The following is a 69789-nucleotide window of genomic DNA, read 5'->3' as shown; positions in this document are numbered from 1 at the left end:
CAAAAGAAGAAGGGTGAACGGGTGTGCCGTATTGGCTATGATTCTCTTGCCTTTAAGCCTGCTCATGAATTGCTGTGAACCACGTCTCTTAAAAGTGATATTAAACACGGACACCTCTCATTGTAGTGGTAGTGATGACATAAGTAGACCAGACAGTCTAAGAATATTAATTATAATGTGCAGCAGTATGTTTTATTGAGCGAATCATTGATTCAGCAGATAACGTCACTTGAACCATCTTTTTGAGCAACCCTGCTGTAGCACTAAAACTAATTTTCAATGTGTAGGAGTTTTTAAACTATTCTGATGTACTTTTTAAAAACCACAAGCTTCAAAGCGTGTTCATGTTTATTCTATCTCCTTCTCATGTATGCCAGCAGAATGCTTTTTTACCTTTTGGGAACAATATGGTATTACATTTGTCATAGCTCGTATTCTCGGGCTTTGAAGTAGAAGGCACTACGTGTGTGCACAGTCTTCAGTCATGTGCATTGTTCTAGTTCAAACAAAAGTATGATCAAGAGGGCTGCAGTCTGGCAAGACATGTAAGCACACGCTTTACATTTCAATGGTCACTCACAGCTTAATATTAAGCATGTGTTTAAGTTTTTTGTTAGACTGAAAACCATGTACATAGCTAAGTACTGAAGTGCACATTCAGGCAGCAGGGGCTTGGTACTCTTCCTGCCCTTTACACAAATTCACATGTACAGTGACTGGCCCTTATTAAATACACATACAGGAGCATTGCACTGCTGAGCCCCAGCCTGGAAGCAAGGTAGCACACAGAGAAACAATAATTAATACAAGTAATTGATAACAGTTTTAAATATACACTCTATCTATAAAATGATATTTTTTTATGAGTAGCATAGTCACTGAAAGAAGGGCAACAAAAGGTAAATAATGAGTACATCACATAAGACCATTAAAAATGAAAGAGAAGCTACAAGGGTGCTAACGTTTACAAAAGGAAACCTTCCCTAATTTTGGCTGTTTATAGTTACCCAGATACTTGAAGTCCTGTTTTTAAACTCTGGTCCTTTTCATCCCTCTTTGTAAGACTTCCTCCTTCCTCATCTCCTCAGCCTCTTTTCCTTCACTCCCTAGCTCTGATATTCGCTGTCTTCACTGCTTCTGAAATCAGAGATCGTGGTTCTTTCCTCTTTTGGTCCCTGCATTTCTACCTCACTCGTGTTTATAAGGCTGTTGATAAGGAACCTATCAGCACTTCAGACTACGAAACTGCCACGCTGCCAGCTGCCAATACAAACTTTCACAGGGGAAAGGTTTTCCCCCTGGGTTGTGATGAATTTGGGGCTGTGACTGAAGATACCAGTTTCTGGACAGAGATTACTGTGTTTGCTCCACTGACTTCCCGGAGTGCTTTTCTTTGTTACAGCAGCATTAGATTAATATCTGAGGCAAAGCCAGCAAACATTACTCATTTCTACTGATCACCTCATTACCAAATACTATAACAGGGATATTAGCTAAATGCAAAGTAGCCTATTTGCATTCAGGAGAAAGTCAGGAGCCCATTTTCTCTGTAGTGACAAACTGCGGAAGTGATGAGCAGAAAAGTGAGCCTCAGGGAGACAGAGACGGAGAGGTGATTACCGACCAAGCAGCAACGTCAACAGCATATCCTCTAATGACTGTGCCCAGACTGAGCAGCGCAGAGGACCCGGCTGCCCACACAGCAGATGCCTCACAGAGCAGAATTCTGCAAGAAATTCCAGTCCTCCAGAAAATCTGCAAAGCAAACAGCACGCCCAGAGTGATCAGCAACCCCAGTGACTAAAGGGCCGGATTCACCTCTGGTGTAACTGCAGTGAAGCAAGCAGAATTACACCAGAGGGATGTGAGGGCCCCAGCATCTTGGCAGGTCTGAAAAAGCGTTGCTAAACTCTGGTATTAGAGGAAAAGCAATAAACACTCAAAGCTCAAGCTATCTTCTACCGAACTGACCGAATAGGCATTTTTGGACAGAGATTATTGTTTACCTGGGCATTGAGGGGTGTCATCTCAGGTCCCCCCTTTTTGCTTTCCCCCAGAACCACCCAGACGGACTGTATGCCCCCAGCAATTCTCCCTCTGGCCGAGGTGGGCTTGCTGAGGCTCAGTTTGCTCTGCTGCTCGATGGCACCATGCTGCGAGTCCACCTGCCTGGGGCTGCTTCGGGCGAGGGACCCCAGCCTAGGCGAGAACCATGGGGCTGTTACTTATTAGGCACCCTAAATGGGAAAGTGCTGGGGTTAACCCCACCCCTCCATCCTTGGCATTTTCTCTGTGTCCTACCCCCCCTGCCTGCTCGCAGTGGCGGTGGGGCGGTGGCAGAGCCCCTGTGCAGGAATGCAGCGCAGCAGCAGCACGGCCCACACCTCCGCCCCCCAGCCGGGGCCTGGCAGGCATTGCTGCAATGTCCAGCCTCGCTTATCAACAGCAGCAAAACAACCACGCGTTGACTGTGCTTGTGAACACAGGCTTAGGTTGAACTTAGCTCTGGTGCAAGCACGGACACAGGCGCAGCTTGTTTGGCTATGTTTTACGAAGCTGTGCCGAGCTCGGCGTGCTTGCCTACAAGTGCAGTTAAGCTAGAGCCATGCGTATGTTGCGGCCGTGTGATCATCTTCCCAAATCAACAGCGCTGTGTTGGCAGAGATCCCTAATGCACTGTCAGAACTGTGCAATGCCCGGTGCAGCTTGTTGGACTCGTTACGTGCGGTTGTACTTCGGGACGTGTCGATAGAGCTCTGCACACAGCTCTTGTCTGGCATAATGAAAATACTGCCTGCAGAGATGGGACGCTCCTAAACGGTGTGAATGATCGCTGTGTGATCAGCTTAACACCGATTCAGGTTTTCAGTGAGGAGGCAGTTCTGAAAGAAGCCGGGGTTTGGTCTGATTGTTTACATCCGTACGTGTTCCATGCGTACCGCTTGCATATTGAACAGCTCTATCTGTTAATATGGTATTAATAAAGGATTTATAGCTAGACAACATTCCAGCTGGAGACTCTGCTTATTTACAAGATGATATAATCAGGCACCAGTCTGAGCACTGCACTAAGAGACTATAGGAGGTTTCGGAGCCGGGGTGAAAACTCGTAGGTGGATCTTTCATGGGCTTTAGCAGAGTTTCATTAATCATGCAGAGGTATATGAAAATTGGAGCTGATAGCATATAGTTAGTAAAAAAAGCTATACTACAGTTAAAGAGACACCTTTCCTCCAATACACCCTGTTTGCTGTTACTTGTCTATCTGAAGAAGAGCAAGTATATATTTTAGATGTTATAGCAATATAACTAATTTGTAAGAACTTAACAAAATATTTTGTGTCACCTTACTTACCAACCTGCTGTCCATTAATGCTGACAAAAATTGCCATTGTACTTGCCTTTGAGTAAAAATGCATTGCTAATTTTGCAGCCAGTTGCTCTGCAGTTTTACTTTCTTTCAACTAATGATATAATACGAATTTTCAGAAAAGATGCACTTATGGCAAGTGAACCTGTCTTCACTCTCATCTACTCCTCCAGGCATTTTTTTAGCGTACAGGTGTCCCTTTTCATCTGTGTGAAGCCTATACTGTCAAAAATAGAAATACCGCAGAACACCTGTCCCAACAGCAGCTTGGAGTGCAAATCTTGTCAGTTAAAGAGATTTGTTGCTCTTTTTTTCCTGCAGATTGTAGGCAAAGTTGTGCAATGGGCTGGAGATTTTCTGTTAAGGAGCAGAACAGGTGATAGTGGTATCCTGTCACGGTCTTTATCTCTGAGCAAAGGGACTTACAGCACTGAGAGGCAAAGCCTCAACAAGGTTGCGGTGTCTGTTCCGGGGTGAAGATGAAAGCTCATTCTGTAAGACGCAGGCTACGAAGCCCAGCTTGAGTTTCCTCTTTGCAGTGCAGAGAGGAAGAAGCATTAAGAGAGGAAGAAACATGATCACATGCACACACACACTTATACACAAGCGCACACTTACACGTGCTAAGTTTGATGCATATATGAAATATTATGTTGTCAGAACAAATCCTAATAGCATTACTATTTCTTAGTAGTTTTGAGAAGATGGCTTTTGATTCTAATGCAAAGGAAATCTACTGTCTACAGCATTTTTGCAGACTACGGGTTTTACTGCAGAAGGTGTTTTCTGTTCGTATGATACCACATCACGATACAGGAAATAACTTGTGGTACTTTATTTTCCTGTTCCAAGAAATCTCTTCAAAGAATTTGTTTTCATGCTGAGGAGACACCTGGTGATGTTGGCAGTCTTTGATGGGACCCAATGCAATGCTATTTTTGAACGTGTTGAATCTCCAGCAGACAGCAGAGTGAATAGCATTCTGGGTTTGAAGGAGTGGGACTAAGAAATCCCAAAAAACAAACAAACAAACAAACAAACAAATAAATAAATAAATACGGCGCTTTCTTGTATGGCACTTTTGTATGAAGCTCCCCAGTTCAGAATATATACTGAATGTATCCCCAATTTGGGATATACTGAAATCTCACAAAACTAATGTTAAGGGCATGTGTATTGGCCTAGATTTAAGACCATAGAAACGTGGAAATGTTTGTTGGAGGGGAATTTGGTTGGTTATTTAGTTCAAACTCTGACTCAGATAAGTACTACCACCACCATTAGGTGGGGTTTTGTGTAGCTGAATTGTGAAAAACACAAAGGATGAAGACTTTCCAGCCCGCCTTGGTAACCTGTTCCCGTACCACACTGCCTTCCGACTGAGTTTTGGCTTCCTAATGTTCAACCTGTGTCTCCCAAGCCACAACCTGTGGCCATTGCGCCTTGCTTTTGCCTTCTGGCACCGCTGGCAGGAGTTTGCTTCTGGCATCTCTGCAAATGCCCTTCAGATAGCTGTGGGCAGCTCTTAGGGCCACCCCCGGCCTCCTCTCAGCAGCCTCTGGCTGCAGCTCAGGTGCCCTGGGCCTCCATCGTTTGGCTCTGGGCCCTCTCTGGTGTCTCTGCGTCCTTGAGCAGCCGTAAAGCTAAATGCAGCCTCCAGGCCTCACTCAGTAGAAGGGAATAATAGTTTCCCTCATCCTAACGTAGCCCAGCATGTGGCTTGCCTTGTTCAAGACATGAGCACGCTGTTGGCTCACGCTCAGCCTGGCATCTGCTGTAATCCCCAGGTGCTTTCCAGCAGGGCTTTCCTTTCGTGCTGGGGCAGGGGCAGAGTGATACTGGTAGGAGGCAGTGCTCAGCCAGAGCCCAGGGGGTCAGCTCCAGTGATGTGGAGGATGTCTTGTTCCTGCTGCCCTGTTTCTGACCCTCGGCTGTTCTCCTGTCATGCAACTGAGCGTATAGGACGGAGGGTTTCCAGGAATGTGAATGTTCTGCCCTGGCAAACCCATCTCTGTTCTTCTGCAGTTTTGAATTCCTTAGAATTTCGGTAGCCTTTCTGGTGTGAATTGTGTCGGCGCTTCATTTCCTGGAGACGGCAATGCAGTCGCCCTGCAGGAAGAGCCATGCAGAGGCAGCAGTGTGTTTACTTCCACTTCTTTAAGGATTGCCTCACAGAAAAATACAGTTCTCGACAGTTATGTTGCAATGCTGCATCCTTTGGTAACGCTCACACACACACGGAACCAAATTATGTCCCAGCTTCATGCAACGATAATCTTGAAATTCATATGCTGGAAATTCACATGGGATCATTTGCCCTAAGGGCTAACGACTCTTCACAGTCTCTTGGGGTTTTGATATTTCCCAAAGCCTACATTAGGGCTGCTTCTGCTGCTCACAGCCTGCTGCTCTTGCTGCCCGGTGAAGTAGCGTCCACACGCCCGCCATGCTCAGCAGGAAAATTAGTTCAGTCTCAGCACTCCGCGGGTTTCCCAGGGGGTTGTCTGGAGAACGATGACCTTATTTCTAGGTTATTTTCTCCTCCTTCTTCCCAAGTGAATATTTCCATTAGTGAAGGACATGATCTCCCCTGCTGTGTCCTGCTTACTGTCTGTCATTTGCCGGAGGCCTGGAGATGGAGCTATCTTGAATCCAAATTTAACCCTGTGTCAAGCGTGCATCGCCACTCTCCTGAAATTTAGCTACTTTCATTAGGTAGAGTTGGATGGTGTTCTGTGATACAAAACGATGTCACGGAAATTAATGAGAATGTTAGAATTCTTCCACTTACATCCTGTATAACCTACTGAGAATAATAAGTAGACAGAATATAACAAATAGAAGTGTCTTTGGAATTGCTTTGTGAGAACATTGCTTCAATTATTTGGATGAGCTTCTTTTTCACCTTAATTAGCAGAACTGTGTCTGGTTCATTTCAAGACCTATTAGAAATAATATTAACTGGGGGCAGTTTCTGTTCAATTACTGTACCAGAAGGATAAGGTGCATGCAGCTTCAGTCCTGTTTTCCATCATGCGGACATTAGAAATGGTCATTCCACTGACGATAGAGCACAGATTGTTGTTTTCATAACGACATTGCTCACTGTGCTTTCATCAGTCTGATCAGCAAGAAAGGAGGTGCTGGAACAGCGCTGTGCGGGGCAAAGAGCTGGAGAGGAAAGAACAAGTGGCATGGGTAGGAAAGTGGTGGAGAGCAGCACTGGAGGAAAGGGGAAGGAAGGGCTTGCTAAAATGTAAAATCCGGTGCTCTTTAAAAATATTTTACACTTCACATACCCATTCTGATCCTCTGTGCAAAGCATTGCAGCCATCAGGCAGCATTGCACTGAGGGTGGATTTGGAGCCCTACTTATGCTGAGGAAGTACGGCCTCGGTGCTTGAGCACATCGCTGTCTCCTTGAGTCTATGTCTTACTGAGAGAGCACTGTCATTTGCAATCAGAAAACAGATAAAGAAATTATTTACAACACCTGACTCTGAAGGTTTGGTACCGGTATGAGAGGATCTGCTGCAAACTCAGCAGCAATAAACGTGCGTGTGTGTGTTTGCTCCTGGGAGCCACGTGTTACAAACGTGTCACAGACCCATGGCTGCTGCCCCGATGCTTCTCTCTCCTGCCATGCTGCTTTCTGCCTGGCCATCCCTCCCCTGGGCCGTGCAGCCCCGTGGCCAAGCGCTCCCCAGCTGTGCTCAGCCCCCCCAGCCCACCCTCCCCTGCCTCGTCCCCAGGAGAAGCCGTGGCCCAGCAAGGTGCTGCTGTCCTCCACCGCACGTGTTCCTGCAGACGGATTCTGCCTGTGGTGTCTCCTGCCTACCTAGCTGTATTTTCTGAACAGGAAACCACAAAGTAGACAGTCGTAGATTACAAAAGATGCTATAAATCAGCATGCTAAGACCCCGTATGTAACAGAAGCACAGTGTGTATTTAACTCTTCAACAGACATATTTCAGGGATCATGTGCTCTCAGCTCTGCATTTGTTGTACATATATATATATAATTTATAATACATTTATAATTAATAATACATTATATATAATATGTATTGTAAAATGCAGCTGGTACAAGAAGCCATGTGAAAGGGCGTTGGCTTCTATCTAAAAAGACCAAGGGCTCTCCAAGGGTGGAGCTCCCAGGGAGGGTTGCCCAACACCTGGACGTGCCGCAGGCAGGAGAGGCGGCTGCTGCCAGCATCCCCGCTCCCATCCCCGCCTCTTGCAGCACAACCACGCTGCTGGGCTTGTGCTGTCAGCCTGCGATGGGCATGTTGGTGTGGAGCATGGAACTTGCTGGCTGCTCGGCAGGACGAGCAGCAGCCGTCCAACCGTTGTGCTAAGCTCTGTCTGAAAGGATGGCAGCAGGCTGAGTTACAGAGCAGGGGAAAGTTTGGAAGAGTGAAACGCGGCGCTGGGGTGGCTGTGGCCGTGGTCATCCATGGCACCTCCTTCTCTCTGCTCAGACCATAGCAAGTGGCTGGGGTTCAGGCCTTCACTGCTCCTCTGTGGTCTAGAGATGTGATGCTAAGAGTGGAACAGCGGGAGACTGTTGGTCCGTGAGCCGGACCGTTCCTTTGGGATCCATGCAGAGGATCACCCACACCCTCCACCCAAGTCCTCTGCTGCCTGGGCCCGGTGGATAAGCTCTCTGAGGCTGTGGGCAGCCGTGCCCTGATCCTGCTCACCCTATGGAGGAGGACAAGAGAGGTTGCCCTGCTGTGTTGCGGGGAGCCAGATGGGCCAGGGCTTATTGGAGACCAGAGAGAGGAGGTTCATTCATCAGCTTGTTATCTGCTCACAGCATTGGCCGATCCGCCTTCCCCTGGCTGAATTCAGCCATTTCCATGTCACTGCTGAGTCCGAAGGGGGGACGCCAAGGGCCCAGAAAGCCTTATCAGCCCCTGCCTTCTGGCAAACACTGAATCAAATTCGAACCTTTGGTCTTTCTCCTCCAAACCTTCTCCTTCTGGCGCAGGTCCCAGCAGGGGTGGGGTGCGCTGGAGCCGTGCAGCTGCTGCTCTCGGGACTGCCGCCCAAACACAGGAGACGGTTCTTTCCTGGGAAGCCAAGAGGCAGCTGTAAAACCCACTCCCACCGGCTTCAGAGACTTTTCTAGAGACCTAGTGCCGTCAGAGAAAAATCCAGACCTCGTTTCTTTTCCCAGTTTTTCCACAATAGCTTTAAGAAAGAAAGAAAAAAAAAAAAAGCACAGTGCAAAACAAAAAGTTCAATCCCTCCAGGCTGAAAGGAAGTGAAATCAAAAGAGAAATACAATTTCTACAGACAAGCTTTGTATTTTAGGGAAGCAACTGTTGGCAAAGGTCAGGGAGGAACGTGACACAGACAGATGGACAAACAGCGAGCGGGAGCGCTGCGTGCTGCCGGCACGGCTGCGCCCTTGCAGTTCTGCTCATAGCGAATGCTAGCACACAGAAAAATCCTCTCAGCTCTACTTCTCTATTGCCCTTCAGAAATCACCGTAAGGTATCTAACTAGGGGATTTTTCAGATGTAAAATTGAACCAGAAGATAAATATGAGAGAAGAAAAGACATCCAAATCTCTTTCTTATCCCTCATTCATGCCCCAGCGTTTCCTCATCGTGCTCCTTCTTTTGCCCACTGTCCCTGCAGCAGCATCCCGAATATTGCGTGGTGTCTGTTTGATTTCTTCTTGAGGAAGAAAAGCTGCATTGTTCAGCATCTTCCCCTAACTGAGCTATGCCAGAGTGGCACCTATTTCGGCAGTGCCTTCGTCGTTTCCTCATATCTGACTAATAGGAGATGATGAAAAATATGATTCATAAAAAAAAAACAAAACACCACAGATAATCATCTAAGAAAATTAAACACATGCATCTCTAAATGTGGCTTAATTTTCTTAAGTAACAATCAACCCTCAAACATCGAGTTTAATCTCAAGGCTCCATCTTGTGGCAAAGTAAAGCAAATTCAGTTATTGTGAAATAAAAATCGAAGGCGATGAAAGGGGTTGCTCACTGATGTGCAGGGTAAGTTCAGTGTAACGCCAGCGCGAGCCCCAGAGCGGCAGGCGGGGCCGTAGCGTTCCCGAAATGCCCAAATGGCCGATGTTCTGGAAGGCAGAAATGAAACGCTGGAAGATCCCGCTCATGCCTGTCGTCCTCTTTGCCCAGCACCGTGCTGGTGGCTGTGGGGCCATCCCCTCCCTGCTGGTGGCCGCAGGACTGAGGCGCCGGCCCCGTGCGGCCTGGGCCTTTGGGCACCAGGCCTGCAGCTGATGCCATGGGGAAGCCGCTCCCGTTCACTCTGTTTTCTTGCATATTTTCAGACCACATCTCCTTCCCTCCACTTTGCAGGGGGTTGTTTCTTCCTTCTTACTATATTTATTCACAACATGGCAGGAAGGGACGGTGACTAAAGGGAAGAGAGCTTGGGAGTTGTTTCCGAAACCCACGAGGGCAGCCAGGTCCCCGTGGGGAGCAGCACGGCACGAGCCATGGCCATCGGGGCCATTGGCCACTCTCAGCTACCAAAGTGTTGCAGTGTGTCTTACAAGCCCTTCCCCGACACCGTGCCCCATGCTCGGGAGCAGGCGCTGGGCCGCCCTGCCTCCACCAGATAACACACGGGCTTTCCCTTGGGCAGCCGGGGAGGAAGGAGAACCGCTGCCTTATCTTCCTTCCGCCAGAACCTCGCCGGAGTGCGTCAGCTTTTTTTTCTTGCTAAATATAAACTAATGTAAAGTAAGGCTGGTTTGCAAGCTGGAGAGCTCCCAGGAGCATGGCCAGGGCTGGATGGGGCTCTCGGCCCACGAGCACGCCGGCCGGCTGTCCTGGGACCTCCAGGCCGGGCCACCGGGGGGCCATGGTTGGGCTGTCCCGGCTGGGGGCCGTGTCCTGGTGAAATGATTATTGCTCTGTGGCGATGCAGGGAGCATGGTGTCATCTCCCGGATCACGCCTCGGGGATGCTGGATGTCCCTCTGGCGACAGGCTGTGGCGTGGCCCTGAGCAGAGCCGGAGCTCCCACACCTCCTTCCTCCCGTGCCCACTGGGAAAAGGCAGCGCACAGGCAGCAGTGGCTGCTGCATTTGTTCAACATGTGGGGAATTACCGCAATTTTGGGGGTAATTGTACTGATTCAGAAGCGTTTAATGAACTGAAGTATCTTTCTGCTCCGTGCCTTTTTATTTTTTCCTGTTCCAGCTACAATGTCAAGTAACTAATGAATGCAACATGATGTGGTATTAGGTTTAAAGCAGTATTTTCCTGTTGCTGTTCCTTACATGTTGGTCGCACCCTTAATGATCTTCATAGGAAATATTTACTTTGAGGAGTTTGGTTCGGAGTATGCCAAGTGATCAAAACCAGGCAATGCATGGTCTGCTCTCTTATGACTTCAGTTTTTCCTGGAAAGAGATGGGAACAAAAAATCTTACTTTCAAAATTAATACAAATCAGCTTGAAAATCATCTTGTCCCGATAAATGAACACGCTGTTCTTTCTCAGGCCATCTAGTACTAACTTTTATTGGAAGAGAAACTCGAGGAGGAATGAACACCGGGAAAAGTGAGGTCTGTAAAGGTGGTGCTGGTAGTGTCTGAACGCAGGTGTTGCTGTGCAGTGTACATGCAGCATACAGCAAGGAAGTTTTTCAGCAGTATGAGGAAAATCCCTTGTTTTTGTCTGTAAATGTGGGGCTGAGCCATGTGACGGGAAAGGACAAGAGGGACAAAGCCATCGGCGTGGCCCTGTGCTTCCGCTGTGAGCACGAGCTGCCTGGGAAGCCAGCCTGCCCTGCCTTGGGCTTTCTTGTGGGAAATGCAGATAAAACAATTTTTAGCTAAATCGATGGCATCACAGCATCTCTCCTTCCCTTAGCACTGCCTCCTGCACTCGCGGATTTGTTCCCTAAGGACATGCCTTACACAACTCAAAGTATTTTCCGTGCAACTGCCCTAAAGACAGATGAGCACACCACACTCGTGCACCTACACTTCCGAAATTACTGCTTGCATCATTTTTTTGCAGCTTTTAGGTAGTCACAGCAGCTGCTTACCTCCCCGGGGGGCTGCTCCGAAGGATGCACCCTTCTGGTGCACCCTAATCTCTAAGGAAATCTCTCTACTTTAAGAATCTAAAATCTCTAAGGGAGATTTTAGGAAGGCCACAGGGTCACAATCAGCTGGCTGGGGAAGGGTGGGGACCTCTCACCTTTCCCAGACCATAAAATAAATAGTTTAAAAACTTTCAAAGATCCTAAATTGCCACCTGCCTCCATCACCTGGATTCCTGGCAGTGCTTCTCGGGTACTGCTGCTATTTCCCTCTGCGCTGTGGAAAGCTCTTCTGGCAGGCAGTCCCAGCACTGACTCTTTACTAGCCAGCTTTAAGTGACGCTTCACAGCTACACCAGCACACTTATTTATAAGCAATCAATAAAAATGCTGTTAAATATCCAAGGAGGAGTTGTGCAGTGACAGCAAGTGCTGGATTTTGGTGTGCAGCCAGCGTGCTCGAGCTCTCCCAGCGAGTCGCAGGGGCTCGCGGAGAACTTTGCTCCTTTTGTCTCCGTAACACGTCTGCTCGTCTGAGACAAGTTGACCTCCAGCTTCTCAGCTGAATAATGAGACAAGGAATGTGTTCAAGCTGTTGACTAAACTGCCATCATCTGTAAGAGATTTCCCATCCCTGTGCCTTAACGGTCAGGGCGACTTTTCGCAGGGTTTTCTCGAGCTTGGCCGCAGCGCGCTGCTTTTTCTGCTCATCCCCTGAGACAGGCTTTTCAGAAATGAGATTGTCTCCTTCACGTGTTTTTTTCTCCTTTATTTGTTGCCGATTAATTATTCCTCAGTCCCGTGTAAACTGGAGCTGCATGCGCACGCTGCCCGTTTCCAGATCCCTGCATTCCTGCGGTGCAGCGTACCGTGCTCTGCTTGTTGCTGAGCTGTGCTGGAGCTGTGCAGGCTCCAGGGACTCCCCACAGCATCGCTCTGGCAAATGCCAATATTTTGCAAGCCCACTTCATTATTTCAGCCCTGAGACCAATCCAGAAAGCGCTCTGGTTTTGTGCTGGGGATGGGCAGAGTATTTCCAGAAGAACGTTTTCCCTTGCCCCCACCGCAGCACCCAGCCTCCCTGGAGCTGTCCTCCAAAGCTGTCCACACCTCCGGTTTGGTCTCACAGCATCACCAAATTGCTGGCGAGCCTGTAGCTAGAGCCTGGGAGCTGCAGATGCCCTGAATAATTCTATTTATTTTGCTTTTATTTTGAAGTGCCACACTCGCGACACTTCCCAGAAGAAAACTCACCCTGCTGTGAGTGACACCTGCAAGGAGTTACAGCCCCGGGTGCAGGGACTGCTTTGGAGGCTGGACCATGGCAAACAGTTTGAAGAAGTCCTCGACCTCCTCGTGGCTCAGTGACAAAGTCACCGACAGCTTCGCTTTGCGTGCAGCCCCGCTCCGAAGCACCGTGTTCCCATTTCATGCAGGCCAGGGAGCTCTGCGTGCAGTTTCCACCTCCTGCAGGTTCCTTGCCCGGCTGCCCCTTGCTGTCGCATCCCAGATGGGACCAAAAGCTGGGGCCTGCTTCTCTCCCCCTTGGTGGTGCTAAAGTCACTGTCCTGGTCCTGGGCAAGTGTTCTGCCCTACTATTTCCCTGCCTTCCTTACCTGCTGCTCCCCCAGGGAAGACATCTGCTATTCCTCTGTGCTGCGTGGAGCGTTTCAAGAGATCCTCCTCATGCTATTTGAAAAATAGTTTGCAGTTTAATTTTACTAGGTTGTCAATAAACCAGCAGGGTGTAATTATACACTCAAACCATCCCGACTTGAAAGCGCTGTGATCACTCCCTTGTTCTCTGTGAGCTGTAACTTAATGCAAAACCCTCTGTCGTCTTCCATTTTCTAGTTCTTTCATTCATTCCCACTGAGTAATTAAAAATGGCTTATAAATAAACACTGGGGATGATTTCCGAAATGTTCTGTATTTTCTTGCAAGGCTGGTACTTCTGTCATTGGCCCACTTAAGTGATTTTGAAAGATTGTATACAGGTTCCTTTTACAATGTATTTGAAGTTTGTAATCCTGCTTAAATACACAAAAATAGGAAGGATTAACAAACTGCCACGCTGAGGCCAAAAGAAGACAGAGCTAAAAGCAATCAAGGAGCAGCCTATCGGATACATGAAATAAATTGGGGGAAAAGTGGAAAACTGTCAACAAAAATAATATGTTATGGATCCTCAAGCCTTTGTGTTTATGCTAGAGGAAGCCTAAAATAATCTGTGGTTTCTGATGCTTGATTTAGTTTTCCACAAGCCTAATTAACACCAGATTAAGTTTGCTGCCACTATAGTTTATTGCTGAGATTGACAAATACTTGCTGTTTATTTGTTTTCTAAAAAAAAGACTGGAGGCAATAACAGTATGACACAGCTAATAAGCTTGAAAGCAACGCTGCAATATTCATTTTTATAAACTTAGTCTTCAGGAAAAAAACAAACCGTGACTTCCCATGGTAAAGTTCTGGTCCTGCAGTCCTTGTGAAGGACAAGGTCCCACTGATCAGATGTCCACTGATTTAAGGTACAGCTCTGCGGATGTAAGCTAGAAATTAAGTAAGGACTTACGTGTTTTGCTGTGCACAGACAGACTTTGCCATGAGTTACAAATAAATGCCATGCCCAGGGGCACGTGCGCCTGCGGCTCTGCAGAAGGGGGCTGCACAAAGCAGTGCCTTACCCGCAAAAAGAGCTGGGCTTTGTTCAAGCCACCCTGCTTGGTGGCCCCGGGAGGTGGTGTCCTGTGCCCTCTCCAAACCAGCTTTGAACAGGGTGGGTGGCGGGGTGGCTGCACCTCCCAGTCCCTGGGCAAGGTGCTGAGCGCCCCGCTGGCGTGGGATGTGGGTTCCTCCTGCCGAGGGAACCGTGGGATCACCAAACCGGCGCAGCAGCCGAAGGGCAAATTGTGAAAAAAAACTGCGTGGCTTGGTGTGAAGTAGTGCTCCCGGATTTTCCATGATTTCGTCCGAGTTTCTATGAAATGGCTTGAGAGGTTTCTCATGGAGCTCCGGGACATGGGGCCAAGCAACCAAGTGCTGCTGCTGCTCCTTAAAGTGCGCACCCAGAAACCAGCGCCCGGCCTGGGAGCAAGGAGGCAAGCGGGGAGCAGAAAGCCCTAAGGATGGAGTAAATAGATGTGTGGGGAAATGAATGCATGCGTGGAAAAAGGAGCACACGTATGAATTAAACGTGGCCATGGCACAGGAGGGGTGAGGTCGGACAAATAGCATCGCACTGCTGACAGCAAATCAGGGCCAGCGCAGCCTCTGAGATTTCCTCCTTCAGCCTTCACCTCTGCCCAAAGCCGAGGCCAAAACACGATTGTCCTCCTGCTGAGCAGAACCCGGACTATTTTTGGAAAGCCTGAATGGATAATGTTACTGTTTGGTAACGCAGCCAGCAGCTCTGCTGGGAGATAAACACAAAGTCCTAAGCCAGCGCAAATGTCTGATGATAAGGGGCAAATGTCAGGATTTAGTGGCTTTCTGCTCCTTTCCGCTACATTTTGTAAATCCCTGATGGAAGCAGATCACTCGGGTATGACGCAGGCAGCGTGGAGCCCACACATCAGGGCTCACATCGTGTTTCTGGCCGTGGAAAATGGAGGAGGCATCTCGGTGCGTCCTGCATCCAGGCCTCCAGAATGTCCCAAACCTCCTGCACGAAGCTCTGAGCTGCCCGGGGTGAAGCTGGCCCTGGGGAGCAGCTGCTCCTCGCCTTGTTGCGGTCGGAAAGGCACTGAAAAAGCTCTCGGGTCTCAAGGGAGTATTTTGATTCAAGTCTGCACAAAATTTTAAAAGCCAGACAAATGAGAGCAGCTGGAGGCCACGAGAAACTTGGTGCTGAAGCCTGTCCCAGCCAAGCCGGAGAGGTCTGGTTTGGGGTGCCTGGGAGCGAGGGGGCTCCCACCGGGGAGGAGAGCAGAAAGCAGGGTGTGAGCTCTGTGCTGTTGGCCAAAATTCACCTTGAAAGGATTTTTTGGCAGTAGAGATTGCTGCCTCCTGCTCCGCCTTGCTCTGCAAAGCTCTGGCTCACAGCAGTGTCAGGAGCAGCCGAGGCTTGCTCTAAGCCAAGGTCTTGCCACCAGGAACAAGAAAGGACAGGAGGTTACGGAATTGCACCGAAATAGAAGAAAAATGCTGAAGATTTATATTTTTAAAGCCGTCTCTAAAATTCAGTTAGCATCAGCCTAAAAGCCTCACTGAAAAAGCTATCACTTTAATTCAGGTGTACTCGGGGAGCAGCTATTTCAGCGCTGCAGTTTATCATGCCCCGTGATACTGTTAATTTCACTGCGAAGCGAGCAGGACAAGCACGGGCTGTAGAGCCATTTGGATTTAATAATACACTTCCATACCTTCTTAGCCCAGATTTCTCAACCAACTGTGCAAGGATTTATCGTTTGCTAACTGTAAGTGAATTACTGCAGGGTAACCCAACCCTGCGGAGCAGGGATGATATCTTTCATATGGCCGGGGAGAGCCCGCAGCAGGGCTGGGGCTGGGGCTGCAGCACGGGGAAGGGCCCCATGTCCCTGCAGGGAACTGGCTTCCTTCAAGGCAAGGGGAAGGAGAGCAAGGGGTGGAGGCATGGGGCAATGCCTGAGGGCAACAGGAGGAAGTTCTCCAGGGTGGCACTGCCCCTTCTGGCTCTTGCTGGTCCTTGCTGAGCCCAGGAAAAGACGTCAGCTGAGAGCAGCACGTGTTTTGCAAACACCAGCTCCTCCAGCTGCTGCTGCTAAGCTCTCAGTAGTGTTTATTCTTCAGCTTCAGAAATGAGGAACTGAGCCATATAACAGAATTAGAGTGTGTTTCCCCAGGCTTTGGATGTTTTACAGCCCGTCCCTGCCTGCCGTGGGCAGGGTTGGGCTGGGGGCCGGCGTTCGGGGCTGCTTTCCTGGGGCATGAGTTGCCACTGTAAGCACCAAGCAACCCCATCTGCTCGGCCCACCCCGTACTTTTGTCACAGGGATAGATTGCTCTGCATGCCATAGCCATCAGCTGCACTGTGACGTTGCTTCTGCCTCCTCAGAGCGACCAAACCTTTTAAAAATGGGGTGCGTAGTCAGTAACGCTTTGAGGATCCCATTTCCAGATGGCTCACCAGCTTCCTGGGATTCCTAAGCTGTTTCACGACCCCTAGGGACTGGCTGTGTTTTTGCAAACAGTAATGGGACCCAGGAACTGCACACCACCGAATGGGGAAATCCTTCCTTCAGACCGGTGGGCAGTGATGCAGGATCAGCTGCTTCAAACACGAGCACCCACGCACCCATTGCCAAGCACCTGCTCGGTTCAGGCCTGGCCAGCATCGAAGCTCGAGCAGTGCAGCAGCTGCAGCAGGGGTGGCAAGCAGAGGACGCAGCACAGCCACCAAAACGCTCCCCGCAGGTCGCTGCTCTGCCCTCCTTCCAGCCTCCTTCCACTTGTTCCCTTCGTGCATTGTGCGGAGTGAGCCGCGTGCTCCAGCTTTCTCCTTTAATTGCCATGGAAATTTGATAATTTCATCCTAAAGGAGAGCTGAGGAAAACTCAGGAAGAGCTCCGATTACTGAAAACTGGAAAAAATTAATCTTGATTAAAGCACTTCCCCCATGAAAGTAAGGACCTCCTGAACTTTGCAAAGAGCTGATTACTCAGAAGCTGCTCTTCGGGCAGCGTCCAACTGTACTGGTGCTACGGCTCGTCCAGCGACGCGTACGGGAAGAGTCCAACCTCCACAAGGCAAAAAGCACTAAGTCTGTAAAGGTGCAATTTAGGGCGATATTGGCAAGAACTTGCTTCAGTTCCCCTCTTACTCGAGGTGCCAAAATACGCATGTTACCCTCCCAAGCCACAGCAGCTGCGAAATGCCTACCGGCTGCCAGCACCCATACAATTTCTCAAATGAAAAAATGAGACTTGAGCATCAAAGATTTTTGGCCCGCACAAAAAGAAGGAGCAGAAGAGGGAGCAGACCCTGCTCCTTTGGCTTTTCTAAGGCAAGGGTGCAGAAGTCACTTTCAAAAGCTCGGTGTAGCAGGGACTTCGGCAGGGTCTGGCAGGTTGATTCCCTCTGAGACAAGAGAGGACTCGGATGGGAAATGCTATGAGGCTTGTTCATAGGCATTTAAGCACACCTGGACTTTACATTTAAGACCGAACTGGGTATTTTATTTTATTTTATTTTATTTTATTTTATTTTATTTTATTTTATTTTATTTTATTTTATTCATTTCATTTCATTTCATTTCATTTCATTTCATTTCATTTCATCTCATCTCATCTCATCTCATTTCATTTTATTAAATGTGAGGATTTTATTTTATTTTATTGAACGCGGGGATGTGCCTTCCCCATCCCCGCTCGCTCAGCCCTACACATGCTTACAATTACCCGCAGACGCAGATGTAAATGCAGATTTTGCGGTTACAATTTGTACCCCCCCAGAAATTGTCCTTTTGAAGAGTTGTCTCCGAATTTCTCCGGGCTTTCAGCACTGTATTTATTTAGCAATCGACTCCCCGCCGAAGAGGGCGAACACTACCCTTGCTCTGCGTCCCCTTCAGCGGGGAAGAGCTGCAGGGTGATTATGCAGAAACGTGCCGGATTTGCTCGGAGGGAGCCGGGCTGGAGCAGGCACCAGGAGACCACTTCCATCACCGGGACCGCGCCGTGGGTGATGCTGGTCTGCCTGGGATGGGGCTTTGGCCACGAGGGCAGGGTGCGGATGTGCCACCGGCTCTCGGTCTCCCCAAGGCCACCAGTCCCGCACCAACCCCAAAGGCAGGGACATCTGCTTTTGTGGGGGTTAGAGGTGTTTCTCTGAGTGCTTCCAAATGGAGACAGTGAGACAAGAGACACTGCAGGAGGCCTGCAAGGATCACATTTATTTAGCAGCAAATCCTCGTCATTTCTGTTCAAAGCAGGGTATTTTATTATTTTTTTTTTGCATTCTTTCCTAAGAGCCTCAGTGATGGTTTTAAGATGTAACAAGCGGGATTTTGTTGCTTCACTCATCACGGAAAGGGTTCTGATTTTCACTTCAAATCTGCAATATCCGTTTTTTATTACAGGTTGCTTGGTACCGCTTTCAAAACCCCGTGTGATGCGGACAAAACCCCAGCAGCAAACCCCGCAAAGCTCCCACCAAAACGGCCCCGTCAGCCAGGGCTGCTCAAATTCTGCCAAATCCCTGCTACAGAAAAAGGAAATAACTGAAAAAGTGAGAGATTAGCCCAAGGAGGCGTGGGTCCAGGGTGGGAAACGCTGCACATGCTCTTGGCAGCTCTCCGTACCAGCTCACGCTCCTGGCAGCCCCTCCTCAGGCGACTCAGTGCTATTTTATCCAAAATTTGACTTTTTGACTTGGCTCCTATTAAGCAGGCGTCAAAAAGACAAGATAAAACCCAACGGCTGCCTACCCGATGCGATTCCTGTTGTACCTCATCGTTCAGCTCCGCATCTCGCAGCGCCACGGGCCGGGCTGTTCGCCCATGGGAGCTTTTTCGGTGAGCATGGAGGAATGGAGAGACCCAAAAGAGCACCCTTGGGTGCTGCTGCCGGGGCTGGGCGATGGGCAAAGCCGCTGCCCCCAGGTTGGGCTGGGAGGTCTGAGTGAGGACACAGCTCGTGGTGTTCGTGCTCACCAAAACTGAGCAGAAAATGGGAAATGCTACTCAGGAAAGTGCTGGAAAACAATGTTGAAGTGTTGATGGAAAGCCTTGCTGGAATCTCAGCATCTGAAAGTGTTGAGCTGGTCGAAAGCGTGGGCTGAGCCCCCGCTGGCAGAGGTTTAGTGGGAAAAGCTGCTGGCTGGAGACAGGCAGCCCTGCCAGACGTCAGTCTGACGCTGTTAGATAGCGGGGGAAATAAAAAAAAAAAACACAGAACAACACTCTTTAGCAGTTACACTGCCCCCAAAGAGTCACACTTTCCTTGTCAATCACAAAATATTTGCGTTCGAAAGGGTTTGCACAGGGACTGATCCTGTGCCCTGGCAGCCAGGGCAGGTTCAGCTCCCCGCTTGAATCCTTCCTTTGCCAGCACCAGCCTGATACAGGCCTTGAGGTACTTTTAGCTTCTTGTTAAATGAAGCAATGAAAACAGAAGGAAGCAAAAATCCCTGGGCCACATCCCCAGGCTGAAATCATACCCGCCATGTGTGGCCATCAGATTTTGCAGATTTCCTTGCTCCAGAGACTCAATAGCAGGAGTCTGCACGGTCCCGTGTGCAGCATTTTGCTGTGCACCACCCGAGGGGGTGCCAGCAGGCTGTGCCCTGCTGAATGCGGGTGCACGTCTGTGTCTGTGCCCACACTCAAAGCCCCTGTTGGATAAAGACCCCACGCACCAAAACGCGATAGCTGACAAGTCATCTCCTGCGGCATCAGGTCTCCTTGCATGCAGTTTGATAGGTATAAGGGTGGGTTTTAGCACCTTGTGGGACAAGGGGGGGCTGAAACAGCTTGGGGGGAGGAGATGTGTCTGCATGGGAAGGCTGGGACCTCCTACAACCCCTGCGTAGGGCCTCTGTACCTTCCAACCATCCCTTCCAACATATTTTCCCCCTACTTACCATGCATCTCAAACTCATGGCCAAGTCCATCCCCTTTCGCTCCCATGACGTTGCTTGTGGTCCACACCGAGGTCCTCAGAGGAGGCTCGAGGTGTCCCCTCCCACGGGGCAGCCCCTCCTGTCCGACCACGTCCCCGTGTGCCGGGGGCTCCGTCGGTCCCACGGCACCGCAGGAGGACATCTCCGAGGGGCCGGTGCTCGCAGCCGCGGCCGCATCCCCTGGACCTCATTATTTCATTGACAGCAGTCAATATCTCCCCGCATAGGAATGTATTTACTTATAGGCACATAAGTAATTCATTTATAAAATTGAATTATCTGACTAGGGAGATTGTGTGTTTTGATTGTGTAGCAGTACTTCTGAAACCGACTTAAAATTGATAAAAGCCAGATGGAAAGCGGAAACAGTCCATTTCATGACTCTTTAAACGTTTAAGTTGGTTAACCCTTGTACTGCACAATTTCTGAAGCTGTGGTGTAGTGTGGAAGCAATTTGTTGGTGAGTTCTCAGGATGCAAAGTGGGCTGTAAGTGCTCGCCGGCTTGGGTGCCGAGGGGAAAAACGAGTCCGTGGCCTCCGGCCGCAAGGGCTCTTGTGGGAAAAACTGCTCAGGAGCAGGACGTGGCACCCTGGATAGCGCTGCAGCCGAGGAATTTCTGAGAGAAGGGGCAAAATGCCGCCGGGGGAAGGCTCCCGAGCGGTGACGGCGGGGGTGAGCAGGGACACGGCAGAGCCAGCGCGCTCCCTGCACCGCGCTTCCCCTCGCCCCTGGCCTTTCTTTTTTTGAGTCTGCTCTTCCCCAGGGCCATGCGGTGCTAAATTTCCATTACTTCTCAAATTGCCCAAACCTGTCCAAAATACATGCTGGTGGTATTAAAAAAACGGCGTCGGATTCCCTTAATAATTGAGGGAGAATCTGACCCGAGCGGCCCATGTCTGGTGTCTGCAGCTAGCGGGAGGGACGCCGGTGCTGGGAACATCTGCATCGCATCCCGCCCTGCCCCAGCCCCGTCTCTGTTAGCAATATCCCCACAGGTGCTGGGCTTGGTGGTGTCCTCGCTGCTTGCCGCCCCGCCACAGACACGCCAGAGCTCTTCCCTCCGTGAGAAGCCTCTTTAATGAGATTGCCTTTAATTGGTTTACAGTTCTGCCTCTGCCGCGCTCACAGATTGCAAGAACGAAAGCGGGCCAGACCAAAATACTTCACGATCTTGGTTTCCATCTAGTTAATATTTTCCAAGCTGGTTTCCTGTTTTCCTGTTGCCAAAAACACGTATCGGCAAAGTGTAAAATAACTCACATAGCAGAGATCTGAAACAACCGCTTCTGCTCAGAAAAGCCCCGGCCCTTTCTTTATCAGCGGCCCGTGGTGCGAGCCTTGCTCTCCGCAGATGGATTCGTATCACCACCTCAGAGCTGCAGGGACGAGGCTGCGGTTTTGGGGCCATAATTCAAATACTGGGGTCTGTTTCGCTCCGAGAAATGATATTTTTTCGGATGCCGGCAAAAGGTGGGTGTTCTGTTCTCATCAGTCCAAAATATTTCATTGTCGGGCAAAAATAACAGCGAAGCTGTTCTAGGGCAGCCGGGGGATCTGTGATTGGAAAATTTCACTCTGTCTAGGGTTACTCCTTTCAGGGCTCAAGTCAGTCAAAAAAAAAGAGAAAAAAAAAAAGAAAAAAGAAATGTGGTATTGTGAAAGGCCATGAAAGGAAAAACCTTTTTAGCGGGGCATAGAGCCAAGGCAAGTGAGCAGGCTCTGAATCCTGCACATCCTGACAATTTTCTCTCTACTTAAGCTATTAAGCTGCCTGTGCCCCGGCCGTTTCTGCTCTGCAGCTCCGGAGATGCAAATGTGCGAGTTCAGAGCTGGAGGTCCCGCGCTGCAGGGCTGATGGTTGAGCCCCGGAGGGGATCCGAGCAATTCCGGCATCCGAATCCCGCAGGAAAATCCCAGGGGCTGCTTTAGAAAATTATCTGCCTGTGCCCTTGCCACCGTCAGGGTGCACGGGGGTGTTGAGTAAATAAATAGCATTGGTAAAATAAATAAATAGTATGCTATATAAATAAATGGTAGAAAGAAATCCTAAAAATTGGGCTGCTTCGTCAGGTGTTTTGATAAATTGCAACATTTTATGTTCCTTTTTTTTTTTTTTTAATGCAGGAGAAAAATGTAAATTATTCAAACTAACTTGGGAGTGCTCACTTTATGAAACCAGAGCCAGCTTCTGGAAGCAAACACCTAACAGGGAGAGCGTGAATCGTGACAGCGCGTGGCAATAGCGAGTGCTGCCGGCCCAGCGTGGGGCGAGTTCCCGGCTGCCGCCCCGCGCTGCGGGCTCGCGGGGACGCTGATTGACAAGGAAAACAAGAAGAGGAAGCTATACCTTTACAAATCCGTGGCCCTTGTATCGGTTTTCTTTGCGCCGCTCCAATCGAGGTTAAAGCGTTTTTCCAGTCGGCGAGGGCAGGAAGGGAGCGGGCCACGGCGCTTGGAAAATAAAATAAATGCGTTGGGTTAGAAAAGCAAAGCTATCGGAGAGGGGGGCGACGGGGTTTAACGGCAGCAGCCACCTCTGTCGCAGCCTCGAAACGTAATGTAAGGACGGGTGGCTGGTTATGGGCTGATATAACCCAAAACTGAGCGTTGATAGGATTTGATGGACAAGTCGTTTTATCCAAAAGTTGAAGATTAACACCAAAAAAAATAACAAAAGTTGCTGCTGCCCGTTCCAGATCAGGCCCTTGGCCACTGACCTGGACACACATTTCCTCCCCTTGTCTTAAATTAAACCAAATAGAGTAAATAGCACCAAATGGGAAATAATGCTTGGGAATGCTTTAATGTACAGAGAGAGGAGCGGTGTAAATCATGCCCTGACCAGGGAGAGGCTCCAGGGAGAGCAGTGCTTTCCGGCGGCGTGATTGAACTCCTGCTCCCATTTACTGTCGTTCTCCTGGTAAATCTGCAGCCCCTTCCACGGGCTCTCCCTGCTTGCAGAGGCACTAAAACACTCCCTTTGGAAATCAGGGCAGCCGGGAACATTTTTTTCCCTGTGATTTTTTATAATATGTTAAAAAAAAAAAATTAAAAGATTTAATAATAGTATCCTATTATCCTAATATATCCTATATATTATCCTAGTATCCTATATAATAGTATCCTACTACTGACTGATTTATAAAATGTGAATAAATTTTAACCCGAATAAAACAGGCCTGGGTAGTCAACAGCTCTCAGAGGTAAACACTTTGCATCCATGCTTCAGGAATATTAATGAATTTTCTGCATTTCCCATAAAACTTTTCAGCACAGGACCTGTTAACTCCAGGACAGAAGCTTATCTGGGGGGGTGCAGCAATTGCCTCAGCCTCGTAAATGCCTGACCCTGGATAAAGGCAACGAGCCGCACACAGCCCCCAGTCAGGCCTTACTGCCTGCCCCAGGAAAGCTTTTCTTCCCCTGCAGGCCTGCAGGCGAGCAATGGAAATGGCACTACCGAGAATGGCTTTGTTTGAATTTAAACCTCGCAGGTCTGCTTATAAAGGCACTTCATCTCAGGCATATGAGATAATTTCTTTACAGGGAAAAAAAAAAAAAAAGAAAAAAAAAAAAAGGGAAAATTAATTTCCTTCCCTCAGCTTGAGTTTCGGAGGAAATTCCACGTTATCACTCCAGAGAGCACCCGCAAAAGAAAACAGGGAGGAAGCAGAGAGAGGAGCAACCTTTCCCCCCCGTCGTGGCTGGGCGATGGGGATCGGCTCCGCAGGACCCCGGCCAGGAGGGCCCCGGGGTGCGGGGGGCTGCAGCCAGCGGGTGGGGGCTGTAGGGACCTCAGGAATGGCACTGACCGCTCAAACGCCGGCATTTCACCCTGTACAAGTTGCTTGGCTCAGCCTCGTTTAGCCACATGGATTTTAGCTCAGTGCTGGCCAGGTTTTGGTGTCTCTTCATGTCCTTTTTTTAGCGTTTTGTTGCCACCTCAGTGTTTGCCTGGGTTTGCTTGTTGTTGCCAGCCTATTGCAGGCTTTTATAGACCTTTTTAAATTTATTTTCATGGGTTCATACTCATAAAAAAGGCAAAATGGAAAACAAGGGCGGGGAGGGAGGGAACAGCTCCCGATGCTTTTGGCCATGAGGTATTTGGTCCTCGCGTCTGAGGAGAACGTGGGGGGGACGGGCTCAGTGCAACCCCTGCTGCAAGTCAGATGAGAAGTGGGATGCCTGCTGGCATTTCTGAGAGGATTTTCAGCAAAGCACAGCCGTAATTCCAGCTGACATCCAGCCCTCCCTGTCTTTCACCCCTCATGCCCTCGTCCAGGAGAGCAGGACCTGGGTGCTGACATCCAGCATCAAGCAGTGGTGGGAAGAGGTCTCTGAAGATGAAGGAGCTGGTACTGGGGGCACCCCGTTATTGACCCTTCAGAGCAGTTTTTGTTCAGGCCCTGGTGCCAAGTGGAGGAGCTGGAGCTACTTTTCGGGAGGCAGCTCCTGCAGGAAGGCTCCTGGAGTGGTTGGTGGCAGTGGGAGCCTGGTGCCCAGAGCCGGGTCACGTTTCCAGGAGTTTCTCCCGAGGAAGCAAATTGCACGTGACAAGTATTCAGTTACAGTTTATAGCCAAGAAAAAAAAATACAAAATAAACATCTACTCTGCATGAAGGGCTCTCTTCAAGTCTTGGGAACTGCAAATTGGGCGGGATGATTAGCACGGGCTTCCTGGTGCCGCTCACTGTGGCTGAGCCCGGCCGCGTGGGACCCGCTGTCCCCCCTGGTCGCTGTGCCGTGGTGCTGTGGGTCCCCTCCGTGCTCCTCGGCAGCAGCTTGGGAGCCAGGGCCCTCGGCGAGGACGGAGGAATCGCTAATCCGCCCTCATCTGGGGACGCCGGCTCGAAGTGTTATATCATTTGTTATTAATAACATCCACGGTCCGCACCGAGAGCGTGGCCCATTTCATGCAGCCGACTGTTTGGGCATCGTGTGCCACAGGCCATATGGGCCTCGTTTGAAAGCCCTCCAAATCGCAGGGGTCCATGTGCAACTGATAAAGGCCAATTTGGGGGGGGCCGGGGGGGGGGGGGGGACCGCTCTCCAGACAAATCCGAGAAGGACGCCCTATATGTTTTCTAAGTGCTAAACTCAAGGGAAATTACTTCATCAAAACCCGATCCAGACCACAGTAATGAAGACTGTGATGTAGCCAGTGTTCGACCATGTTGACTTTACAGTACTGGAATTAATCCATCTGCATTGCAGCTCGGTGAAATCACTTCCAGCCCGTAGCGGCTCCGGGGCTGACTTCATCCTTGCAGACCCAGATGCAGAGCCCTCGGAGCCGGGGGAATTACCGGCACGACCGAAGCGCTGCTCGCGGCGCGGTGACAGCTGTCTGTCTCCGTCGGGGGAGATGCCCCATTGCTCTGAGGGATGATCGCAGCCCCGTGTGGCTGCCGTCGCCGTGCTTTACCTCCCCGTGTGGCTGGAGGCAGGCGGGTTTGCTACTTTCCTCTTCCTCAATGGGATTATTCAATTTACCCCCCCACTTAAACACCCGCGGTAATCTTACCGTGAACTGTGAATCCATCCCGATGCTATCTGCTGTATTGAGTGCTTCCTCAGCAAGGTGCTTTCCCCTGCTGCGGCAGTCCCTGAGACTGCTTTTAAATAGGGAAATGACCGAAATGTTCGTGCTCCGTGGCGCTGCAGAGGACCACGTGCGCCCTGTGATGCCCGGCTGCAGCGCCCACCCCGCGCTCGCTGAGCCGCAGCCAGCAGCAGTGGGTTCAGCTCCGCACCCTGCAGCCCGCTGCCCAGCCCTGGGGGGTTCCCTTCCCTTCACCCCATACGTTTCTATCCACGTTTTTCCAGTATGAAAGCAAACAGGCCGTTTTCTTGGTAGTGGCGGCGTAGCACAAATGCTTTCGCTTTCTGTGAAAACGGGGGGCTTCCACGAAGCGAAAAATGCTGCAGAAACCACAGAAATCCCGATCTTGATAGGGTTCCTGCAATCAAATGAGGAGGAAACCCTGAGGACAGGCTCTGACTTTGGGGCAGGCGGTTACAAAGCCGGGACCCCGGGGATGCCCGGCGCAGGTTTCTGCCGAAGGCACGCAAGCCTTCCTGTAAGCACAACGCACTGCTCATTGAGAAAGTCTGTACAGAGCAGGGAAATTAAAGCAAATTCGTCGATTCTCAGCTTTCTGAGGAGCTCCCTGTTCAATCTATCGGCAAAGGCAGCGTTTAAAACGTGTTTAAGGGAAATTACCAAAAAAGAGACAGCTCGGACAATGCCGTGGACATAAGGCACTGCAGGTGGTGGGTGCACGAGGAGGGAACACAACCTCTGGAAATCGGCCTAAAGGAGACAGTTTTTAGGAAAAGTGTAAAATGTGAGTGTATCCTAAAGCATTTCTCAACCCTTGTATTCTTGCCGGGCTTTTTACAGTCTTACCTAACCCCTGTCATGTAATTTAATTAAGTTTGTTTAATTTATTTTTCAAAAAAATGCATGTGGGACTAGTAAACCTAATTAAAAAGAAACATTGTTAAGCAGCCTGATACAGCTATAATTTGATTTAAAATACTGGATGATACCAACATTATAAATGTAAACTGATATGCCTTTTTTTTAAAAAAAAAAAAAAAAGAATCTAAATAGAATTTAAAAATCCTTCTTCGTTTGGAGCAGGCTTTATGGGCTGGGGTTAATTGCGAAGGCTTTCTTCCTCCCGTTCAGTTGCTGCAGGGCTTTTTGCGAGGGGGATAAGAAGTATTTCCTACCCAAACAAATCACTACCGGCTCTGCGTACGAGCCAGGTTTTGATGCCTTCCTTCTCCTCATGCAAAATCCCGCCTGCCCAGAAAGCCTGGCCAAAGCCCCCAGGGATTTCAAAGGTCGGGGACACTGCGGGTAGTTTAGGTTTGCTTCCGGACTCATCCCCTGGATTCCAGAGGGAAAGCTTCCACCTGGCGCGAGGCAGGGAGCAGGTTTCCTCAGGCCCTGCTTGTAAGGCTGTCGTGAACACGCTGCGTGCCGCGCAGCGTGATACAACCCACAGCACTACATGACGTGCCAGGACCTTGGGCTCACCTGCTTTCCTCACGCTCCTGGCTCCCTAAATCCAAACAAGCCCGGCTCAGAGCTCAGCGGCCTCAGAAGCGATGCTGAATTCGGGGGGGTTCCTCCCTTGGTTTGTGTGCCGCAGCCCCGAGGGGCTGGGTGTCCTGCCCAAACCCTAACCCCTGCCCCCAAGCCCTTCCCAAATCTCACTGCTGGGTCGGGTCGGGCAGCAGCCAGAGATTTCACACTGGAAGAGAGAAAATAAGGCAGCTTTCCTCCGGCTGCCGAAACCCTCGTCCTCAGGCCGGAGTCTGAATGACGCCGGCTTCGTACCAGCCACAGGCAAGTGCTGCCCAGGAGCCGTACGCAGAACTATTTTAGAGTTGAATATGGGAGCTAAAAGCCTGTTTGTTTGGGGTTTTCCCCCAGCAACTAGGTTATTTTAGTACAAGTTTATTATTATTATTATTATTATCACCATCATTATTATCATTATTATTAATTTACTTTTTAATTTTTTTTTTTTATAAATCTCTTCCCTGAATTATTTGCAGAAACGTTCAAGACACAACATGATGTGGCTGGACCAAGAGAACCACAACTTTCTCTTAACTGCCACAGCCCAGGTAAATGCCATCACAGGTAAATCCCATCACTTCCTTACGAAAGCAATCACTGAATTTGTAACAACCCGTTGTTGGTCCTTGTTACACCAATCCTTCAGTAGCTGGAGAAATCAAAGCATAAAAGCCTTCTACAAGTGCAGGTTAGGCACAAACTACAAACAGAATGGAAACAACGAAAGACAAATAATTTAACAAATTCTGAATATCAGGATTATCACTAACTGCAGTTCTGTCGAATGTTTTCCTAAGCTATTGCTCTGAGCACCCCAACGACACCGACTCAGCAGCCTCAAAGGAAAACTTAATTCAAGGCACCTATTTTAATCAAAAAACCTAACACAGATAAAAATCTTAGCTGAAAAGGTTTCAGTTGTTGTAGCTGCCCCTGGATTTATTGTGCCTTTAATAACAAATAACAATAATATTTACTATTGTTTCCCCTCCTTGCTTTTAAACTTCCAGCAAGACGAGAGGAGGCCCTGGTCACCAAGCAGAGGAAAACCTGAGAACCCCCCGACAGGAGGGAGAAGGGAAACAAGCTGCAGAAAGTAACAAATACTGTTTTCCTTCGACTGCACTTGATTACAGTGATTTGAGCTGCAATTTGTAGGCACGGAGGGCAAGACAGAACGCATTACATGTTTTTAATTTGACTTTCTTCCTTTAAACCGAGAACTTTTCTGTAACTTCACGACTGAGAAGCTGCCCGGGAGCTCCCTGCAGCAGCAGCAGCATCTCCTGCACGTGCGAAAGCCTGGCAGGAGGCTTTCCTGGTAGCGCAGTGCAGTTAATATTAGCTGTTGAACCGGGCGCTTGCTGAATTAAGGCTTTTCTTTTTGTCTTACAAATTATTCTCAGCGTGTTCTTGATTTTTGGGCAGGTCAACAAAGGAAGACAGTTTTCAAACTCGGGTCCGTTCGCACAGCAGCCGCCCCAGAAGCGCGCGAGCCTGTTTGCCACGCCAGCAGCAGGAGCAGGCAGCGAGCCCTGTGCTCAGCCCCGCGCAGCTCGGCCCCAGGTCTCCGACCCACTTTTCTGGCAGTCAGCTATATCTGCCAGCAGCGGAGATTAAATGGCAAGATTTCTCCTATTAGTTTCCTACAAACCTTCCTACTTGTGCTTTATTGATATAAATTACAGAAAAATAAATCACCGTGCTGTCATCTGAGTATTTATTTCTCTCTAGCTGGTGGAGTGCGGATTCACTCCGGATACCACGGCTATGCCCTGCATTCTCACAATCAGAGGATAACGCATTTTTCAGTCCTCTTACCTCCAGCCTCCAGCTGCACGGACCGGGTAACACAAAACACACTGGGCTGGGCAACGCAGTGCCACGGCACGTGCTGCCGCAGAGCTGGGAAAGTGGTGGTGGGAGCACGTTAAATAAAGGACGGAGTTGTTCCCTGCCCTCCAACAGCAAAGCGGAGCTGTAATTGAAGCTTTCCTGACTCCTCCGTGATTCACTGCATTTGCAGTTTCTTGGGGAGGTCCCAAAGATCCCGAGTTAGAAGATGTGAGGAGCGGAAAGTGGGGCCGCACGCGTTTGTGAGCATGGCTGCTGAACTTCGCGTTGGTTTTCATTGCGCTGGATTAATTCCCTTATATGTGGAAGCGCTTGAAGTCTGTGGGATATGGGATAATAAAACCGAGCAGATGCGAGAACGTAGGAAGAAATCCAAATAACATACACAGTCCTTTGCCGTGCAGCTTAAAGGACCCCCCTGCCCTTCCACGAGCTGCCTGCATGGGTCTGCAGGCGCCAGCTGGAAGGTGCCCACATCGAGATCCTGATGCCAGCTCTGCTCCCTGTCTGGTTTAATGCCACGCTTGCTCCTAGCGTACAATTAGTAATGAATTACCAATAATATTTAAATGCAAAATGTCCTCCAAGTCGCCCACAGTGGACTTCTGCATGCGGAGGGGCTCTTTGCTCTGGTAACTAATGGGCACGGACAGGCTTGAGCAGCACTGAAAGGGAATATCGACCACAAATGCAACCAGATGTGCAGCGAATACACAACTTTTCTGATGGCTGAAACTTGCTGCAGATCCAAAATCAGGCTCAGCTGCTTATTCCAGGTCTTGAGGGTGAGGAAGAGGCAAATTTTTTGTGCGTGAGCTACAATCGTAACTCGGACTCCTGGCCAAGACTGGCAAGGCAGAGGATGAATAAAGGCAGATGCGATAGATCGAGGGCTGATTTGAGTTCCTGGGGCATGGTGTCCAGAAACACCGCCATTTTGAGGATTTGGCGGCTCTTCTGCCTGCAGATGAGTTCTTTCAGGGATATTACCTCTTTAATGCTTGTTAAATTGCATCTTATCTAAAACCTTAGACTTTAGAGAAGAAAGCACACCTGGTGAGCACTGCTCCATGTCCATATTGGCTACGGCAAACCCCAGGAGCGTGCTCCGAGGCTCGGAGCTAGCACACGTGGAGCAACCCACGGTGTTGGGACGGGAGGAGGCTCAGCGGGGTGTCCCAGCTCGCCCCAGGCACCCAGCGGTGCTCCACGGACCCTGCGCCGCCCCAGCCGCGGCTCCCCCTGCGCCCTTCCCCGTCCCACCTTGTTTTCACATTACCCAAGGCCCGAGCTGGTTTTTCAGAGCAAATCCCCTGATAATGTGGCTGGGATTTGGATTTATGGCTACGGAAGGTGTTGAGCCACCGGGCCAGATGGTTATTTGCTAATTTGGAAGGTTTGGAGTGGTTTTTGGATCTCAACAGAACTGTCCGCATTTGCGAACAAAAGGAACCCATACGTTGAACTGCTTCGTATATTAAATCATTGCATGTTTTTCTTCTTTCCTTATTGAAAAAGATCGTTCGATTTCTTGCTGTATAATTTACAGTCGGCGGTCTGTGACCCAGTGCAGCCAGAAGGAAATTTTGGAAGCGCGGATAATACCACGGAGACAGATTTTCCTGTTCTCTGATCTGAAATCCCTCACGAAGCTTGTTGCCCAGTTCAGCTAACGCTGGTTTTCTTTTACTACAGCACTATCAGCCACATATGGACTTCTTTGGCAGCCTTTGCATGGCAGCTACCTGCACGATAACACGCGCGGGCTGCATTTCCTGCTTGTGCACAGCTCAGATGGTGCCGTCGGGTGGCAAGCCAATCTCGCTTATTTATTACTTCAAATTAAAAGCAGAAAATAATATCCTTCATCCCTAAGGGGAAACTCGGAAAAAACAGGGTTTCACCCAGCTTCGCATTGAGAGTTCATGAGGTTTTAATTTCAGATACAAAGAATATATAGCTTGGTCGGGGGGTGACATCACCCTCTTTAGAAGATGTCGTGTGATTCTTTTTCCTTTTTTTTTTTAAAGCTGTTCTTTTACACATCTGCTGACAGATATTTGTATTGGCAGGTCTCATGAAATATTAAGATCGTATCTTTTCTGTTTAATTTCAAAAGTCACTTCCTAACCAAAGTGCAAGCGAACAATTCAAAAGCACATCAGTGCTCAGAAGACGAGTGAAAGCTTCCTTGCAAACTTTCTGATTTATTGTCCTCCCGAACGCAATCCCTTTTCCAAGCTTTTATTCTCTTCCCAGTATTGTTTGCATTTGCAGCAGTAATTAGCTGCAATAACCGAGGAGAAAATAGAGAAACAAAGCTGAGGAAAGAAAATTCATCGCTGCCACCACGTCTCCAACCTGCCTTCAAACCGGCTGCTGCAAAGCGCTCGGTCAGTGCACGGTGGGAAGAAATGGGTCAGAAATAACCCGCTGGCAAAGCGCCGTGCAGCAGAGCTAGTGGGATCAGGGATAAATCATCGCGTCGTGTTCGGACCCACCTTCAGCAAGCCCAGCGAAGGACTGAGGAGCAAAACCTATTGCAGCCGCCAGGATTTGGTGCGATAGAGCTGTGCTAACCTGTGGTGGCTGCATGAGCAATAAATAACCGTGAGCATCCCGGCAGGAAGGCTTTTCTAAGCCTACCTCCAGGCTCACGGCTGTCCCAGAAAGGCATGAGAGCCGGGGACCCCAGGTGGGGACGCTGGGGACAGTCGTCCCGGCAGGCCAGGGACTCAGCCACAGCCCCAAGAAGGATTTTGGCAGCCAGTGCAGGAACAGGCGGCCCTGGGATGCCTCTGGGGCAGCAACAGTAAGGGAGAGGCAGCTATTGCAGCCTATTAAAGGGGCCTGGTTTTAGTAAATCCTATTAAAGGAGGTACAACTACTGGTCCCAGCAGCAATGAGCATCGATTCAGGTGCCCAGTCCCGGCTGGGATGTGTGTTGTGGGCCCACTCGGTTACAAATCCAGCCATCCTCCCCAGCCCCAAACCTCGGCCATTGCAGGAGACTTTGTCCAGTTCTGCTTTCAGCGCAGGCAACGCGGTGCAGACCGTCAAAGAACCTTTCTCCCAAGGCACCCCGTTAGGATTTACAGTGAAGCAAACCAGGATGTAGGCTGCATTTCATAAAAAAAAAGAAAATAACCTCACTTTCCTCCTTGAAAAGGCTTTTCTGCCTTCAGGTGCCTTTCCGTGGAGGGACTGGCTGCTCGTAACGCCCCGTCGGGGCCGGCTGGACCCCGGGATGCAAGGGGCAGGAAACGCGGCCCCAGCAATCTTCTCCTGCGCAGGGATATAGGATAACCCCAAATCAGCTTCCCCAGCACTATTTTTAATTTCCCTTCTCCGGTGTGGTTCCCCCGGCAGTTAAATGGAGAGCGCTCGCTGGTCCCTGCTGTGCTCAGAGAAGCGTGGGGCGGAGGGGGGGTCCCCCACGTCCCCCAGCCCCGTCCTTCTCCCCAGAACTCCTCCCCACGGTGAAGTGGGACAGGATACATTTTGGTGCCATTCTGGAGGTTTTCCGCTTCGTCCATGTGGTTAATTTTGCTCTCTCCAAATCCCAGATTATTACACATTCTTGAAGTATTTTCTTTAAGTATTACGGGAGAAGTTCAAGACGGCAGGAATGTTCCCCTTGCCTTGGCAGGGGGAAGGGGCTGTTTCTGGGATGTGTTTCGGTGCTCTGGAGAACCCCTGGGGAAGACACGGGGCTGGGAGAGCCGGGCACAGGGGCAGGGCTGGTGGGGGCTTCCCAGGGGAGATGCTCCACCTTCCTCCCATCCTTCTCCCATGGGGATGCCCACCAGCACCCCGCATGAGCCCCCATTCCCACCGGGCAGAAACGCCTCCCCCAGCCCCATAAATATGCCTGGATGCATGGCAGGGCTTGGAAGAGGTCACCAACGCCAGCCAGAAGGCAGGAGCTGGGTAGGAAAGGTACTGCTACACGTGCTCCTCGCAGAGCAGAGCCAAGAAACCTTGCTTTTCCAGAAAATGTGCTGCGTTTGCAGTGGGATGTGGGGCAGAAGCCCCCCCCACACTCTGCCCCACCGTGGTGGTGGTCTCGGGAAGGTCTCAGGCGGCAGGTGAGCGTTCGGCCTCCCGGGGTGAGGTGGGGAACACCGCCCGCCCTCCTCTCACCACAAAGTGATCCGAGGCACCTAATTCGGTTTAACTTTCCCCAAATACTGCGTATATTGTTTTTACTTCACTGAATCATTTCCTTAGAGCTTAATCCTATTCCCTCTACAACCTTTTATTTTATTCTTATGTATAAAATAACATAACAGAGGTTGATTTTAATGCGCCTTTAGCTAATGCAGCGCTTGTGGCAGGAGGGGAAGGAGAAGGCCATCCTAAGAGGGTGCCATGTCCCGATTCCCCAAATCAACGGGGAAAACCCCCAGTCCTGGCCGTGCTCACGGCGTGCATCAGCGCGTGGTCGCACCCTGCTGCTCAGCACCGCTCCTCACCCCCTCACACCTGGGCTCTGCGACGCCTCGGTTCGCTCCTCGCACCTCGCCTGGATCCCAGGCCAGGGTTCGTCAGAGTTCATCAGGGGCCAAATTAGAGCGAGAGTGAAATTAAAGCTATGCTGTGGGACCTGACATTCGAGAACTTGAGGGGAAACAATCTCATAAGCGCCGCTCTGAGCTACTACGGGTGTTTCCTGCCGAGATTTACTCCGTCCTTGGGAGCGCCTTTTTCAGTGATTGCTTGCTAGGAATATTTGTTAATCTGTTAATAAGTAACCGCTTAATGACTCAGATGAAGTGGCAGCCACACTCGGAAAAATTACTGTGTGGTGCTTGCAAAGCCGAGCGTCGCCGAAGTCAGGATGGAGATGCTGCAGCTCAGCTCCACCTCCGCTCCGGCTGCAGCCTGAGGGCCAGCCAGCGCATTCGGAAGCTGGTCCCGGTCAGCCAGGGCACTCAGAAGCTGGTCCTGTGACAGCCACGAAGCTGCCCCATGGCAAACTTCACGTTCCCCTCCGCTGCAGATAGCGGCAGCCGACGGCAGCACGCTGCCGCTCGTAAGGTTTTTTCCTTTCGAGAAAATGCCTTCGTTTGCTCTCTGGAATATTAGATTTTCGCTTGCATTTCTTCCGTGTCGGGTTTGCCCCTGTGAGATTAGAGGAAGCGTGCTCGTTTATATTTACACGAGAGGAAAATACACCAGGATCAGAAGACCCAGGCTCGGCAAGCGGGCGCAGCAGGGGTTTGTGGAGGCACAGGGCGACGCGGAGCTGTGCCTCCCTGGTCAGGAACCGCCTGGAGGGCAGCATCAGCTGCAAAAGGGCTGCCAAAAAAAACCTGACCCCTGGACGTACCATGTTCATCTTTGACCGCTAAAGGTCTCAGTTAGGAACAGGTAGAGTGAGCGGTTTTGAAGGGGTTTGACCCAGATGAATGATATAACGCTACCGGCTCTCTTTTCATAGTCAAAATATTTGTTAGTCTATGCTTTTGAGTCCAGTTTAGAGGTTTTCTATTCTGTCATTCTGCCATTAGCTGAGAGCACCTTTCCTATTAGCATCAGCAGGAACGTACAGGTTTGCAAGATCAGAAAAAGGGTTTTTATTTTTCAAAATATAAAAGGAAAGATTTTCTTGCTCACAGTTCTTGACACAGAGACCAAACCGTCCTTCCCAGTCCTTCCAGTTTTTCTGTTAGACCTGAAGAAGTTTCAGCACCAGATTTATAAATGCAGCTTTACATAAACCTACGACGTATCAGGTGTGGATACAACAGATTAAAGCATCAGACGTGTAACGCAGAGCACGTGGCTTTTACATGTCACATATTGCCCCTAAGCCACGAGTCAAGTTTGGTTTGGTGTTTGTTTGTTTGTTTTGCTTTGTTAAATGCAAAGTTAATCTTGGCAGAGCCAAGCACTGCTTGGACACAATTAAATGTCCCAAAATCTGCCCAAGAAACAACCAGAAAAGTCTGCGTTTGGCATTTACCTGTGTGCTCTAACAGATTAACGGTCAGTATTAAAAGATCATTTTAAAGTTAAGCAAACATTTCTGGAGTATTGTATAACGCTTGCTTTAAAATTAAGTTAGTTAATCTGAACTTTATGCCAAATGATTATTTGCTCGATTTTCTGATGACGGTAATATATTACATACCACCACATAATTTGGTAAAGACAATAAGATTACAAAGCCCAAGAACGGTCTGAGTCAGTCCTTGACGGATTAAAGCTCTCCAAGGCCCCTGAAAACACTTCCCTGACATATTAATTTGACCTAAACCTCCAAAATGTTCCTGATTATATCATCTCGGTTGTGCTTTATTTTTGTTTTATTTTTCATTGTAGGAAATTAAAAAAGGGTCGGTTGATCCTCGTCCAAGTTCTTGAAATGTGTTGCAATGCTGAGGAAATAAAAGATTACTTGAAATACTTTTTAATAATATGTCATGTCAGCAGAGATAAAAGTTCACACCCGGTGCCCTCAGCTGGCTTCTATCAGCGCCGCGAGGAGCGCAGCCGGCGTGGCCGTGCTGCGGGCAGGGCCAGAGCTTCACCTGGCTTTAAACCACGAGCTGATGCTGTTCTCGTTACCACGATGTTTATGAAATGCTTCGTTTTTCTTTGTAGGAAGAAAAAAAAGATCTGCGTAGGTGCAGCCAACCTCGCCATGAGTCCCAGCCTCCTCCCCACCCTGTCCTCCGCCAGCCTCTGCCCCACAGATGGGGACAGGGACAGGGATGGGGACAGGGACAGGGACAGGGATGGGCATTAGAAGCAGTGCTGTCAGTTTTCCCGAATGAGCTCAGTGTGAGCTCCGCTGGATCTTTCTGTGCCTCGCTGTCAGACCCGGCTGCTCGCTGGCAGCTCCCGGGTCGGGCTGCCGAGCTGGGCGCCGAGCTCTGGCCTTCAGCCCCAGCAAGAAACAGCCGGAGTTTGGTGTGTCAATGTGCGGGGAAATGCATGGGTGGGAATAAACGGGTGTACGTGGGCATCGGTGTGAAAAACCCACCATAAGCGGAGCAACGAGCATCCTTCGAACGGGCATTTGGGGACATGGCACGGGGTTTGGGGCACACTTGTGGCAAGACCCTCATCAGAGGGTGGCTGTCGGGCACCCGGCGCTCCCCCGGCCCCGTCCCAGCCTGCCTCCTGCCCATTTTTCCTCCTCCTCGGTCTCAGGTGAAGGCTCGCCTGCCCTGCCCGGTGCTGTGCCAACGCCTCCCGCAGACCTACCCTTCCTTTTGGGGTCGGCTTGGTGCCTCCCAGCCCGGGTAGCAGCCCCGAGGGCGGCAGGGAGGGGGGGGGGGGGGGGGGTCCCGCCTGTTGCCCCCCGTCCCCCTGCCCCGGGGCCGTCCCCCCGAGGGCTTCGGGCGCTGCGGGGCGCGGAGAGGGCTTCTGGGGGGGGGGGGGCTGGGGGGGTGGAGAAGCCGCCTTCGTGCCCCTAATGCGGTGCAGCTGCCGCCGCTTTGAAGCGGGGCCGTGGAAACATCCCGGGGGTCATGCCAGAGCGGGCCGGGCTGGGGCGGATTTTCTGTCTTTAAAAAACAAACAAGAAATAACCCGACGGCGGGGGGGGGGGGGCGCGGCCGTCCCTCGCCCCTCTCATTCCGCCCCCCCCTTCTTTTTTTTTTTTTTTGTGCTGGTTCTGGTTAAACGTTATTTGCACTTTTGTTGGAAAAGTGGCCCCTGGTGTGCAATTATGTCAAATTTCTTTGAGTTTTACAATTTAATGGAGAACAGTAACTCTTTTATTGATCCTAGACGGGGCCGGCTCCTCTTCCCCCGCTCTTCCCCTCCGCCGCCCGCTTTCCCCTCCCTCCCTCCCCCTCCCCCGCCCCAGCCCCACGAAATGCCACTCCGGCTTTCTCCTGCTCCCACCACTTCCCAAAACAAACAGCGGGAGCCGCAGCCGCCTCTCGCCTCGCTCGGATGCGGGAGGACCCCGCCGCGCCCGCTGCCCCCCGACGGCACGGGCCGGGGCCCCGCATGGAGCGGCCGCCGGGAGCCCCGCCGCCCCGCTGAGCCCCGCGGCGGCCCGGGGGGGGGACCCCGGCCCGGGGGAGGGGGGCATGGCGCTGAGCTCCCGGGCTCACGCCTTCTCGGTGGAAGCCCTGGTGGGGCGCTCGGCCAAGAGGAAGGTGCCCGACGGGCGAGACGAGGAGGCCGGGGCCGGCTGCAGGCAGAGCCGCAGAGCCCCGGAGCCGGGTTGGTAGCGGCGGGGCCGTCGGGGGGCCGGGGGGGGGGGGACCGAGGAGGGGGGGGGCAGGCTCGGCAGCCGCCCCGGCGCCCCCTCCGCTTTGTGTTCCCCCCGCAGAGAAGCGGCCCAAGGCCGGCGCCGAGAGCCGGGAGGCGAGGGACGAGGTGCAGGTGGAGCTGCAGGGCTCCGAGCTCTGGAGGAGGTTCCACGAGATCGGCACCGAGATGATCATCACCAAGGCCGGCAGGTAGCGGCGGGGCCCCCCCCCAGCAGCTCCGCAGCCCCCCCCCCCCCATTCCCTGCTCCGCTTCGCCTTCCCTGGGGCTTTCCCCCTTTTATCTTTGCCGCTTTCCTCCGGTATTTTTCGTTCGATATTTTTCGTTCGATATATATATATATTTTTTTTACCCCCCTCCGGTCCTCGTTTAATTTTTCAACCCCTTGTCGCCGTTTCAAACGGCCACTCCCCGGGTGTCCCCCCCCTCCGTGGAGGCTGACGGCCTCCCCGTGCCCGCAGGAGGATGTTCCCGTCGGTCAGGGTGAAGGTGAAGGGGCTGCAGCCGCTGCAGCAGTACTACATCGCCATCGACGTGGTGCCCGTGGACTCCAAGCGCTACAGGTACGGGCGGGCACCGACGGGGCGGGCACGGGGTCGGGAGGGGGGGGGGTGGCGGCGGGGCTGCGGGGCCTGACGGCGGCCCCGGCGGCCCAGGTACGTCTACCACAGCTCGCAGTGGATGGTGGCGGGGAACACGGACCACTCGTGCATCACGCCGCGGCTCTACGTCCACCCCGACTCGCCCTGCTCGGGGGAGACGTGGATGAGGCAGATCGTCAGCTTCGACCGGGTGAAGCTGACCAACAACGAGCTGGACGACAAGGGGCACGTAGGTGCGGGGCAGGGCGCGGCGGCCTCGTCCCGCCGGGGCCGTCGGGGCTGAGCGCGCCCTCCCTGCCGCGCAGATCATCCTGCAGTCCATGCACAAGTACAAGCCCCGCGTGCACGTTATCGCCCAGGACTCCCGCTTCGACCTGGCGCAGATCCAGTCGCTGCCGGCCGAGGGGGTGCACACCTTCTCCTTCCCGGAGACCGAGTTCACCACGGTGACCGCCTACCAGAACCAGCAGGTACCGGCGGCCGCCCCGACGGGCGCGGCGGACGGGCCCGCTCCCACCCCCCCCCCCCCAAAACGCCCCAACGAACGGCCCCTCTCGTTCCCCTTCCCCCGCAGATCACGAAGCTGAAGATCGACAGGAACCCCTTCGCCAAAGGCTTTCGGGACCCCGGCAGGAACAGGTAACGGCTGCCGCCCGCACATCCCACATACACCCCCCCCCCGCCGCCCCGTCGCGGTCCCGGCCCCGCCGCGGCGCTCAGCCCCGTGTCGCCCGCAGGGGAGTTCTGGACGGGCTCCTGGAGCCCTACCCGTGGCGGCCCCCGCTCGCCCTGGACTTCAAGGCTTTCGGCGCCGACAGCCACGGTGAGTCCCGGGGCTCCCGACACCCCCCGACGGCCCCCGACGGCCGCAGGCTCCGGGCGATGCTCGGGGAGCGCCCGTGGGAAGGGGACGCGGGGCAGGGGGGGGGACAAAAGGGGCACAGGGGGGACACGGGCAGTCCCTTTTTTTTTTTTTTTTTCCCAAAAAAATGCGCTTCCCGCAGGAGGGAAAGCGGCCGCCCGCTTCGGTGCCGCACTCCCGCAACCCCTTAACGCGGGGCGAGGAGGGGGCAGTCGGGCACCGAGCACAAACTGCCCCGGCTGGCACCCGCGGGGGGCTCCTACAGCCCCCTCCGAGCCCCCGGCGGCCTCTGGAGGTGTTCCTGTAAAGTGGTTTTTGATAGCGCCGGAGGAAAAACCTACAGAGCTTTTGCACCCTGGAGCGCTCCGGTTTGGGGTTGAAGTTGCCGCTGTTACTCTCCTTTATGTCGCCAGCTCTTCAGATTTGTATCGGTGCGCACCGAATCGTCCCGGTCTCTGCAGGGAAATGCTGCAAAAAACACAGCAAAAAAAGCACGCTGTACGGGCATAAAAATGCAGAGACATAAAGGGTCGGGCTCTGGAGAAATTAAGAGGTTTACCAGATTGTAAAGAGAGCTACCTTTTTTTTTTTTTTTTTTTTTTTTTTTTTTTAATAGAAAAGACATTTCTAAAGCAAAAAGCTCCTTTTGAACCTACTGGGCAGGCTGTGGTACCAGGGAGAGGAGCTGATGGACGGGTTGCAGTGAGGAATGAGAAAACCAGCACAGCTTTTGCAGTTATTATCATACAGATGCTAAAATATTAGGGCTTCCTGGGATTTCTTTTTTTGCTAATCGTACCATAATTGTGTGTAACGTATTTTTCCTACGGGTCAGTTTTCTGGAATGATGTAAATATAACAACATTCCCATTTCCACTAGTAAGAAAACTGCATTTCTGAAAAAAAAAAAAAAAGAAAAGAAAAAAAAAAGAAAGAAAAAAGAAAGGAAAAAAAAGAAAAAAGAAATAAAAAAAAGCTGAAATAGAAATCCTGAATCCCCAAAGCCAGAAGACAAATTTAAAGGAAGCATGAATAATATACTGAAGAAAAAATTGGCAACAAATTTGGGATTTTTAAGGCTCATAGAAATGGCAGTAAGGGCCAGCTATTTGAGCTGCTCTGTGCTTTCCACCATTATCCCCAGTCCCAGACTGGTACTGGAAGCTGTGTGATGCTACAGCTTGGGATACCTTGAAGTCAGTACTGCCTAGGGCAAGAATGCATGCTCTAGCTGTCTGCACAAGGACTCGTTTGCTGTCTCGTGCTCACAACTATTGGCTTCATTGCACCCTTTACGTGTCTGAAAGCCCACAAATCCTGGGAGGCTGTCAGGATGTGCGCACCAGGAGGAGCCCAGCTCCCTGCGTCCTCTCCCACCGATGTCAGTCCGCAAGCAGCCGCTGACATCAGTGGCGAAGGGGCGAGACACTAAAATAAAGCATTCCAGGGCTATTGCGAAGAGGTGCTGCCGGTGCTTACCCAACCTGGGGGATCCTCTGCGAGCTGGGAGCTTGCAAAATTAATTTGCACCGAGTCTACAATCTGCGTTTTGTTTTGTTTTTTTTTTTTTTTTTGCTGTTGTTGGTGGGTATTTTTTTACTTTTTTTTTTTTGTTTGTTAGATTTCATGTACTAGCTGACTTTGGTAAGAAACGAAAAGAAGTGGGGGGAAAAAGCCTCTAAAAGAGCGTGGTGATGAACGTGAAGCTGCCCCTCCGGGTGCTGCTCGGAGGCGCGGTGCCCAACAGTGCTGTTACACACACGAGCAGCCTCAAGAGCGCTTGCACGTGTGAAGTAAGCCGGTGTCGCTTTTTGACCAAATTATGAAAGTGTCCATTGATTCGTTTCGGAGAAGAGAATGTCAAAATGACATGTGCGTTTAAGGCTCCGGCAGACACCTAGAGGAGTCGAGTGTGTGTTTCAAATTGCATGGGAAGCCAAGCAAAATTAGTCAATTCCTGTGAGCAGGAAGGTACAAAAAATTCTCCATCAGGCTGAATACATTTTTTTGTTCTTATATACGTGGGGGAAAAGCTGCCTGTAATTTGCACGAAAAATAGGGAACTGAAAATGGCAACGGTGTGCGTGTAACAGGAGAAGGTTATCAGTTGTACAGCGAGGTGCGGACCCAGCAGATATCTGTTGGCGTGGAACGGAACCTCATCATTATCCCAGTCAAATTAATGGCGTTGGACAGGTCTGAATATTTCTTAGACAAGCACCGAGTAACAGCAACATGGAATTTACGGAGAGGTCTTCCCATTTTCTGGGAGCTGACTTTTGGGGCTGCTTTGCGTTGGGATGGAGCGCAGCAGCAGGGAGATGCAGCGGGAGCAGGAGTCCACCGAGGGCTCCGTGTCTGCGGCCGTCACTGTGGGTGATTTCTGTTCCTGTTTTCAGGTGGGAGCTCCAGCTCTTCTCCAGTGACCTCCAGCGGTGGGACGCCCTCTCCTCTCAACCCCCTGCTTTCCCCGTCGTGCTCCCCTCCTGCCTTCCATCTGTCAGCGACCAACATCGGCGTGCCGTGCCCTGAGACCTACCTGCACAGCCTCAGCCTGCCCCTCTACTACAAGATCTGCCCCGCGAGCTTCCTGAGGCAGCAGTCCCTCGTCTTCCCAAGCCACGAGAAACTGGGAGGCGCCAGCCCGCCGGCCTTGCCCCACTTCATGGTGGATATGCCCAAACTCTCTGCCCTCGGCGTAACAAGCCTGAAAAATGGTAAATCTGAAGACTTAAACGGGCAGTGCCTTCAAGTACCCAGTTCTGCTAGTCAAATGCTGTATGGATTACATGCATCTGGAAACATTTTCCCATCAAGTCCCATTGCTCGGGAAGCGCTTAATTGTTCTTTACATCCTCCATATGGCTTGTACGGTTATAACTTCTCTGTGCCATCTAGACTGATGAATGCAGCAAGCCATTTCAAAGTGAGTGACAGCATTCCAGCTTCTTTTAGAGATGGCAGATGTAATCACTCCAACTGGCACTCGGCAATTAACCATTGCCTTTAGATGGATTTTGTCATATCTCTAAGCATTGGCGTGTAAAGCAAGCCTGTTCTTCAGCCATACCCAGGGGCTTGCTAATTTCCGAGTACGAAATACTGCATGGGGCAGGAGCGCTCTGTCGAGGCGGTTCATTTTTGGTGGGCAAATGTGTCGTATTGCCGGGAGTGCGGAGGATCTGGGAGCGAGGATTTGCGATGATCCGCAGCAAGGTGATACCTGTTGGTGGTATTTATGTCATGGTTGTAGGTTAAGAGCGAGCTGTACAGTCACCTTCTTCATATTTGCACTCTGAAGCGGGAACGTAGCCGTATACACTTCCACAAGTATGTTTTCCTGAAACTATCTAGCTTTCCTTTAGTTAGCTCAAAGCCCTGTGAGCTCATCCCGCTGGAGATTTTCCACTAAACCCAGAGGGGCTGTCTGAGGCCTCGAGGTCCTGTGCGTGGCCAGGAGCTCGGGCGTGCTCTGCCGCTGCCTTGAGTCCCGAATAACCACGTGGAAGTGCCTCGATGCTCCAGGACCGGGGTGACTCGGCTCTCAGAGCAGGAACATGAAGCCAAGGCCCTGCTGCCGAGGTGAAGGAGGACGGGAAAAGTGACCGGGGCTGCGGCACAGAGCCCGGAGCCCCTCTGCTGTGTGCTGCCAGGAGCAAGGCACCGGGTCAGATCCACACCGGGGGGCTTGGCTCAGAGACCTCGGCAGGGAAAAACGCCTCCTGAAACTGCTGGAGAACGTGGGTCATTTCTGGAGGGCTGCAGCTCGACAAGCCCTGAAGCACGAGACTGGAAATCCCTTCCAAAAGTCCTGTTTGTTTTATTATAACCTGTGGATATTCTTGTTATTCCTGTAAATAATCTCTAGTCCCAGGGGCGCAAAGTAACTCGCAATAAATCGGGGCACAGATCATGTTTTTTGTTTGATCAGTGCTCAGTCCATACCTGGAACCAGTTTTATCACTCAGTATGTGACAGAGATTGGAAAAAAGTGCTTGAGTGGGGCCTGCCATATTTTGGGATTAAGATAAAAGAATCCTGTATTTACAAACATAACACAGCAATATATAGGGATTAAATGTAGGTTTAAGAATCAAAACCGGTATCAGAGTCCTGGTTTTATTTTCATCCACGGCAGACATCAAATTAAGAACAGAACAAGTGGTTCAAATAAAAAAAAAAAAATTCACACTTTTACTTTCACGAGACTTTGCTAAAAATCAGCCAGCACTGCTTTCCCCAGCGTCCTTAGAGCAGCCAGAGCCCCGGGTGATAGCAGTATGCAGCGGTAAGCCACGCCAGCCCTGCTAAACAGCCTGTGCAAACCTGCTTTCCCGTGCTGTTCCTTAGCAGTTTATCTCACTGTTTTTATTAAAAAAATGAAATGTTTTTTTCCTCTGGGAGTCCTTATTTCCAAGCCATCGCTCACCACCGGTGGACGAGCCCACAGCGGAGGCTGGGACGGGTCCTGCGAAATGCGGGGCGATCCCCGGGGCTGGGTGCTCTGCTCGCGGTCGTGCTTTCTGCGAGGCTCTTCCCGATCAGTCACGGATTTGCGGGTGGATGCCGGGGGGCAATGTCCAATTTTCCAAATAGCTGCAGTTGCGTAAAATATTCCAGAGCTGCTGGCCACGAGCTGCTGATCCAACAAACCAGTGTTTGTCTAGCCGAAGACTCGACCGATGATGGATAGCTATTTTCGGGACAGACAAACTTATAACAATAGCTGTTTGAATTCTGATCAGATAAATCCCATCTACTGCAGCTGAGCAAATTCCCACTCGGTGGAACCCACGGCGGCGCTGCTCAGGGCAGGTCCTGCAGGAGCCCGGGGACCTGGGGAGGCTTCGGGAGGCGGTGGCGATGCTCACAGTGGAAATTCATTTGCTGGATTTGTTCATACCATGCCTTAACGGTTCTGCTTATGTGAGACAAACCTTGCCCAAAGTAGCCTGCATGGCATTTTCTAGTGGGGAACTTTCTAGCGGGGAAGTTGGGCGTGTTGCCATCACCATCGGTATAATAAGTCGCTATTTATTAAATGTGAAAGTGGGGAAATCGAGGTCAGCATTTCAGGTGAGGCCACGTGCCTGTAAATGCACATGCGTTACGTGCTGCTTTGTGCTTCCTCCCTCTAATATGATTTGGAGAACTGTGACAATTGCAAAAGTTCTCAGTTGTCTGGACGTAGGGGGTGAATAAGAACATAAACCCAGTATTACTGTGCTATGCTTTTAATGGGAACGGGGAGAAAAGAAGCAAAGTTTTTTTCGGAAAGACTGAACTTGCTCAACAACCTCAGCTATTAGCCGCCTGACCTTTCCCAAGAGAAGCCTGAAGTTACTCACAAATAGCTGATCACATTTACAGCACTCGGCAAATGAAACCGGCAGCGCTAGAGGCGCCGCGTTTGTCCTCCGCGCTGGGACGTGGGATGGGCTTGGTGTTCAAACAACAAGAGGCTGATTTAAAAAACACGGAGACAAAAAAACCAACAATAAATGTTTTTAATCAATGGGCGGTTTACTGTCCAGCCTCACCAGTCTCATGGACTCACCGGAGAAGTTTAAAGTTGGCCAAACGTGCAGAGGGAGCGTTGGATGGAGCTGCACTGATAGAAGTGCCTTAGTTTACATTTGATCTTTTGAGGTTTGCTCTGTAATTAGATGATAATTTGTATCACAATTATGCAAAACAAACGAGGATTGGCTAGCAATGTAGACCAGAACAAATAAGCACACGGAACATTTGAAATGTATCCAGTATTAAAACTATTTACATGTGTGGCTCAGGCCACATTGGACATGTTGTTCCAATAAAGTTACAGAAAGGGAAAAGGCCAGTATCGGTTCCTACGAAAGTTTCAAATGTTCATGTTTACAAATTTGTATTGCACATTAATATGTAAACACACACTATAGGAAACAGATGACTCTGCAGTATTTATGCGTCCTTTCTTCTTAGATCTGTGTGCACTGAACGCACAAAACGCGCAGCGACTCCGTAAAACGGGGATAACAAAGCTGAACGGGAGGCGCTGCGTCCGACCACGTCATTTTGAAATCACCAGCCCGGCAGCTAGTTTGCGTGAAGTCCTTTTGCAGCAGACGAGGAAAAACACCTCCCTTGCAATCCGTACACGAGACCGTGACACGTTAGCCAACTTTTGCCACCCCACGATTTGTGATTTAGGGCGCAGGCCCCAGGCACCCTGTCCCGTACGTGGCTGGGTCCGTGCAACTCGCAGCCTCCTGGCCCCGGAGGAGGTCCAGCAGTGCCGGGCAGCCTGGATGCAGCCCTCGGAGCTGCTGGGAACGATCCTGGCTGCAAGGGCGCTCGCAGATGTTGGGCATTACGCCGCAAGCCGCTCACGCTTACTAGAGCTTCGCTTTCTCTGAGCTTGTGTAGTTTCTGAATTTTATGGTTATTTATAAATCCACTTCTCCTCTGTGTCCCTCCGGTGACATTCATGAGAAGAACCTACCGTCTGCTTCCTTACATCAAACGGTTTCCTTCCGCACGAAGCAGATTGCTTCTCCGAAAGCACCGAGCTTTGAGTTTATTGTGGCAATTAAGCAGAAGAAGTATTCCAGGTTTCGCGAGGGACCCTTTGAGCTTATAAATCAAATGACACAAACCAGAAAGTAAAATTCAAGACCTTTCTGGAGAGGAAAACACCGACATTAAGGGAAAACCCCAGGTAAAAGTAATATTTGCTGCCTGAAGAGGCAGTTCCTGAACAAAGCCAGAGACAGGGGCAGGGGTTGGGGATGGTTTCTGCCTCTCTGAAGTCTGAAGATATATTGGATGCACTAAAGAGGTTTTCAGACATTTTCTGTTATCGTAAAAGCTTCGCTCCTTCAGATTTTGAGAGAGCACCTTTTCGGTGAAATCCACTTTTTCCTTCTTGGCGTTGGCTCCAGATCTCCTCTCGGAGCAGGGTCCCAGCTCCAACAATTTCCTCCGTGCGCGGCGGGCAGCTGGGAGCACTTAGCAGCTAATCAGCCCAATTCGGCTCACCTGCCTGAGCGATCCCCGACAGCTCCATCTGCTTCCAGTCAGGCTGCGAACAAAACGGGGGCCTCGGCTCCAAAGGGGAGGAAAGAGCAACGGAGCGGTGGGGTTTGCTTGCGGCTGCCCATGCTGGTGCTCAGCCGATGCTCTGGGGACGCTCGCTGCCCTACCCCTTCACCACGGACCTGTGACCTAAAGCCGGCAGAAATTCACTTTTTGATTTAGGTTTAGAAAGACGTGCTTGCCGGTTTTGCGCTCACCAGGAAGGTTTGAAATACCGTCGAAGGGATGTGACATCAAACGTCTGAAGTGTTGCTGAGGGAGGGACCACGATACCTGTTAGGGTGGCTGGATGCTGCCCTGGCCGTACCCACCTCGCCCCAAACGCTCAGCAGCTGGAACCATCATCTTCCATCATACGTTACTTTAAATGCCTTGGAGGCCCTGCCCTTGACAAATGTTAAATGCGCTGCAGAAAAGGCCCCGCGGATTTATGGCGGTTTGCTAAATTTGAGGGTGGGATTGTGTTTTGTGGGTGTTTTTGATAGCAGGACAAAAGGGAGCAATCCAGGTGGCTGGGCTGATTTATCTGCCACCGGCACCACAAACCCTCCATGCAGGCTCTAAAAAAAAAAAAAAAAAAGTATAAATCATTCATAAATACAAATAAAAAAATTACCTTGTGAGGGAATGAAAAAATGCTCCCCTGTGAGCATTTCCCCAGGGCTTTACAGGCACAGGCACGAACCACAGGCACAAATGCCCCTGCACACCACTCAGATTTTATTCAGGCTCACACAAACACCTTGATTTCCACAGTCTTCCAGTAAACCATTGCGTACACTCCTAGTAAAACCTTCGCAATCTTGAAGTGGATAACTAATGGTCTTATAAGTATTGACCACCAACCAATTTTATTCCACCAGGTAAAAACTGTCATGAATATTCAGCTGCCTGCTCCAGGACGTGCAGGTACCGCTTAGCATTGCGCTCAGCATCCCTCTCCTCTGTGCACTGACAACACTTTTAGATTCAGAGCTTTACCAAATTCTTCCTTTATCTTCATTAAAAGTCTTAACCGTAAAATTAATTGAAGTTGATAAGCCATTTCCTGTATCGTATTTCTTCCAGCGTTATCAATATCGCTAATAAAAACATAGATTGAAACAGTATGTTGTAATGTCCAGGATATAAGCCAGGTTTTGCTGCAGCTCAGATAAATATGAATTTGGCCTTTGGCTTTCATAAAAACAGGCTAATGTCTCTATCGGGGCTATTCGGACGGATAACATCAGCCCCCTCCTGCTTCAGTGCTCAGCACTACCAGTATTTAGGTGAGCGACGGGCTGCTAGGAGAAACAGAGCTCTATTTGCTGAAGATTTTCCAGATTAGAACAAAGCAAAGCGAAGAGGAGCCCCGAGACTTCATCTCAACCCGAAACCCAACATCTCCAGGGCCTTCACGCTCTGAAGTGCCGACGCTCCTCGTGTTGGCTTGGCTTGGGCGTTTTCTGCGGCAGAACTGCGGAGGAGAAGGCGTCGCCACGAGGTATTTCAGAAAGAGGCTGGGGAAGGGTTGGTTTGGCTACAGCTCCGTCGCCTCGGCGGTTTCTCCTCCCCTGGCTGATATTCCAGCTTTCTAAAGTGGTTTTGGGTCGAGCCCTGTTGTGTGGCGCTGGAGGGCTGCGCCTCCCCGTGTGGGGAAGAGCCGAGAGGAGTCAGGAGCCCTTCAGCACGATGCAAGCACCCGAAAGCCTTCCCGTTAGCTGCCGATCCCAAAGACGGGCCTTGCCAGCTCCCTGGCCATGGAGACACATGCAAAAGGCTGCTCCAAGCCAGCGCTCCCCCCGTGATAGAAATACAACGTACTTCTAAATTGTTTTCGAGTATCGCCCGTGCAGCTGGAGTCATGGGCCATAAAAAGGAGGAATTTCACCGGGTAGGTCTCCTGGACGCAGAACAGCCCGTAAAGGAAAACGAGCTGCAGCTCTGCTCGAGCTCGGTGGCAGGGGTGGCTCCCACAAACGGGGATGGGTTTGCCCCTTTTGGGGCGAAACCGACCCCAATACCGGCAGCATGGAGCCGGTGCTCGCCCGCAGCCTTCCCCTCCCTCCCGCTGGCATCGGGAACCCCCTGGTAGCGCATCGGCAGGAGGATTAAACGCCAAAGAGCACGGAAACGTTTTCCCCTTGACAGGCTGAACAAGCCCAGGAATAGCAATTCGTTGTCTAATGGCAGGAAGGAAAATTAGAGGCCTCGCCACGAGGAGGATTTGCTGTGCAGCAGGTGAAAACATGGATGGGTGATTTTAAGACAATTTGTCAGTTTAAAAAAATAATCAAAACATACACGGGACAGGGGGAAGCACTCTGAGCGCTTTATTTCCAGTAATTGTGCTTGGTCAGTTTTGATCTCGCAGTTTCTGCTTTGACAGCCACGCTCGCCCCAAAGCCGGCCCGCACGCTCTAATTCTGCTGTCTTTTTTCTTAAAATAGGACACACCTGCGAGGAAGGCGAGCTTCTTCAAGACATTCCTGATCTGGAGCGTATTAAACTGATATTTTTGTTTTGTATTTTTGATGATTTGCTCCAGTGATAGCATAATAGCATGATATTTTGCCTGGGACTGATTAAAACATTTCTTTTGATCAGGGCAGCAGATTGAAACAGTTGTTTATTACTGGACAAAGCTTCAATAAAAAAAAAAAAAAAGAAGAAGAAGAAGAAGAAAAGAAAAGAAAAAGAAGAACGTGGCTCTGGGTTGCTGTTGAGTCTGCTTTTTTGCCAGGGGAATTTCCTTCAGTTTTGGGAACGGCACAAAATTCCCTGTTTCGGCTTCAGCGCTGGAGTGGTGATGGCGGGGAGGGTCCGGCTGCCGCCTTCCCCAAAATTAGAGGAGGTAAAAGAAAAAATTGGAGGTAGGGAAGGGAACGAAAGGGCCAGGCTGCTCAAGGGGCAACGCATCGTGCTGACAGACAGCGGATGAGATCTTGGTCGTTTGATTTTAAGCTCCATGGGCACTGAATAAAACTCATTTTTCAGTCTCAGAACACACCGTGCCCCGGACCACAAGTGACACAGGTTTCTGTAAGCAAACTCAGCATTTCCTAGAAAAGTCATCCTTCCAAGCTGCTCGCATTTCTGCACGTTTCAAAGCTACCTATATATTAACCTTCAGACTCCAGCTAAAAAGTTCTTTTTTTTGCTTTCTAAACCGAAACCAGAGTCATATTGTTACAAGCCGACAACATCTGAATGTAAATGTGTTATTTTGGTTTAACTCCAGTTGCTATAAAGACTTTCAAGAATATAGATTTTAATTACATAAATATTTTTAATAAAATCCCACATTTAACTGCTGGCAAGACTGTAAGGGAAAAAAACAATAATATCTGGCTCTGTCTCTTTGACAGAACAATTCTTCAAGTTACATTTGCCACATTCACGCAGCTGTGACCAATAACTCCGCTGTCTTTATTATTCTCCTATGATATGAAATTAAAATGAACTGGAAATGTTTATGCCACAAATGGCGTGCAACACATTAAACAGATAATGCAGGCTAAGGTTTTGCTTAAAGCAGCGAGTTCCTCCTCCAGCAGGACCGCGCTGTAACTTAATCCACGCTTTTCCCAGGCAGCGGAGATTGCTGCTCTGTCGAAAGCCTCAAACACATAACAATATCTTCATTAAAGAGGAATTACTTCCATCTCACCATTCCCAGGTGCCACTGAAAGCGAGGCTTTGTTTCATGTGGCCAGTTTCAATTACTGTGTTTACATCAGCAGATTCCTTGGCTTCGTGGAACATTTTTAGATAAATCTATTTCGGTTTTTGTTTGCTTCCCCTTGGCTTTTCCCCGCAGCGTGTTTATAAGCTGCATATTAATTCGTTGGTCATGCCTTTGGTATTTTTCACCGCTTTCAAAAAAAAAAAAAAAGGACCCCATCGCGTTCGATCATCTCAGCCCAACACACTTTTTCCTTGTTTGCACCAATCGATACATAACAAATTATTTAAGGCTGGTAATTCTCCCAGGGTGTGCACCTGCCCCCCGTCTGCCTGGCACTGTCCCCCCCCGCAGCAGGCAGACGCCAGCCCTGTCCCCTTTGGGATGCGGAGCTGCTGCGGGCTGAAGCCACGGGGAAAGGAAGGGGTTGGGAGCCACAATCCGGGAATGCATCTCCCGCATCCCTGCGGCGCGGTCTAGTGGTGCCGGGACATCGGAAGCGTGAGGAATGATGTCTGTAAGTCCTGCCTGCCCCCAGCACTTCTGTCAGCAGCTCTGTGCCCGACTCCCTCTCCCCCGGCACACTGCGCGTTAACGCCGCTGTCCACTGAGATAACAGCAGCAGTTTTGTTATTAAGAGGCTCTTTTGCACCGATTTTGTTAAAATACAGCTATCTACAGCGCTAGCAAACGAAAGATAAAATCGAATTCTTTGTTAAAGCAGGAGTAACTTTGAAATACAGGCTTGGAGTATATCAGTTCTAGCTTTCGGTATTGATTTTTCATAGAGGATCTTTACCTTCCCTGGCACAGAAACACAGAGGTGAACGCTTCTCTGATTTACAGCTGCAGAGTTTGAGGCATCTGCAGATTTGGAGGCATTCTGCAAGACAAGCAGCAGTCCCAGCATCGACGTGAGGGCAAGAGGCAGCCAGGGCGGACCTGAGCCTGCTTTTGGCTGCCCACCGTGCCCGGCCCCAAGCTCTTGGCAAAGGGAAAGGCCCGATCCTGCCATGGGAAACGCCTCCTGCCACACTCTGCATTGCACCATAGCTTTTGGGACTGCAGCATTTGGCTAACACCGCTGTCAGTGCACCCATGGGTGCTGTTGCATGGGCCCAAAGCACACGCCAGGACAAAATGTCCCCGTGCCATGGGACGAGTTTGCAGCTCGGGTGCCTCCAGATGAGCCGGAGCAGCAGCAGCAGCAGCAGCACCCCCCCTCCCCAACCTACCAGGCACCACCACCACCTCCCCAAATGGTTTTTAAGCTCGGCCGCGATCAAGTGAAAAGGGAGCAGCCCAAATTAGCCGTGAACCCACCGTTTTGGGCAGCTCTCCCGTCCTTCCCACCGCAGCACATAGGCATCCCGCTGTCCGCAGGCACGGCTGACGGGTTTTTGGCACGCTCTGAATTGCACTTGGACAAGAAACCACAAAAACCTCTCCCCGCGGCTCTGCCTCGGCCAGCCCGGGAGCTGCACGAGACCCACCTCGCATCGGATGTCCCCTAATATCGCCTGTCGTGGGCGATCTGCGGTGTCCCGGGCTGATTGCTAATTGCTAATGGTCCGCAGAAGAGCGCTGTGCGCTGCTACACGACGCTGGCTCGAGGAGCGCACGCTCGCAGCACGTCACGTCGGATTTGCTTTAATATTTCAAAGCACTGCAGAGCAGTGCTCCCCCAAAGAAGTCCGACTGTCCAGCCCCTGCAGAATAAAAGGCCAGAGTTAAATGTGCGCATTGTGGGTGTGGGGGGGGGGCTTGGCTGTCCCTGCAAAGCAGAGCTTAATTAGCGCCCGCCGATCGCGGCGTAAATCTCGCCGGCGAGGGAAGGAAGCGAGCGGCGGCGCGAGCTGTCAGCAGCTCCCTGGGATCTGACAGGGTCCGACAAATGCTTTCCACATCCTGACCCCGCACGTCAATCAGGGGAGAGCCCCTCGTGCTGCTCCCACCGCCCGGCCCCGCTCCCTGCCCGCAGCCCTACAGGGGCAGGGAGGGATCCGGGATGGCCGGGGAGTTCCTCGGCACCGGCACGGATGGGTCCTGCAGCTTTCCGGGCTGCTCCCCGAATAGCAGGCCAGTTTCAATCTCATTTATATCTCCGTAACCCGAAGTATAGCTCAGAAGTCAGCTTCTAGCATTTCCATTCAGGGTGAAGAATAATATTCCACTTCCCCCTCTGCACCCCAAGCGATTTTCATTTCACGGGGGCTGAGCTCAACGTGGACGTGAGTTTTGGAGCTGCACTAAAGGATATGAAGGTGCTAGAGAAAATACAGCAGAGAAGTGACACAGAAATGCCTGCGTTAAGCTCTGCGAAGGAGTCGATTTAATGCAGCAGGGAGCTGTGACAAAACATCACACTTAACACAGTGAAATGTGTGAAAATCCCGACTTGGTGTCTGCGGCTCTCACGGCAGCTGGAACCGCTCCCTGCCCCCGGACCCAGCACGTGTTCGGCTGCACCATGCCTGCAAATACTGATGTGCTCAGCACGTGCCCAGCTCACTTCTCCCTCGCCTGCCAGGGGCTCGGGTCCCCAGCACCTCTCCTGGACATGTGTCTGGGGGCATCTCGAGGGGCTCCTCAGTGGGGTCAATAGCTAAAATACACCCAAAAAAAAAAATGATAATAGGGTTTTTATCTTCTTCACACGTGTTAGGGCGCTACAGCAGCAAATAACGTTAATTTTTATGTGCAGCCTAAGCAGAATTGTTAGCACGTGGTTGGAGCCAAGCCTTTGAGAAGACATCGAGGTTGCTCCGAGTGACCAGAGCTCCTCGGTGTCCCCGCTGGGCTGGGCCCAACCCAAACGTGCGCAGATCAGAGATGTTGCACGCAGAGGCGAACGTAAGCATCCCACCCTCGCCGCTGGGAGAGGAGCTGACCCCCGGCCCCCTTGTGAGGGACGGAGGAGAGCAAAGCGTGCAGCTGCCATCAATTCGGTCACATCGCGCCGCCCCTACAAACCCGAGCCTGGGTGGGTGTCTTGTTAGGGTTCCCGGGACGAGCTGCTCGTCTGGGAGGCGATGATAAAGTTCACTTGTGACTAACGAGGGCCTTTTCGTTCAATTAATTAAGGGCCCGTGCTTTGCAAATGACGACTTTCATTTATTTATTTCCGTCAGCCTGACAACCGTTTGGATGTCTCTGTCACCACCGAGCTACTGCCAAGGCGCCTTGTGGGGAGGAAAAAGAAGAAAAGAAAAGAAAAAAAGCATTTATTCCTTAACTTGGAAAATATGCCCTTTCTTAAATATCCAGTCAATATTATTGTGTTAAAAATAAATTGCTTTAAGAATGAATGCTTAAAAAAAATGCCCGAAGAATATTTTCCCTTTTGGAAGACCAACCTTAATCTGCTCTCCTTCTGAAGACAAAGGAAATTGGCTTTGTTTTTGAAATTAATGCTGTTATTTAGAAACATACCATATTTCTCACCTGTGTGATTCACCTGCGCTGGCTTCCATGCAACACCAAGAATTTAAAGGGATGAAATTTAATGAACAGGTTGCAAGCAAGCCGTATGCGGGTGAACACCAAGGTCTACAAAGCTCCAGCACGTCAATGAGGCAGCAATAAGCAAAACAAGTGATGGTCAAGAATCCAGCGAAGAGCATCCAAAGGGTTCGGCTGTGGCTTTGCTTTGGAAATTGATGTCCCACATCCCACTGCCTGCCCGCAGGGCTTCCTGCGCGGGGTCATCCCTCGGAAAAAAGGAAAGGCGCACGCGGACGTGGCCCTTGGCTGCACCGCGGGGTTCTCCCCTTTGCTGGGGGAATTATTTCTTTGTTACTTAATCATCTGTAATTATCTCCTGGAGTAAATTCTGTTGGTGCATCAATTTTCAAACACAACATTCGTTTTTATCAGTCATGTTTATTTAATTTTAGCTGATTAGCACAGAACCTAACAAGTGGCTTAGACTAACAGTGTGTCACTGCTGAAGTATTTTGTAGGTAACAAGAAGACATGGAATAGTGCACATGTTGCTTTGTCTGCATTAATCTATTTACATTGTAATTCTTCAACTGTTTTTAATGGCTGGTTCAGCTGGAAGCAATTAGTTGCCCAAATTAAAGCCACATTTCTCACTTTGTGCACTGTGAAGGTTTTTGGTTGTTGTCTTTTCGTTGTTTTTTGTTTTTTGAATCAAGACAGATATCACTTGAAAACGCATGAAATCCTATTGAGGGGCTGATCCCGCTGCTCGGCTCCGTGCTCCCATTTATCCCTTTTAAGCCAAATACTCGGACGGGCCCCGGGCTGCTGCGTTTGAAGGGGAAGGCTGCTCGTCCCAGCTCCTCTCGCCTCCTGAGTGAGGTTCCTCCAGCTCTTCCCACACCACCGCAGCCAGCTTGAAACCCAGACCCGGGGCTGTCGGGGATGGCTTCCAGCCACGACTGCGTCCTCCTGGTGGCACGTCCATGGGAAGCACGAAGTGACACCTCGCGGCTTCGCCCTGTCCTGGAGCAGCGTGCCGGTGCTGCGAGGCGATGCCAGCCTGGAGGGAAGGGGCAGCACTGCCTGGTGTTCGCCACATCGTGCTCCCCTCAGAGCTCCCGAGAGGGGCTTCCCTGAGAAATTTTCCTTAGGAAGCACTATTTTATAACATTTTGCCTAGAAAAAAAAAATTTGGACGAGGCGTTGCCGTGCTCGCCTCTCACAACGGTGAGGAGCAAAGCCCTGCTGCGCCCTCCACGGCCCTGAGGACACCCCATGAGGTGGTACCCATGGGGAGGGGGATGTGGGGCGGGAACCTGCAGGGAAGGGGGATTCACCAGCTTACAGTCCAAAGTGAGTCTTCTTCACTTAAGACAACACTCAAACCGAATAAATCGAGCATTTGCACGGGCTCTGTGCCACGGCAGAGCTCGCCTGGCCACCAGGGCCAGGCAGCTGCTGGCTCCATCGCCTCCCCCCCAGAACGGAGGACAGCATCCCCCAGCAAGTTCGCTGCCTCTGTCGCTTTGTCACAACCCGAGAGCCCCTCGAATATTTTGGTGTATTTAATTATCCTATCTGCAGCATCTGTAGCTCATTACATGCTCGGGCTGAGCGGTGCGCGGAGTCAGGTTGCGCGGAGGCAGAGGTCAGAGCAGCCTCCAGCCCGGCTGTGCCACGAGGCGGCAACTCCAGCCAGCCAAGAGAGCAAACGCTGCTCCGTGCCTACCGCCAGGACCCTCTCACTCCGGCAAAATAAAGGAAGGTAGCCAGTTCCTCCTGGCTACCCACTGCCTTGAGCACCAGAAGCACACGGGGCAGCCAGCTGCTCTTTCTTGCGGCTCGGTGCACCGGGGCTGGTGCTTCGCAGCACCCTCCCTGCTCCACCACGTCTTGCTTTTAATATACTGCCCGGCATTAATCAAACGGTTTGGAAGCATCCTGTATCAGCTCTGCAAAGCAGAGCTTAAATGATTTACTGGCAGATTCTTTCAGCTCCTGTTAGCCCCCTGTTTTGCTTTCATGTCGGTAGCAGAGGTCAGCAGCGGGAGGAGATGCATGCTTTCACTTTGTCTCACATTTGCTGCTGTCATTCTAACCCCGCGCGGGTCCCTGCAGAGCAGCAGGATGTGTTCATGCTCGCAGCCCTCTATGCTAATTGATTTTAGGGAGCCCATTCATCAGTTTAATTTAGTAGATCACCCACCAGGTTTGCTGTTCACTGTCAAAGGTAATTCAATTAAAACCCAGAAGTGTGACTAACTATTCGACGCTAAATATGCTTAGCAGCTGTGTTGCTGTATCTTCTCCATCCTATTGTGTCTGCAGAGCAGCCCAGGCGCAGCATGTGACCGAGCCATACCTTGGCAGATTAAAGTACACAACAGCTTGGCAGCAGTGCCAAAAATTAAGTCCAAATGCCTTCTTCAGTATGCAACGACATGCAAACGTCTAAACGTCATAGTTCCAGCAAAGAAAAAAGCCTCAAAAGTGCTGAAAGTCAGCAGTGGATAAAATGGTTGGATTAAATCTGTGCATCTGTAGTTTTGGGGGGGGGGGGGTTGTGTTGTTTTTTTAAATAACCTCCACAAGAATCAAATTCATTCTCTTTTTCATTCCTACTTTTAAATACCTGTTTTCTCCCTTCGTCATTAGTCGAGGTTCCTACGAAAGCCACCCGACAGGATTTAATCCCACTGCTGAAGCTGTTTGTAAATCAGGCAGACATTAGAGCGCTTGTCTAAAGATGTTTCTATTAAAGACGGGGGAGAGGGGGGAGAGAAGCCTCGCCGAATTCCTCCGGGCTGACAAACTGTTTTGACACTTGTCTGTTGGCATCGGTCACTCATTTGGGGTTTGGTAGTAATTAAGCGCATCGTTAGTGATCCCGTTGTACGCCATGGGACAAAATGGTGCGTCTGCTTAACAGATTAGAGGAAAACACTATCTGAAAAGCGCAGGTAAACAAGACACACGTCCCCTAACCTTTCACCCCTGGAGAGCAGGGTTCACGTCCCACCAGCCCTGGTGAAGGGGCGGCCGGCGCTGCCGGGGGGGCTGCGGGCACGCCGAGAGATTCCCCAAATGCAGAAACCTGTGTGCAAAAACCTGCGTGTGCTTTCCTGCAGTGACGTCCTAAAGTTATTCATTTTTAAATGAATGAGGCACTGAAATGCTGAGCACCTAATAGCTTCCATTACACGGGTCCCGTTCCATCAGCTTGCGCCCTGCGAGTCCAACCCCGTACAAACGCTGAGGTTTCCCAATTTCCACGAGCTAAAGATGATCAGTGAGCTCCAGCAACAGCCCGGCAGCCTTCCTACGTGGCTTTTTGTAGAGCAGGAGGCAGAATACTTGTGCTGTTCTGCAAATAGTGTCCTGAGAAAGCATCCAGATTTCCAAGCATCACAATAAACCTTCCAGTATTAGCCTGTCCAATAATGTGTAATTAAAAAATATATTATAATAATACATATTTAAATATTTGTTTAAAAAAGCAATGACATAGTTAAATGTAATAATTACCACTAGGTAATGTACATTAATAATTCTATCTTTACAAATAGACATATCTCTGCAGAAGAAATTGCTACAACCACACACTTTGTACAGAGATATCAAGCTTTTAAGCAGCGAAATGCTTGCAGCAACGTAACTGGAGCAGCAAAGGCTTTGATATACGGTCACTGCCAGGAATCCTTTTTTTGTTGTTGCTATTGAATCCTTCCCTTCTTCTGGCATTAATAAATTAAGGCACCTGCTATACAAATCAGCAGAAATCTGGAAAATCATTATCACTTCCATGCGGAAACAACGTCCATCACCAGTGAACAAATAGGATGTCACCTACGCAGGACTTTAAAAAAAAAAAGATTCTGTTTGTCAAATTACTGGAGGAAAAGTCGATCTTACTGTTATGGACTTTATCCACTTCCAGGTCATATCGATTAGTTACAGCAGTCTCGCGGAGACTGGAACTAATTTACAACACTCGGAGCGGGGCTGCCTGCCATGCCGGCAAGTTTCAGGTCCCACGCTGGGGCTCCGCGCGGGCACCTGGAACTGCAAAATCACCGGTAGGAGCACTGAATGGCTCTGGCGTTAGCCCCTTTCCCAGCGAGAGACAAAAAATAAAGTCCTGACTTTTCTAAGCACCAAGCGAAATCTCTCCTATAAAAACTACAAAGCTACGTTAAAGCTTTTTGAAGTCATCTTTGAAAAAAAGAAAGGACAGTTCTGAAAAGCGAACAGTAAAAAGCACAAAAAAGAATATTGAATATCTTTAAATGAAGTTTTGAAATGTTTTCCTATCCCTGACAGCTCTTTTTGACAGAAATTGATTATAATAAAGTATTACGAATCTGATAGTAGGGAAATTAAATTAAGCTGATTATTATCTCCTCAGATATGTGTTTATTACTGTGCAACATTTATTACTTCGGACTTTTGTGAAATGATTGCTTCATTTGGAGTTAACTATTTTAGACCATTCTCACCAATACACTCAGCCTGTCTGAACAGCAAAACATTTTGGTTTAAAAACGTGAGGCTTAGGCTCTGTTACACTCTGAAGTCAGCCCTCTGTAAGTAACAGCTTGAAAGCAGCCTGCCTTTAAGCCCCGCACTGCTGGAAGACACCGCAAAGGTTTCCGAAGAGCTGGGAAGCGCTCAGATCCTACGGCCCATCGATTTCCTATCTCGAACTGTGTATCGCAGCTGATTCAGCGTGACTTTCTTAATAAAGGGTAGTAAAGGTCAAGCGAAAGCCTGTAAGGCTCACTTACTGCATCTTCTTCCAAGTTAAAAAGGCTCAATTGGCACTCGAAATTAGTTGCAGATTGTTCACATCGGTCTTTTCCCTTATCCGAACGGTAATGAAGAGAGCTGCTTCCGATACAAGCAAGGCCACTGACCCTTCTTGTGATTTCGTTGAAAAAATATTGTTTGACAAAAAGGAAAGCGCCAAGCACTATGCTGCAGTCACTTCAAACCAGGCCTTTGCAACAGAGTAAGTGCCAATACTAAAACCAAAAAAATAAAAATACAATGCACTATACAGAAAGTCCTGAAACCAAAGTAAGCACATGCTTCATCAAACAAAGTCCTGACATAGACAGCACTTGTAATGAGAAAATGAAAGTTTGTTAAAATCTATTTTCCATCTGCATACAGTGTTTTCTTCCATATAAAATATAATTATCACAGGACAAAACCGGAACCACACAACAGTCAGAAGAAAGAACTAAAAATTAAGGAACTTAACTTTTAAACAAAATTATACGCTACTGCACCCCTAGCAGTGGATCTCCAAGACCCAAATTAATGCCCGAGGAACAGCAAAGAAAAGCCCTGGCATGTTCAGCAGAGATGGCTGGATGTTAACACGAACTGGCTGATGGCTCTACCAGACTCCTTTCCAGTTTGCACTTTGGGCAACAAACAGGGCAGCGGCCAGGCAAGGATGAAAGCCCTGCCACAGGCGCTTCCCAGCGAGGCTGGACGCCACCCAGAAACAGAGGGGCCACCAGAGACAAACAGTGGCTTAAACAAGTTGGTGGTGACTGGGAAGCCCCCTCTGTTTTAAGGGCTCAAAGATCATTGCTACAAAACCTCTGCAAAAACAAAGCTTGAGGCTCCCTCTGCTGGTTACTAAACAACAATGGAAGGGGAAAATAGAAGTCAAAATTATTATTTATTTATTTTTAGCTCTGTGGAGGACAAACTCAAACACCCACCACCAGCTCCTGCCCTTTTTCCCTTGTTGTGTAGGTTAAGGAAAGAAAAGCCCCTCAGATGCTTAAACCTGAGGGAAATGCTTTGGCTTCCAGACCAGACTACATATTTATAAGTATTATTAAATTTAAATTACTTAGGTTATATTTCATGTTCTTATACTTGATTATAATTACTTCCCAAACCATTGTCCCAAGCCTTTCTCGATAGCACCCACTTCACTTTCTCCTTATTTCTAATTTTCTGGTTATTTTCTCCCAGGAAAACCTTGACGGCATCCACTTGTCTATCCATGTACTGAGACGTGCCACTAGGTAGCCACACAACCTAGGAAGACACCTGAAATCATTTGGCTGTGCAATTTTTATTTACCATTCGCAGTTACATTTACAAATTGTCCCGTACAAGTTATGCAGTTTTCCAGATGAACACTATCAGAGCTACAAAAATTACTCTTCTCTATACACGTCACCAACTTCAGAATTTATTTCTGTACATAGTTGCTGACCATATGTGACAAAATTTCACTGTTTTTTTTTTTTTTTGGCTCTGAGGATCTCCACAAAGGCAAGGTGATGATTTTATCCCAACACAACTGAGAAAGATAAATCACTTTTTTCTCTTCTCATCTGAAGCTTTTCATGGCTTTCAGTTTTCAAATTCAAAAGAATGAAGGCTACCATTACACTAGCAGATGGAAATATAATGCAAAGATACCGCTGTTTTTCAGCAAAATAGAAAAAACTGTCAAGAAAAAACATCCTGAAGCATTTCAAGCAATGTTTCACTTTAGATGTGTCTGCTCATAAATACAAATATTGAGCTATTACTTGGTAATGAGGTTACACAGGAGTTGTACAATTTATTTAGCATGAGATGGGCTTCTACAAACATACACAGTCAACTTCTAAGAAACACTAGAAAAATAGATAGTGAGGAGCCAGAGTTGTTCAGAAAAGAGCAGATGTTTCAAGGAGAACCTGAATGGAAGAACGATACAAAAGTCAAATATTGCTTTAAGAGTAACTTCCAGTTTTAAGCATTTCCAAAAGACTGGAGAAAGATATATACATTAAAAATGCAAGTGTTAAATCTCTGTGAACGCCAGCTCTCATACACAAGCGCTCCTTCCCCAGGAGAGGGCAGATCTCCATGCAGAAGTGAGTGGTACAAAATCCTGGCAACATTCAAATGCACAGCAACACTGAGTGAAAGCAGCAGGGCAAAAATTTTGTTTCCAACATTTTTTCCTCGAGTCAGCTAAGTGTGCCTACTTCTTTGCATCCTAGTCCTGCAGAGGTTACACTGAGTATGTCAATCAAGCCACTAGGTTATTTGTTAATCCCTAACAAGATCCAGAAAACTACTCTGGTACCAGAGCTAACAAGCTTGGGACCTCTGGGAGATCAAAACTATGAAACAGGCTGCATATAGCCAGTAAGATAATGAAGCTTATTTAGTATTTGTCTTGCAGCAAGTTAATCAGGCTCATCTCCTTCTGTTTTGAAATTCCTCCAAGGTTCAAGGCAAGGCAACATACTCAGAAAATCAAATACATGAGGCCTGAGAATAGCGGTCTACCCCCTCAAATAAAGACCAAGAATAGTCCCAAAGCAGCATATTGTTTAACATAAAAAACAAAATAAACCAGAGAAGATATCTGGAGTTGTCTAATTACCAGATAATGAAAACCTCAGTAGTTTATGGTACAGTTCTAACAACAAGCAACTGCAAAGTAAATTCAGATGGGGAATTATTACACAATAGTAACTTTCCAGACCTGTCATAAGATGTACAGTAAGCAAACGTCAAAAAAAAAGTTCACTAAGGCAAAGGCACACACAAGCAGTTTCCACAACCGTGGGTAACTTGGTTGCATAGATACACCATTATGTTTTTGTCACACTGTTCAGGAGTAGCTAGCAAGAAGAGTGTACTACATGGCCTCTTTCTTAAGATGTTTACTAATTGTTTTACAGGATTGTACCTAGACTACAGTTGTGAGTACGTGGTTTCTAAAACACCTTCCAGTTTCCCCTAATTACAGGAGGAACACTCAAGGGTGTTTAAAATAATGCTGCATTGAAAAGAAGTGTAAACATTTTAAACAAATCATTTTAATTTAGGCTGCTGGTCCAAGAGAGAAAACAATCTGAAATGTTGTGGAATTGTGTTATTTAACTTTCCGTATCTTATTTTTACAGTACCCTTGAATACCTTAGTATGTAGCATCCTGCTAGACCTGCAAAGTAACTGGAGTAATGCATCAAAAACAGTTTGAAACAGCTCTGAAATGTTTCCTCATTTTTGCATGTTTTCACTGAAAAAATCCTGCTTGACTAAAAAAGCTGAGTTGCTTTTTTAACTCATATTTCCCCAACACTGAAAAACCCATGTGGTCCTGAAAACAGTGAATTAAGAACTAACTCTAAGTCTAGTGCTATACACCTTTCTCACCCCTACAAATATAAAACAAACTGAGCCCAAAGAGTCAGGAACAGATTTTTAACATCACTGCTTATCACAACACATCACAAGTAGTTTCTGCTACAAATGTCTACAATCATTTCTTTACTTCACAACTGCAGCAAGAGTTTGAAGCTACTGAAAGCAGATTCTCTTCCTGTGCAGAAATGTGAAGGGATAACTAAAACAAACTAGCCTCTCCAGACGTGACTGCAATATTCCAAGTCACATTACTCCACCTGCAGACAGCAATACTGCACCTTACAAAATGAAGTAGCTGCTCCTAATCCAGCGTAACTGATGCGCCCATCCAGCAGCCTGCCCCTTTGAGGCAGAGCTGGCCTACCTTACCCTTCCACTTCTCACCTCTCCCCCCAGCACCAGACCAGCTGCGATGGGCAGAGGAGAAAAAGGCTGATCTGGGTGAGTGCCCTGGTTACAGCAAACAGAGTTGGGACCGTGACTCATGAAGGACTCTGAAGATGTGAGCCTGACGAAAAGCACTTTTGTATTTCTTATTCCATACTTCAGCCTTCTGCCACGTTACAATCACCAGATTTTTTTCTTGCATATTAAAAAGTGACCAGATGAAAAGCCAGCATGACGAGGAATGAAGAAAAGCAGGCTTCAGCTACATATAAGGTTTCTCAGCTTGAACCTAAAAAGAATGGATAGCATGAGCTCCCTATCAGCAGGAGCAAGATACTACGTTGGTCAAAATAGAGGTGAGAGTGGCATTACTGGCTGCACCTCAGGATACTGAGAAGAAAGCAAAAAGGAGAAGCTACGGCACTCAACCTTAAACAAGTATGCTAAAGCATTCAACAGAACTGACAAAGAGTTGAAAAATACATTTTATTCCTCCTGTACTGAAGTGATGAAACCGTACAAGTTCCCAATTATATTAAAACAGCTTTTGGAAACTCACTTTTGAACTGAACCATTAATTTCAGAACAGTTACCTTATCTTTAAAATACTAAAACCACCACAGACTGAAGTCCACTCATTTTTTAACAAGCGTATTTTCATGAAGTCCACACTGTCCACCTCCGTGTTCCAGGAGTTTGGCTGTGTAAGAAAGTTGGCTAGTACAATCATCAGAACTGAATACATCAGTTTTCCAACCATAAACAGTTCTCATAATTTAAAAAAATCACTTCATAATTTAAAATATATATCAATGACACTCTGCTTTTCTTTTAGCTAGAATGTGCCAACATTACTAGCTGACTTAGAATATCAACTTGATTTTGTGAAAAAAGCTTGCAAAAAATATATCAACTTCAAAATGTACAGAAAAAGACATCAGAGAGCTGATACTTTTGGATTACTCAATGTATTTAGAAAGAAGAGCAAGCTTGGAGTGAAGTACCCTATATTACAAATATTAAACACCTAAGCCACGTTTGTAGTGAAGGGTTAGTCACAGAAAGGGCATTTTGAAAGCATGTACACAGACTGCAGCTTTGTTTAACTTAAACTTGATCACGAAGGCGGGCCAGTCTCTGTGACAGCTCATCCTGAAAAGTGTGAAACATAGAAACCAACTATCAGCAATATGAAAATTAACTTTTGGGAAGTTCTGCAATGGTCAAGTAATCTCTTGTTATAACTTTACATGAGATAATTTCATACCATCTGAACAAGATTTGCTTAAGAGCAGCTATACCAGATTAGACCAGAGATCAGTATAGCGCTCTGATCTCTAGCAGAGAAAGGAGTTTCAGAACATAGCGCACACAGATAAATTTTTATGTAAGATCTTTGCAAGTTTAAGTCAGCTTTTACAGAACTGCATTCTTGGATGCAGCCTTGACTGACTAAGTCATAGGCCTAACTTTTCTGGAGGGTCACATGCAAGGTGAAACTGAACCTAAAAATAATTGGGAATATTTGCAGCTTCTCTTACATAAATCAGCCAACAGGAGGCTCCCTGCCTTGCATATGTTAACAGAGTCAGCTTTTTGGAAGTCTGAAATAACCATCCAAAACCACCTGAACTTACTGGATACACTAAACAGACGAACATTGTTAAAATTGTTTTGCTTATATGACTGCTTTAACTACACACTATTGCTTTTGGACAGCTAACATCTAAATACAATTCAGCAAGCTTGTTTTGACTAAGTGAAGCATTAATTCTCATCCCACACTTCTCTAGAAAACATTGATTTCTATTGAAATTAACTTACCTGTTCTGCTGAGGCAACACTTGTACCAACAGAACCTGTCTGTCCTTGAGGTAGTTCCATGTTCAGATCAAGACTATAGTTAAAGGGAAAAAAAACAAAGGAGTAAGTACAATAATCACCAAGTTGAGCAATAGTGGGATAGTGTGAGGTCACTAGTATCCCACAACACTGCAATTCTGCTCATTAAGACAGCTTGACCAGGAAACTAGCTTCATCACAAAGAACCCAAGTCATATATAAGAACCAGCAATCAGGACTGAGCAAGATTTCAGTTTAACAAAGGTGCATCAGACAATATACGTGCAAGTGATGTAAAGGTAGAAAGCCTAGAAGGCTTTTACTAAAAATGAGTCCTTAAGACAACAGAGCAGCACTTCCAGCTTAAGTGTCACCAAGAAGGAAAGCAAAATTCTCTGAAATATTTCTGTAACTAGTGAGAACAGAACTACAGGAAGTTTTAAGGTGATAACATGGGAAAAAAAGGGAAAAAGTGTGGAGAAACAATGCAAGGATTGCTAATGCTAAAGCAATCGTGACATGACAAGTGACAATTTGATTTTAGGCTTTTGCCCAATGTCAATGCGTTATCAGCATTCACAGTAGCTTTGAGTGAAAAAAGAATGAAATACTGGCAACTAAACAATAAATTGGCGATGCCCAGAGGTGAAAGGAAAATAGTGATCCTTGTCTGCTTCTGAGACAGACACATTTAAAGCATCGGTATCTGATCTTCATGTTTACCTGGGAGGGCTGGTGGAACCAACAGACCCACGCAAGAAATAGTCATTCAAACATTTTACCTACCCTGCTTCATCTGCCATTTCCTGTAGAAGCATATCCACTTGGTTCTAGAGAAAGGAAAACAAAATCGATTCAGTTGCATCACTGTAGTTTATAACAAGCTCGTCTGTTCAATCTTGAGAGAACAAATTTTTAACAAAACTGATTTAAAGGGAAAAGACCTTTACAGAACCTATTTGTGCTTTTAACCACCAGAGGGCCCTGTATGAACTCTAAAGGAGCAGCAGAGCTAAGCCTGTTAAAAGCCCATTGAACTTTAGCTTCTGAAAAAAAAAGTGTAACAAAAAATAACCATTTCCAAATAATTAAACTTACCTGTAAAAAATTAAACATACACCTGAACACAGTAAGTGCTATCAACTGCTGATTATGAATTGCTAAAACACTGCTTTGCACAACATGGAATAAAGCCTATCTTTAATACATTTGGGTTTAGGCTTATTTACTTTTTTATTTACAAAGCATTATCTCCAAAAAAGTTCTGACAATTTCTGATAAAATAGCACATTTAGCATCTTGCAGAACAGCACAAGAGGACGGGTGCTAACTATCCCATTATTAACTATCCCGGTATTCTTAACTATCTTAAGAATTGTTTAAGAATTTTAGTAAACATATATAAAGGTAATTATCAACATTTTCACTACACATGTTACTACTAATTTGGTGGTTACTAATGTCATTTTGTTACTATCAGTGAATTAGAACTTGATTTTCTTGCAGTATATTTTGCTTTTCTTAAATAATGCTAAAGCATCTTCTGGGTAAGAAGTTTACTAAGAACACATTGAAATGCTGTTTGTTCAATAGCAGGGTTAAAGATTTCAATACATAATATAAAATAAAGCCTGATAAAAGTGAAATTGAGTAAAATACGTGTGATCATCCACACTTGGGACTGTAACTTGAACTCGTCTCTTCATCATAAACACAAAGTGAAAATGCTCCAGTTCCTGTTGCCTCAAAACAGGCAGAATGAACAGAAGCAGACAGTTTAGACGATTGGAATTTTTAAGATCACTTTTTTAAAAAAAATTATTCTTCTTACTTGTGGCGTTGTTAGCGTAGTAGTGTTGCTCATTGTGTCTTCCATCTGCTGTGTCTGAACATCTAGTGTTTCAAACTGATGCTCAAATTTATCCATTAGTGCAGATATCTAAAAAAACCACAACAAAACATGAACTAAATCACTGATCTGCAGATTAACAGAAAAGAAATACATCTCAACTGGTAAAACTAGAAGCACACTATAAGGCTGCAAGCAGGTTTTGGAGATCAATTTGTGCCACTTCACCCCCCCCAGCTCTGCCCACCCCTCACACAGGGGGGACTTTGAAGCTGACCTACCCCTGAAGTTCAAGCAGGCTGGTAAGAGCCCTATCCAGTCATGTTCCAATTACCTCCTCTTACCAGGGCTTGACAACCACACTGTCATGGGCAACCTGTACCCAGATCTACCACACCCACTGCAAAACATTTTCTCTTTAATTTGAAATTCCCCCTTTTAAAAACTTGTGCACGTTTCCCTTTCCGCTTTTGATGCGCGTCTCCATGAGGGGTTTCTATTTACCTTTTCCAAGTTCATGCTCTTCAAAGTGGCATCCATAGACTTAACTACCCCCGCCATTGACTTCGTTACCTGAAATGAGGCAAAAGAAATGTATTACACAGAAAGAAAAATAAATAGTTTCTTACCAAGTTCTCTTATTTCTGTCCAGCTTCTACAGTATCAAATAGCAGGGCACATGTTACTGCCATCTCACATACCACTTTGTAAAGGCTCCTACCATTTGAAGTTCTATAAATTCACTCATTTGCTTGAAATATGCATTCTGAACAGAAACTCACTAAAAACTAAGATCTACATGGCATTAACTTTTGAGGGTCCCAAAACCTGTCATATGGTAAGGGATATAATTGGTACACAAATCATATGGCAGAACAGCCTCTCTGGCTGCAGAGCAGTACAGCAGGGTACCTTAACAGACTACCTGAGCTAAAAATATTTCAGGAATCACTAGTTCTACACGTGTAGGATTTTATGTATTTGCAAGGGGAACAGAATCTCCTTTGGAGCATGAGTAACAACAAGCAAAAGGAGTTACAAGCTAAAAACATGGAGGATAGCAACCTATTTCTAAAGGGCAACTGCCAGGAGAATTCCAGTACCTGATTTACTAAAGGCTACGTCTGAAAAACTCAAACTTTTCAACTCATTATAGGTAGAATTAAGTCATTTCTAAGAGGATCAGAGGTTTCATTCTTTCAACATATTTGTTAAAATTGACTTACTTTGCCCATCGTCACTGCAGTCTGAACTCTTGCTGCTACAGCATCCACTCTGGCACTCATGCGCAAGAAATTAATTGCTTGATTCTTCTGTCGGATTGCATTTTCTGCATGTATTCGTGCAACTTCCATGTTACCCTTCTGGATTGCCTGTTCAAAAAGGGGAAAAAAAGGCATTTTAGCTTTCCTTGATCTTTGTGAAGACAATTTCCAAATATCCTATTTCATTTTTGAAGTAAGCATCAATTCATCACAATACCTTTTTTCTTGTTTCTAAAAACAGAAAATACCCCCGATAGTTTGAGAACTTTTTCAAGATGTGAACCCTCTAACTTTCCCATGGAAGGTTTTACAGAACTACAAAAAGTTCCTCTTTCCTAAAACTTTTTTTCAGTCTTAAGACCCAAATGCAGATACAGTTGGTATGGCTGTATCTCATGACAAAAATATAGTCAAAAGAATTTAGGGTCTCTCTTTACTATTTTAAGGACTCACAACTAGTTTCAAGTACCTCTTCGTAAACCCTTTTAATACAAGCGGAAAAAGATTATACATTTTTAATTTTGAGAATAAGTCTCTGGGGTAATACATTTAAGACAATTTTCTTAGTAAGTAAATGCCACAAGTTCTTAATAAATGAATCCTTACACTTATTAGCATGGGAAGATTTATAATTGTACAATTTAAATCACAAGCCTTTATCAGTATTATCAGCATGCACACCAAGAAAACAGGAACAAACCACTACAAGTTTTTCAGCTATAGTATGTGAACGAAAGATCTAAAGAGCATGTTTCAGAGTCAGTGCTTACCTTCTTAATTTTTGCTTTCTCAGCCTTTTCTTCTTTGTCGCATTTTTTTGAGTTTCTATTGAGTTCCTTTGCAGCAAACTTCAAATTAAACAGATGTTCTGCAGCATAAGTTAAGGGTCCAAGAACAGAATCAATCCTTACACTGTAGTATTTTTGCTCTCCTGTTTAAAGTGCTACCAACCCAGCATTATACTGTTAATGATATTAAAACCTGAAGAGCGTAATTTAACTAAGCCCATGAAATTCACAAGATAGGGAGACCTATCAAGCTGTTTTTAAATTATATGGACACGTCATACGGGTTTTAAAATCACAGGCCGTAAGGACCAAGCTCAGATCCCAACTGGCTCCATTTCACAGCAAACCTAGTTCTGACAGATACGCAAAACAAAACATCCTCCAAGCGAAATCGAAAGCCTTACTCTGCCAGCTTTCGCTCACACACCCAGACTCGTTGGCTCTCAGTGAAACGGAAGAGCACAGCAAATGGAAGTGCCGTTTACTGGCCCGCCTGGATCCGCCCCAGCACAACAGAATAATTTACAGGGTAAGGGCAAACTGGCTTGGCTGACCACACCCAGGTGCAAGGCAGGAGGCAGGGCTGTCCTTCCCAGCCACAACATGATCTCGGGTTGGAATTGCTCATGCAGTCCCGCATCCTTGGGTCATGTGAGCACTTCTTGGGTCCTGGTGGTTGTCACCTGACAGTTTGGGGAAGAACGCTTAAGTCTGCAAGAGAAACTTTCTTAATTTTTCAACTTCTGCTTAAGACGAAAGCTCTAAGACAGCAGAACAGGCTTTCACAGGGACTTAAATGATTCACATTAAACTGTTAGCATAGGACAATAAAGTACGTGTTGCAAAATTTTTTTTTACAAGAAAATAACGCGTTTTTAAAGTACTGTTGATGAAAGACTGATGTTGTTTGGGAGCTTTCTCAAATAAAAAAGCAGCATAAAGGTTTACAGATATTTTATATTTCTGTCATGCCACATTTTGACGCACCCAGAGAAAGATGCAGCAAATACTACGATGAGTAACAGTTAATTGAAAGTATAAGACTAATCATTATGATGTTTCTTTAGTATTTCTAATATGTAAGTTATTCTAGAGCCATTTTTTCCTCCAGTCCACTCACACATCTTAGAGCTCTGCCAGCAACTTGAAGAGGTTATGAAGTCTGTTCATGTTTGTTACCTTGCCCAATCATCACAAGTACGTTACAAAAAAAGTGACAGCTGTGCCTATACCCATAGTGTACCTACCAAGGTAACTACAACAGTAAAACTAAAATCTCTCCGTGTATTTGTATTTTTTTGTTTTCAAACCTAGGCCGGCACCCCTTTCCGCAGCAATACGCGTACTGCACTGAGTCACTGCCTGGATGATTTCCCGAGCAGCAAAATACCTTTGGGGTGTTCACTCGGGCACACGCCAGGTCAGAGACCAGAACAGCCGGGCACAGCATGAGCTCACCCGCTCACACCCATCGCACGGGGAAGGCGCGTTCGGCACAGCTTCTTCTGGAACAACTTCCTTGGTTACTTGCGTGGGCATTTAACTTTGACCTCCTGGGATCCCGGTGCCCGGCTGCTTTGGAAAAGTGTCCCCTCATCCCCTCACTGCCCCCACAGCCCCGGGGGGGAGCTGCCACCTCCACGGCCAGCCCCGACTCACGGCCAGCCGCTCCAGCGCCCCATCCTCCCAGCCCCTACCACAACAACCGGCAGGGCCGAGCGCCAGCTGCACCCCTCAACTACTGCCGCCTCCGTCAACTTTTACGCCTCTTTTGTGTCTGTGTATCAAGACGGCTTCACCCGGCAGGAAAGCCCGGGCCCCCCACCCCCCTGCGCCCGGCCGGCAGCGGGGGCAGCCCCGCACCGCCGCCGCCCCGACCCCGCTCCGCCCGCATCCCGGGCCCGGCCGCCCGCCCCTTCCTCCCCTTCCTTCCTTCCCTCCCGTTCCCCCCGCAGCCCCCGGGCCGCGGCCTCCCCTCGGATACTCTCCATGCCGGACTCGGCGGCCCGGCGCAGGGCAGGGCGGGCTGGCTGCGGCCTCTCCTCTCGTCCCCTTCCCCTCAGGCCGGCGCTGCGCTGGTGGCTCCGGGCCCCGCTCCGCTCCCCTCCGCGCAGCCGCGCCGGGGCGGGACCGCGCATGGCTGCGGGCCTCTGCCGGCCTCCTGGGCCCGGCCCGGCTCCGCCCGGCCGCTTTTAGAGGGCCCCGTGGGGCCCCGTTGGCCCCGGTGCCTGCCCCTGTCCCGGTGCCGGTCCCGGTGTGGGCCGGGTGAAGCCCGGGGTGGCAGCGGGGCTGGCCTGGGCTGCTGGGCCCCGGCGGATGGAGCGCTTGGGATTTCCTCCAGCTGCTGTCTCGGCCCCTCTCTGTCCGCTTAAAACAAGAGCCGAGAGCACCGAGCTGTGCTGCGCGGCACCTGGGGGCTGCTCCCGGGGCAGCCGTAGGGACCGAAGCGGGTCGTGCTGAACGCGACGAGACAGCAGGCTGGGGGAAAACGGCGCGGCGTGTTTGGTGGCAGCTGCTGCGGGTCTGAGACCAGGACGCTTATTAAATAAGTTTCAACAGCTTACACGTACGTTTGTGTGGCGATTTGTGTCATAGGAGTGTCAGAACCAGTACA

The 69789-nt window shown here is 48.9% G+C and overlaps 2 protein-coding genes and 1 long non-coding RNA gene across 4 annotated transcripts; 1 reads left to right on the top strand and 2 right to left on the bottom strand.

Annotated features, from left to right (window-relative positions):
- Positions 1-36593: 36593 nt before the first annotated feature.
- Positions 36594-42585, top strand: TBX22 (T-box transcription factor 22). 2 transcript variants are annotated; one of them, XM_083797496.1, is made up of 8 exons: positions 36600-37160; positions 37270-37399; positions 37670-37771; positions 37865-38039; positions 38116-38280; positions 38385-38449; positions 38548-38633; positions 41072-42585. In XM_083797496.1, the coding sequence occupies exons 1-8, from the start codon at positions 37025-37027 to the stop codon at positions 41680-41682; spliced, it is 1470 nt and encodes a 489-aa protein (XP_083653622.1). In that variant the 5' UTR covers positions 36600-37024; the 3' UTR covers positions 41683-42585. The 2 variants fall into 2 exon arrangements, with proteins under 2 accessions (XP_083653621.1, XP_083653622.1); XM_083797495.1 differs by lacking the exon at positions 37865-38039 and having other exon boundaries at positions 36594-37160.
- A 204-nt stretch (positions 42586-42789) lies between these two features.
- Positions 42790-56365, bottom strand: LOC310880949. The gene is made up of 2 exons (XR_014572007.1): positions 50740-56365; positions 42790-46309 (listed from the first exon to the last, which is right to left on the bottom strand). It is a non-coding gene; the product is annotated as an uncharacterized lncRNA (long non-coding RNA).
- A 2579-nt stretch (positions 56366-58944) lies between these two features.
- On the bottom strand, positions 58945-69492 carry CHMP1B (charged multivesicular body protein 1B). Its single transcript, XM_083797497.1, has 8 exons — positions 69160-69492; positions 67158-67255; positions 66349-66495; positions 65627-65695; positions 65105-65212; positions 64060-64103; positions 63256-63328; positions 58945-62583 (listed from the first exon to the last, which is right to left on the bottom strand). Exons 1-8 carry the CDS (start codon positions 69311-69313, stop codon positions 62539-62541), a joined length of 738 nt encoding a protein of 245 aa, XP_083653623.1. The 5' UTR covers positions 69314-69492; the 3' UTR covers positions 58945-62538.
- Positions 69493-69789: the final 297 nt, after the last annotated feature.

The sequence above is a fragment of the Anser anser genome, assembly GCF_964211835.1.
Source record: "Anser anser genome assembly, chromosome: 13".
NCBI classification, from domain to species: Eukaryota; Metazoa; Chordata; class Aves; order Anseriformes; family Anatidae; genus Anser; species Anser anser.
The sequence above is the reverse complement of the archived record's forward strand: the minus strand, read 5'-3'. Positions and strand labels throughout refer to the sequence as shown.

What these genes read in the sequence shown, in the direction of transcription:
- TBX22 (XM_083797495.1), top strand. Translation starts at nt 36,655, where the DNA reads ATGTCAAATTTCTTTGAGTTTTACAATTTAATGGAGAACAGTAACTCT. An exon ending in CCGCAGAGCCCCGGAGCCGG is followed by an intron (nt 37,161 to 37,269) that starts GTTGGTAGCGGC and finishes TTCCCCCCGCAG; the next exon opens with AGAAGCGGCCCAAGGCCGGC. An exon ending in CCGCCTACCAGAACCAGCAG is followed by an intron (nt 38,281 to 38,384) that starts GTACCGGCGGCC and finishes CTTCCCCCGCAG; the next exon opens with ATCACGAAGCTGAAGATCGA.
- CHMP1B (XM_083797497.1), bottom strand. Translation starts at nt 69,313, where the DNA reads ATGCGCGGTCCCGCCCCGGCGCGGCTGCGCGGAGGGGAGCGGAGCGGG. An exon ending in CTACGCTAACAACGCCACAA is followed by an intron (nt 64,104 to 65,104) that starts GTAAGAAGAATA and finishes TCCTTTCTCTAG; the next exon opens with AACCAAGTGGATATGCTTCT. An exon ending in GTGTTGCCTCAGCAGAACAG is followed by an intron (nt 62,584 to 63,255) that starts GTAAGTTAATTT and finishes CACACTTTTCAG; the next exon opens with GATGAGCTGTCACAGAGACT.